Source organism: Salvia hispanica, chromosome 6 (genome assembly GCF_029641045.1).
Source record: "Salvia hispanica isolate PSC_SH4W2 chromosome 6, Shi_PSC_v1, whole genome shotgun sequence".
NCBI classification, from domain to species: Eukaryota; Viridiplantae; Streptophyta; class Magnoliopsida; order Lamiales; family Lamiaceae; genus Salvia; species Salvia hispanica.
In genome coordinates, this window is record NC_142697.1 from 18,697,995 (window position 1) to 18,770,083 (window position 72,089).

A 72,089-nucleotide genomic window follows, 5' to 3' on the forward strand; every position below is an offset into this window, starting at 1 on the left:
CTTTTTGATTCGGCACGCTAATAAAAGAAATATCTGAGTCAAAAAATCATTTTTTATTTCGAAAACGTGCTATGAGGTTTCCATCCACACGTATTATTTCACATGTTGTTTTAATCCTATTATCGAAATTCATACTCCAAAAAGTGCAGCAAAATAAACTCAATATATCGAATTGAGTTTCTCTTTTTTTATATATGTGTAGTTAAAAATCTCTCAATATGAATCGAAGCCTACCCGAGTTATATATGGGGAACTTAATCTTTCACCCCCTAATTCCTTTTTTTTTAAACTGACTTTAATTAACTCTTTTAAAACAATACTCCCATCAAGACTATACAAATGGTAACACGGAATATAATAAAATGCTAGTGGAAAACGTATCCCATCAAAGACATAGTAGATCAAGATTGTAGGTTGTTAGTTGTTTTTTGGTAAATACTAGGAAGTATTGTAAAAATAAATAAAAAATATTTAACAAAATTAATTGCACTTTCTTAGTGGACCCATATAAAAGTAAGAAAACAAAACCAATAGACTTCGGTTAAATTAATTGTTTTATGTTGTTAGCACTACACGACATGCCATCCAACTCCCCACAACATCCTGAAACAGTCTAACAATCCTAAAAATACTTTTTCCATTTTCAAATTTGGTCGGTAAAATGTTAGTAATTTAATTTGGAAGTCTCCTATAAATAAGCAATAAAAAAGGTTAGGAAGTGGAGAGAGCAAATATTTCATTTCTCACCAACAACCCATACCATGTGTGCCGCATACCTCTTCTCGCATAATGGCCTACCACTATTTCCCATCTTTTTCTTCTTACCATTTCCAAATACTTCTACAACATCCACTTCTCATAATACACAATCTTTCCCACTATCACCATATTCCTTCCTTTTCTTTTTTTTATTTTATTACATGTCCAAAACAAAATCAATAAAGCTTCTAGAGACCAACTTACAACATACTGTATTTCCAATATAACTACAAGCCCAGATGAAACCAACAAATACTGTGGTTGCAAAACTAGTTTCATGTTGCACAATATACCAAAATAACAACTTATTGTTCCCTTATTCTCCTCTTTTTTTTTCTTTTTTTTTCCACTTTTCATTCATGTTATTTATGTTAGTATCAACGAATCAAGAAAGAAAAAGGCAGCCCCTTTTTACCATGGCCCCTTTATGCTGCTATGTTTAGAAAGGAGAAAGAAGATAAAAAGGAGAGCACCAAACTCAAACTTGCTGTCTCAATTATATTCTTCACAAATGCTTAACATATGCATGGAATGAATATAATTTAATTAGTAAAACTAACATTGGGAAAATAAGTACAGCTACGAAGTAGAGATGGAACAAGAAAACTATAGTGCAAGTAGGCCGACAACATCGAGTCTTCTTCATAATTTATTTGTATTAACATAGCTGTATTTCCTAGGCAATCTCGTAGTAGCTTTTAATCAACTCCAAAACTTCTAAATCTCACCACAGTAAAGTGCAAACATTACTATTAGGAATATAACCCTTCAAATGGAAGAGGAGTAAACACTACTACCAAACAACTGTAACATCGCTAGGAATAAAATCCGAGCAGATAAGTAAAATATACAACAAAGCACAAATCGATCAGATTCAGCACAGTTAATCATCTAACAAAAACACGTTTAAGAAATTAATGGTTGAATTGAAGCCATGATTATAATTGAATAAGGAAATAAAATGGGAAAATGTAGCAAAAGAAGATTAAGAAACGAGAAAAAGATTTTTAAAAAAAAGGTGTCGCTCAAGGAATTTACCGGCGGAGAAAGAGCTCTGTTACAATGGCGGAGGCAACGAAAAAAATTTCTCATGTCGAGTGGCCGTACAGATCGTAGGGAGCCCACAAGGAGTCGAGAGGGCATGGCTGCTTCGAGTCGAGCCGAAGCCACGGCTTACCGCTGCCGCTCCAGTGCAGCAGGCTGACGGGGCCGGGGTGGAGGTCCCTGCAGCTGCCGCGCACGTTGTCGCCGCCCAATCCGTGCTGATTCCACCTGTGCTCGATCGGCGCTACGTGTCCGGCGAACACCAGCAGGAACGGCGGCAGTGAGCCGAGCTCGTAAATGCGGCTCGAGCTCGTCTTCTGCACCTCCATCCACCGCTCTATGCGGCGCGTGTAGCCGAACCGCCTCCACTTCCCCAGATCCATCACCATCACGCCGGTGTTGAAGTAGCACGGGCTGCGGCCGGAGAACACGCCGGAGAAGCGACTATTCGACCAGAAATGCGAGGTGAAGTATTTTGTGAAATTGGCGTGGCAGTATTCCGGCGCGCCGATCGTTTTCCGCCCCAATTTCGTGCTCCAGAGCTTCGAAATGTCGTCGACGACGACGAGATCCGAATCCAGGTAGATCACTCGCGTGACGCATGTTTCCAGCAGATCTGCAAGGTAATTTCGGGCGTAATTGAGCGGCTGTTCGAGCGCTTGCCTGACGGAGCTGGAGATGAGATTCCGCACTCTCTCCGGATCGAAGTAATACACCTTGAACTTCAATTCCGGGAACGTGGATCGGACGAGGCTTTGGAAACCGATTTCCGGCACCAGGAAATGGAAAAACACACTCTCCGGGCACTTGGTATGCTGAAGAACCGAATGAACGGCGGCGACGGAGCCGCGCAGATACTCGACGTCGAGAGTGATCGCTACGTGGACAAGCGACGGATCGCAGACGCTATAATTCTCCGCCTTCGGCGAACGGCACTCCCCAGCATTGCGGAAAGCCGGTGCGCGGCGGAAGGAGAATTTGTCGCCGGAATGCGTCGGCGTGGAGAATCTGAGCACCGAATCGGCGTGCGAGGAACGAATCGCCTCCGCCGGCGGGAAGGACTGGAAGGAGGGGGAGAGCACAATCATCACCATCGCCGCCGAAAAGAATCCGGAAAACCTCATTATCCACAGCATTTTGGCTCCGCTCTGGAAGAATCTGTGCTTTCTCCTCTTCGATTTGAAATCGCAGCGGCCGGAGGGAATCGGCGACAGCAGGAACGCTAGAGTTCCTCTGAGGTCCGCCAGAGTGAGGCACACAAGCACAAAAATCCAATCCAAAATCACTCGAATTCTAGGGCACAATCGAATTGCATAGACTCCAAATCAGAATGTGGCTTCACTATCTGCAATTCGTTGACCCCAATTTTTGGTACTCACCGCCCATGGCCAAGAGAAGAGAAGAAGAATCAGCGATTGAGGAGGTTGAAAAAGGAGAGATAAGCGCCGACGTGACGCGCAGTCACTCTCCCTCTCTCCTCCTTTGGGGAAGGTGAAGCAGTAATGCGGAGAGATAGAAACTAAAAGAGATGTATAGAGCGTGAGTCTGTGAATTTTGGGATGGGGTTTTCGCTTTTTGTTTTGGTTTTCTTCAGGCTTTTTTGCTGAGTTTTCCACCATAGGAATAAAAGGCCAAAATCATGGAGCTTTTATTATAATCTCTTAATTATAAATATAGTAATTACATAAACTTATCAAATTAAATTCAGAATCCATTTATTAAAAATGGAGTAACAATGTAACATACTACCAGACACGCCAGCTGTGTATACTCTGTCAAAAATTACAATAATTAATATACTCCTACTTACTAAATTAACACACGCCCAGTCGCCCACATACATCCTATCTGGGCACATGGCCTTTCTAATTTCTAACCCATCAAATATCGTCAACTTTTGTATTTGGATAAAATCGAAATTTTAGAGAAAATGTTGCTATCATACTACATAAATTTAATATCGATAATATTTTATTTTTATTTTTAGTAATCAGATATATCCTAAATTCCTAATGCACTTGAATCTTCATAATATTATGTTGAAATTAAATTTTATTTTTGGCTCAGTATCTTCTTGCACTTAGAATCTTCATAATATGCAGTTAAATTGTAAATTTGCAGCATCAAAATTATATCTCTCAATCCACAAAAATTAATCTTATTTTTATACTTTCATCAGTCCATCAAAATTATCCACCTTTCTTTTCATCTCATATATTCTATCTATTTTTTCTTACTCTCTCTTTTATTTTACTCATTTTTTCTTTTTCTCTTTTTCACTTTATTAATTTTTGGTGGACGGAGGAATTATATATTTATTGATCTGTTTACTAAAAAAGTACACTTTGGGGACATTATGTATTTTAATAGGAAATTGATTTGATAAAAAAAACAAAAGTAGTTGAAGTTGTATTATAAGATAATTAGATGAGTATATATCAGTGTTAATAATGTAACATGTGATAGAAATAGTTTTTACAAATAAAATTGGATTAATTTTGGTGGATTAATTAAATAGTAAAATAAGATTATTTTTTTTAAGGGATAGAGCAAGACGGGAGAGGGATGAAGGGATGATATTCTAACCGCTTGTTTCCATCTCTATATCTATAAAATTTATAGGACAAATCACAATTTGAGTTACTTGTACTATAATATTTAATGTATATGCATCATTTTGTACTCTCTCTATTAAGTGTTTATATATTTTTCCCATTTTGCACTATTGACCACTTGTTCAGTTATCCTTATTTTTTATCTTCATTATAATTTATGTACATCAATATAATCAGAACTCGCAATTTTTTTATCTTCATTATAATTTATGTACATCTATCTAGTAGGAGCACTAATTACATAAAATATAATCAAGGTTTGTGTAAAAAAAAAGATATTTCTTCTTCCTAGATAAAAAATAGATTAACAAATACTATAGTACTTACTTTATTATGGACGGAAGGAGCATTTTGTAATACTATCAACTAAAAAATACTATGCGATTGGCACTCACGTGAAATATTAAAAATTACTAGTTTTATTTAACCTACAATGCGACTTATAAGTTGTAGTTATTTCGCAATGCTCGTTTTTGGACATTTTTCGTAATAATAATATCGATCTTTTGGATTGTTTATAAAATTATCCAAAATGATAGGAGTATTTTTCTTCTTTTGCATATAAAGAAAAAATTATTGATTTTTACCTTAAAATGAAAAAAACATGACACACAGAAAGAAAATGATAAAGTAGAGGACCATTTAATAAAAAATAGGAGTACTATAGAGATTTAACTTTTATAGACGATCAAATGAAAATTTATGTAACATATATTTGAACATGAGAGCATCCGCAATGGTGCTTAGGCCAGCCATTCTCTCCCCTGCCACGTCAGCAATACTAAAAAATCCACCTGCCACATCAGATTTAGGTCAGCCATAGGCCAGCCGCAATAAAAATAATTCAAAATATACTACATTTACGGAATTAAATTTACGACACATATACTGAAAAAATTCATTAATTTTATTTAAATAAAAAAAGTACATTAACTAAAAATCAAAAAAATTACATAATAAAATAAAATCCGGGCTTCCACACACGAGCCACCGCCCCACTCTACTCCTCACTAATTTATTAAAAAAATACATTAACAAATGTTAGTATGCTGTGAATCCTATTTAAAAATTACATAATTAAAAAAAAATCATAATAAAACATTTAAAAAATACATTATATATTTTTTCAAAAAAAAAAATTTTAAAAATAGCGCTGGCCGATCGGCACGCCACAATGGCGGCCAGCGCATCGGCTAGCGCATCGGCCAGCGCAACGCGATCGGCTAGCCCACGCCGAAATTTTGGCCGATTTTCCGCTAGCCTACTCCAATGGTTCGGCTAGCCACGTCAATCGGCTAGCCGATGGCTAGCCTACCGTTGCGGATGCTCTGAACTCGTATATGTAGCAAAAGAAGTTATTGATTTAACTAATCTAAGGTCATATTTGTAAAGTAGACATTTAATTTTATAAAACACGTTATAACTTAGCGATTTAAATTCATGATAAATGTGTTTGCAGAGACTTTTTTTCAATTGACTGAATTAATAAAATTCGATGATAGGTTTAGTAGATTATTGATGTATTCTGTTACGAAAATGTTATAAGAGTTACTGACTAACTTATTGATTAATTGAAATGATTCCAATCTTAATTTTATACTCAAGTAAGGGTATCCGCAGCGCAGCTCGCCACCGTCTCGGTCTCGTCCCAGCGAGACGAGACGGCGGCGAGACCGCGTTGCAACACAGAACTCGTCTCGACGAGACGGGACGTCTCGTCGCGTGTCGCGCGCAGAAGAGGCCGGTCTCGAGCTGTCTCGCCACGCGCGCTGGTGAATGGCGTGACGCCCACTCGCCGGCCCGCGAGTGGGCGTCGAATTATGACGTCATAATTTTTTAGTTTTTAAAAAAAATTCGAAATTTCGAAAAAAAAATTTAAAAAAATTTTAACGGTCATTTGACCGTTCCAAACGGTCGAATATTCAATTTATTTATTTATTATTATTCTATAAATATTCCATTCCTCTTTCATTCTCCATTTTACACACAAACACTATACTTATCTATTCTTTTCTCTCCAATTGTTGAAAAAATGTCCGGCGATTGAAACTCCAGCGGCGGCGGCTCGCGGAGCTCTGGCGGGTTTGACTTGAACTCGTTTGGCGATTGAGCGAGCATGTACAACGTTTTGGGTACTCCCGGTTCGTCGCCGGGCACCCAAGGCTCGACGACTCCGCCGGCGTACCAAACACCACATTTTGATGTTGATGCATACTATTGTCCCCCCCCCCCCCAGAGGTATGGGCAATCGCCGGGACTATCCCAAATTCCGAAGAATTTTCCAGATGAACGCACTTTGGAATACCGGCCGATAGGTGGAGGCTCCGCCAGGATCGGCGTCAATGCCAAGGATGAAGAGGAGGAAGAGGGCGTTCGTCATCCATATAGCCAAAAGGAGATGTTGGCTCTGTACGACGCTTGGATCAACGTCTCGTACGAACCTGTCGTCGGGAATCAACAAACCAACTTGTGTTTTTGGAAAAAAGTCACCGAAGTTTACAACGCACGAAGGCCGAAGAAGACCTTTGCCCGCAACATGCTCCGCAGATTGGGACCGATGCGACAAAGATGTTAAAAACTTTTGCGCGATATACAGGGCAGAAGAGGCGAATTACCAAAGCGGAGCCAGTAGAGCTGACATTCTGAGAGCGGCGTTGCGGGTCTTCAAAGACAACATCGGTAAAGATTTCAAGCATGTCGAAGTTTGGTCGCACGTCCACCACCTTGAAAGGTGGGCAGGCGGTGTCGAGTCGGGCTCGGGCTCGAAACGCACGAAGCACACGACGCGTGGCCACTACTCGTCTAGTAATGGCGGCGAAGGCAACACCTCACAAGAGGGCACGCCAACCGATGGTGCAGGGGGGTCTTCCGGTTCACGACGTCGGCCCCAAGGGACCAAGGCGGCGAAGGCGGCTAGAGCGAGGGGGAGAGGGAGAGGGGCCGCGGCAAATCAAGCCAGGCGGGCTTGAGCTCGGGCTCCAGTTCGAACACCCTAATGTCCATGTACTTGGTCGCCACGATGGCTGACACTTAAAAAATGTCCTCCCCATTTGAAGCCCATATGGACGGAATTGCACATATGAAAGCTCAACTTGGTATTCGGGCTCGATCTAACTTGGGTGCACCGTCGACTTCGGGGGATGATTCGCCTGTGGAGTAGTTTTTATAATTTAATTTAGAGTATTTTAATTATATATTTTTAATTGTTTTTAGGATTTTTAATTATGTATTTTTTTATTTTTAGGCCTTTAAATTGTCATTTTTATTTTATTTAATGACGTGTGTTTTTATTAATTGAATTTATTGGAATTAAAAATAAAAAATGAAATTGAATGAATAGTTAAGGGATGAGATGGTTAAGAGATGGAGGGATGCAAGTGTTGTCTCTTAGTTAAGAGATGGGTTGAAAAGTACATTGAGACCCATGAATAGTTAAGGGATGAGATGGTTAAAGAATGAATGCGAGATAGCGTTGTGGATGGCCTTATAGTGCATCCTCGGTTAAACCATTTTCAATAATATACTAAAATCTAAAATATAATAAGAACTAGCTCCAAAATCAATCTCATTTTTGGTTTTTGAGTAAAATATAGTAGTCCCTCCGTCCCGCTTAAGATGACACGTTTTCCTTTTTAGTTTGTCCCAACTAAGATGACACATTTCATTTTTTGGTAACTTTCTCTCTCCAATTAATACACTCAACCACTTTTTCTCATTCCTATTAAAATATTCATCTTTCTTTATCTCTCTACTTTAATACTTACACTCACCTTCTCTCTCTTCAATTAAACACTTTAACCAATAACTCCTAAAATCCCGTGCCGGTTAAGCAATGTGTTATCTTAGCCGGGACGGAGGGAGTACCTATTTTAAATTATATTAAGCAAAAATCAAAATTTTTTATAAGAATTATGTGAGTAAAAAATATATAATATAGAGAATATTCTTTTAAATTTGAATTTAGTATAAATAATTAGAATATAAATAAATTTATCATGACAGTTATACTTAAAATATGTTTGAGTTTAATGTAAAACTGTAAATAGTTAGTGATGCTTTTTTACTTATAAAAGTAGTTGAGTTATGCTAAATTGTATAGTTGTAAGAGTGATTTACGATTGTTTAGTCCACCTATGTAACATTTCTGCTAAATTGTTGAGATTTATATGTGATTTTGTTTCGTCCACCTACACATTTCCGTAACATTTTTTTAATTTATAGAAAAAGGCTCCGCATGTGGCAAGCAAATGTTTAAGATAAACAGTCCAAAGTCAAATAACAAAAATCAAAACAAAAAATTACATCAATTCGAATTTCGAATAGAATATAAAGAGTCTTACGTTGAATATAATGGTCCCTAGAAGCCAAACGATTCGATATTTGTTTATTCTCTCTACAACGTATCACGAAGAACGTTTCAGATTGTTTGGAAAGTCTATAATCGCTGTAAGCAATTCCACAATTCAATTATATATAGATCAATGTACGCTTACATTTTACTTTCCTCCGTCCCATTAGGGTATACACTTTTTAATTCATGATACTTTTCTCTAATTAGAGGTGTGGCCCATTATCTAGTACTCCACAATTAATCCCATCGTTCCGCAATAAAAGACACATTTTGACAGGTATTAATAAATGTAAATAATGAGTTAGAAAAGTTAGTGAAATATGAGGTCAATTTTTTATATTGGTTTTATAATAGAATGCGAGTGAAGTGAGTTAGTGGAATGTGAGCCCTACTTAATATTTATGGTAAAAATGAAATGTGTCTCTTATTGTGGACGAGGGAAATAATAATTTAATTACTTTTTTCTTTCTACGTCTTTCTTATTTTATTAATTGTACATTAAAACCATTACCCGACGAAGAGTGCATACTCTTGTGGGAAGAAGGGAATATGATTTATGTTTCTTATGTGTTGTTATTGATTAATCATCATAGAGATATTCATTCAATTATTCCAAAACAAAGACCATAGCGCAAGGTTGGGAACCATGGACACATACCTGGTATAAATCTTCACACCAAAATGATATTGTTCACTTGATCGATCGATAGCTATGTTGTGGGGAGTTTTGAACACCTACTTCTGTTCCCAACGTAATTTGCCAAAATCTTTGTAAAGTCATTTTTATTTTCATACGTTCCAGATTGTCCAAGATATGATATTAAACATAGAGATCCATACCTTCTTATTAGATTTTTGGAGAGGGTGTCCAATCAAGAAAGGAAACGCGCTATCGGGTCCTTGGGTAGGCACATGGATATGTTTCATCTATCATAACAATGGTGCCACAATTAATTTGAAATTTTGCAGCTGAACATAATATATTCAAGAGACTCGATTTCTAATTACGAAAGATGCATCAATCACCCTCAATTCTTGCTATGCCATATCTAATCAATATGTCCTTGATATATTCCCGTAACAAATACATTTCCATAGTCCTACGGTGATAATATCATCGTGATAACAACTAGTCAAAAGATCTAAAAACCAACGGTCTTGATTTAATATTTTTGAATGTCAGTGCATTCATAAAAATATCAACAGAAAATATTTTTGCCACAACACATGTTTAACAGGATATAACTATAGAAGGTTGCAAAATTGGAGGGATTTCAGCCCACTCCTCGCGATTGATATTTCTTGACCAAGTTTTCATAAAGTTTTTTTGGTATTGACAAAAAAAAGAAGACATTATTGGCACAAATGATTCCGAAATACAAGAATCTAAAATCATATGTACCCTAAACCAGAAACCTTGGCTTCAGCATTTGTAGCAAATTCACAAACCACGGCTGCTGCTCATCAAAATATCTAGTATGCACGGTACAGAACATTGACTGGCGGTAGGCTGCACCCACCCAACTAGAATCGCACACGTGGCGGATCCAATGCATTTGACATGTCACGAGTGGGTCAGGTGGTGCAGGCGTACGTACGCCAGCCCCAATAGATTCTTGGACCGTACAATAGTGCCAGCCTGGATTCCACCGCATAAATATGAGTGATTCTCTTTATTCTGACTTGGCGGGGGAGGCTAAAATAGATTGGAAAGTTGAATATGTGGCTTTTATTCGGTGCTTCGCGGCTCCATCAAATCAGTACTCCACTACTAATATTACTAGTAATTTATAATGATAATAATATTCTCGCTATTTTAATAAATTATTTCACTTAATAAAAGATGCAGGACTCAAATTTTAAAAGGGGAAATGAAATCAATTAACAAATAATGACGCATTTTGTAAATTTCATATGTATGAACTTAGCTAATAAGATGATACTATAAACTAATGAAATCGGAGTGGTAAGAGCATCATTAATGCCGCGGGCAGATCGCACCTGGGTCCTGGCACGCGGCCTACAGCGTTGGAGGGGAAGGAGTTGCGGCTCAGGTCGCGCCTGAGGACAGGGGAGAGTCCAAGGACCGTACCCGGTTGCATTTCGACCCGGCGTTGGAGGCTTCTGGCGCATGGTTGCGGCCCGGCCTAGGGTTATGGGATGTTCGGGCCAGACCCGGAACTCCTATCCAGTTTTTTTAATTGTTTTGGTTTTTTTGCCTATCTATATGCCATTTCTTCAACATTTTTCAACAATTTCTAGCTCTCTATTCTCTTGTTTATTTGGTTTTTTTTGGGTGGGGGGGATAATTTCTAGGGTAGGTAATTTTTTTTAAACACCCATAACAATGAATTTTTCGTGTTTTAATTGTTCAACGTTTTTTATTTTACGAGTGGAATAAGTTGTAGTAGTTGTGAATAGTGCAATTTAGTAGTTGGGGCCCGGATGAGCCTACTTAGGAGTTGTGGTATGTTGCAGAAAATTAGGGGAATGATGACGTGAAGGGGACTTGGAGCTTGGATCCGAGACGGGTTTAAGGATGCTCTAACTAGGCAAAACCAAATCTAATTTTGTGGCAAACATGTGAAATAATTTGAAAGATTAGAGCCTAAGATATTATCACTACAAAACTTATCTTTTGAATGACAAAACAATTGAGACGAAATTACTATTGTCTTAACTTATTTTAAAAATCACTCCCCTATAATTTAGGACGCAAATGAAAGCATCTTTAAGTTGATGACAAAAATTATCTTAATCTTTTACTTCTTAGGACACCTCTATTTATGGTGTCCTTAATAGCATTAAAAAGTATCCTCACCTTTTTTTATTGTAGTGTATTATGCTTACGTTATGATAAAATGTAAATTACAAACTAAATGAATTTTTATTCTAAATTAAATAGGGTTTTTGGCTTTAAAAACCATAAACTTTGTCCGAATTCCGGTTTTTTCCACCAACTTTGAAATTTGTTTTTAAATTCACGAACTTTTGATTCGTTTGGTTCTTCCCAAGGCGGGTCACAGGTGAAACCCGACTGGTCTATGTGTCATTTTCAATCCTATTTGGCAATAAAATCACAAGTGATATCCTATTTGGCAATGCCACATGTCTTATTCAATTTTGTCATATTCACTTTTTCCACCCTTCATCTTTAATGAATACCCATTTCTAATCCTTCATCTTTGCCATATTCCCTCTAGGCCTCCCCAAATTTCAGCGCCGCCACCCCCTTCCTCTCCCCTCAACTACTCCGATCTCGACCGCCTTAGCTGCATCATCAGCGGCGCCGTCTACGAAACCAGCAACCCGATGCAAGGCGGCAGAGACAGACGGAGATGGTTTCAAGAAGGAGAAGAGAGATGGAGAGGGGAGATCGGCATTCTCCCCTGAGATGATGGAGTTCTCGACGGAGACGGAGGCGAGTTGCACGGTGCCGAGGTGGCCGGCGAAGATTTGAGTATCGGTGATGAGCTGGTGGAAGCGACACAAGGGCAGCAGCAGTAATGCCGGCAGCGGATCTTCACGAGATGAAATTGAACAGGTGACAGCGTGAATTGAACCGGAGCTAGACGAGAACGGAGACTAGACATAAGATCCCCGGTGAAGATGGGAACGGTGGTGGCTGCATCTGATCGCTCAAGCTACCTTCAATTCGACGGATGCAGCAAAGCTGCGCCGCGTCTGTGAGAGAGAATTGAGGCAGAGCTGAGAAAGAGATTTGGCAGCATGAATTGCAGATTGAAGAGCTCTCGGTGAAGGAGTATCTCAAGAATTGTTGATTGCATATCCAGAAATTCATTGATGATTATTTCTTAAATTTTTTGCAGATTGAAAGAGCTCCAGAATAGCAGATTTCTGCTCCAGAAATTTTCTTTGAAGATTACTTATTTAATTTTAAGTTTTAATTCAGAAAATTGTGTTATTTCACGGTCAAAAAATCAGTTTCCAAGTCATGTTTTCAATTGTCCACATTGGACAATTTTGCACCGGAGATTTGGTATTTGGGTCGGGTTGGAAAATAGCAAACAAATCAAAAGTTCGTGGTTTCAAAAACAAATTTGAAAGTTTATGGGAAAAACCAGAATTCGGGCAAAGTTTATGGTTTTAAAAGCCAAAAACCCAATAAGAAAGGGAGAAAGTCTACTTTAAAAAAAATAAATGGGAAATGTGTTATGATTTAGTTTGAATGGTTTAATGAAATCACTATTTTTGACCCGATTTGATTTTAAATTAGAAAACACTTTACTTTTTATTTTCTCTCTCCACCTAATACATAAAACAAAATTTCTTAAAATCTCATGTCATTCTCTAAGTATGTCATCTATTATGGAACGGATGGAGTACTGGTACTATAATTTTTAAAATTTGTACTGCTAGTAAAATTTAAAAGGATCCAACAAAATACTGTGGCATGATTTTGTTTGCATATTGGCAATTGGCTATGCAATATTTGCAAATATCACGTGATAAACGATGTCGGTGGACACGCAACCGTCTAAATGCATCGACGAATTTGAAGTGTCTCATTGGTAGTGGTACTACATAAGAATAAAAAAAATTAGTGCTATTATAGGAGTAGTAACTTATCAAATTTGGTGAATAATAAAACTATGCGAAAAGTTCGGTACTTTTTAGCATTTATCCTTATTATAGGTATAGCATTACTTGGAGATTAATCTATTTTTAAGTTGATGAATCTCATCAATATCATGTTTGAATTTTTTATGTCAATGAATCTCTATAAATTTATTTTTATAATAAATTGAATCACAAAAGTTTGCAAATAATTCAAGTATAGAATTCAATTGCCAATTGTTAGCAGAGATTTTTCTTAGCGAGAGCTATTGTGACTCTAAATTGTACGATATATTGTAGCATGTATATAGGACTTTCATTAATAAGACATGATTTACAATGCAGTACGTTTGAAATTAATGTTATTAATGAGTAGGACATAATATGTTACTGAAATCTACTGTATTTACCAAAATCTGACATCTATGTCGTGCAAGGATTCTAAATCTCCATTATGATGACATTTCGAGAAGGTTATTCATCAAAGCAAATAATTCAGTATTTAGATAAAATTTTTTTTACCAAACTGTTGAAATTCATTCCAAATTTGGAGGCAATTCAGGTACCAATGAATAAAATAAAGTAATTCATTCCAAGTTTTGTAGTATTACCAAACTGATGAATATTTTGGTTGGAATACCTCATGCTCCATTATTATTATGGTTAGCTACACCTTAGACTGGACTGGTAAGTGGTAATTGAAGTTATGATATTTTAATGTTAGGGCCCAATATTTATTAGTATTATTTAGATCCAAGACCATCGAAAGGCAGGATCAAAATATACTCCATTACTGAAGTACAACTTTAGGGCCCAATATTTATAAGTTATAATCATAGTACTAGAAGTATATAGATTTAAATTCATATTTACTGACATATTTGTAATTATAAATGCATAAAAAATTGTCATGAGTTACTAAAATACGAGTTTGATATGTGAATATTAACGGATTTTATGGTGAAACGATTTTTTTTTTTGTTTTGTTTTTCTTTTCCATTTTCACATAGCTAAATTAAGTAGATACTCTAACAATTACTCATAGTGTGTATAATTAAAGCTGGCTAGTCTACAAATTACTTTAATTTATTCAATTTCAATTATTGAAAATAACTTCGATTTTGTAACGTACTTTTCAAGAAATGAATCGGAGAAAATATGGTACCAGCCTATGTTATAAGAGTAAATAAAATATTACGTTCTGATCATACATTTCAAATGTTTTATATTTATAAGTTACAACGGTTCTATAACTACAAGGAACGATAATCTTTAAGTCCAATAAAATCCAGTTGATTTTCAATGAGCCTCATTGTTCTGTCAAATAGAAGAAGATTAAATAAATGAAAAATACATATACGCAAAATGTATATATTAAAAAAAGTTTATGCGACCGACAAATTCTCAAAAGTCTAATCAACAGCATTACAGCAACAGAAACGCATTTTAATTAATTTTCATCAAGAAATTAATGAAATGTAAATGTGTACCAAATCATGGCAAAATTCTGGTGCAGTTAATATTTCAGCTGTGTCGCGGTTTAAATTTTACAGCGACTGACAATTTCTATTATTTCAATAATGGCAAACGTAATAACGACAAAGAAGAAAAATGGGAAAGAGTATTTAGAAATTCAGTCACAAACAATGAAGCATGAAGAGATAATAGGTTTTTATGCCACTCAAAGATATTCTCAGTGGTGGATCTAATTAAACTTAAGAGTTTTATTCTAAATAAATACATAACACATAAAAAATAAAAATAATTAAATTGTACATCTTAAAACAATATATTCAATCTTAAAGTCACGTATATATTAAAATGGTAATTAAAAAAAATGCAAACTACAGTACTAATTATCTAATATTAAAAAAATAGAAAAAAAATTAAATTCATACAATTCCATAAAAAATATAAATGAGATAAAAATAAAATGGAGTAATAAAGTAGGTATATATAAACTACTCCCTCCGTTCGCCATTAGACTATGTTTATCAGCAACCATTCAACCCAACCCAACCATCCACTTTTTTAATATTTAATTAATTTCTATCTCCTCCACATCATCTTCCATATCATTCATATTTATCCAACCCAACCACACATTTTTTCATGGTTTATCAATGACCACCCAACCATACCATTATATATTTTTTAGAGTATTATTTTTCAACAATAATATTATTACATAAAATATATATTCTTGAATTAAAATTTATAAAAAGTACGAAAAAATGACAAACTAAAAATTATAAAAAAAAAACTAACAATAAAAGGATTACAAAATAAGAAATTATACCAAAAAAAAAGTATATGTGGAAAAAATATTAGAATTTTTTTATGCAAAACTATAGCAAATGTGGTCTCTATTTGTAGAGGATGAAAAACTATAAATTTTAGTATAACTTTTATAATTTTTGTATATAATATAGTAAAGATATATCCATTTTTGTTAATAAAAATATCAGCCAATGAAATTGTGCCATTTGGCATAATTTCATTGGAGGAATCATGGGAGTATTTGAGAGACCATGCGGTCGGTGGTTGCACACCATCCGACCGCGTTCGAAGAGAGAGAGAGACCAGCTGGGGATTTTATTTTTTAATTTTAGTTGACAAATGACGTGGAGGTCGGCCACTGAGCACCGATAAACGTGGTCTTAGAAGTTCCATTTATGGGCGGTACGAGTTTTAAGAAATGTTAAGAAAAGTAGGTGGAGAAAAGTTAATGGAATAGGGGTCTCATTTTTCCATCTACTTTTCTTAACATTTCTTAAAACTCGTGCCGCCAAGAAAAAAGAACCCTGATAAAGAACCTGACAATTTTCAACATTACATGATAATCCGCGCGAAGTTAAGTAACTTACTAATATTAATGGTAGAGCTGAAAATTTTCGACATTACATGATAATCCGCGCGAAGTTAATGGGCGGGACCCAATAAAGAACCTAGAAATTTCGAATTGGGTTAGAGTTTGGCCTTATTTAGTTGGATCGATATTGCATTGATCCGATAACGATTTAATCCGCATGATTTGCCAACCCTAATTGAAATGAAATACTAAGACTCATTCAATAGTAAAACATAATAAGTGACAAGTAATAAGTTTGAATTATTATAATCATAAAAAGTTACAATTATTTAAAATATAAAATTATATAATTTATAACTACAACTAACATGAATCATATACTCAACTGAACTACATAAATGGTACCTGATCTTTCATTTTCGCTCATAAATGGTACCTGATATTTATTTTATATCGATTTTGGTACCTATAAGAGCATCCGCAATGGTCGGCTAGCGACCGGCTAGCCGATTCGTCGCACTAGCCGATCGGCTAGCCGAACCATTGCAATCGGCAAACACGAAATCGACGAGCGGATCGGCGTGGGCTGGCCGATCGCTCGTCGCTGGCCGAAGCGCTGGCCGATCGGCTAGCCGCCATTGTGGCGGCCCGATCGGCCAGCGCCGATTTTTGATTTTTTTTTAAAATCATATATAAACGCGATTTTCGTTTCATTTTCATTTGCACCACTTGTTTTAACGAGTTTTCTCTCTCTCTAACTTTCTGTACAAGGGCATCATCGAGCGATGAGTAACGCGGGTGGTAGCGGTAGTGGTAGTGGTGTGGATCCTGAGGAGTACGAACGGAGGATGAACGAGGCTATGGAGGCCTACATGAACCGCCGGATGGAGCGGTACATGCGTATGGTGGAACAGCAGGCGATACCTCGCCCTCCACGAGTTGTCCACCACCGAGCAGTGATTGATCGGGATCACGTAGCTGCACATCAGCGGCTGTACGAGGACTACTTTGCAGAGTACCCGCGGTTTCCCGCCAACATGTTCCGGCGGCGTTTTAGAATGCGCAGGGAGTTGTTTATGCGCATAGTTGGGGCATTGGAGCGTCAATATCTGTGTTTCCGCTTCAGGCACGATGCAGCTGGCAGACCCGGCCACACCCCTATCCAAAAGTGCACGGCGGCAATCAGGCAGTTGGCCTACGGAGGTGCGGCAGACATGTGGGATGAGTACCTCCACATCGGTGAGTCGTCAGCCCTGAAATGTCTGAAGGAGTTCTGTGGGGGCGTGATCAACATTTTCGGTGAGCAGTACCTTCGAAGCCCTACTCCCGAAGATTGTCAGAATTTGATGCAGATGCACGGGGAGAAGCATGGGTTCCCCGGGATGTTAGGCAGCATAGACTGTATGCATTGGGAGTGGAAGAACTGTCCGACTGCCTGGAAGGGGGCCTACACGACCGGCTACAAGTCAAAGAACCCCACGATAATCCTCGAGGCCGTAGCTGATTACCGGCTGTGGATCTGGCATGCGTATTTTGGGGTAGTCGGGTCGAACAACGACCTCAACGTCCTGAACTCGTCTCCCCTCTTCAATGAGAAGTGCCAGGGCGTCGGTCCAGCCGTCTCTTTTGTGGCCAACGGCAACCGGCATGATATGGGCTACTACTTGGCGGATGGGATATACCCTCGGTGGCCGGTCTTTGTGAAGACGATCCGACAAACAAGTGATGAAAAGAAGGCCTACTTTGCGCAATGACAGGAGTCGGCGCGCAAGGACGTGGAGCGCGCATTTGGTGTGCTCCAGTCTCGATGGGCGGCAATTAAGGGCCCAACGCGTTTGTGGGATGTCGGATGCGTTTCCGAGATAATGTACGCCTGCATTATCCTGCACAACATGATCGTCGAAGACGAAGGCGTACAACTGACTAGTTGGGTCAGTGACGATGAAGCCGGTCCAAGCCACGGAACGGTCACCCCTAGTGTACGACAGGGGGTACCTCTCGATGAAGCCGGCCGACTCAAGGAATTTGCCAACATGCGCCAAGTGGATGCTCATATTCAACTCCAAAAGGATATAATTGAAGAGTTGTGGGCACGGAGGATTGCACGGCGATAGTTTTTTTTCTTTATTATGCATGTAATTTTTTTTTATCTATGTAACTTTTTTTAATGCAATTAATGAATTTTCCCGTATATGTGTCGTAAATTTAATTCCGTATTTTAATTGTAATTTTAATTCCGTAAATGTAGTATATTTTGAATTGTTTTTATTGCGGCTGGCCTATGGCTGGCCTAAATCTGACGTGGCAGGTGGTTTTTTTAGTGTTGCTGACGTGGCAGGGGAGAGAATGGCTGGCCTATGGCTGGCCTAAGCACCATTGCGGATGCTCTAAAGTACATTTTTGGTACCTGATGCAATTTTCACCCCAAAATGCCCTCTAAACAAATACATATTTCCATTTGTGTGATTGAGATTATTTTGGGCATACAAAACAAAGTACCAAAAGTGATATTATAGTTTCTTCTCTCATTCTTCTCACTCTTTATACTATTATTATTAAGAGTGAACTACAAAAATAGTCCCTGGACTACGCGTTTATCTCGTCAATGAACCCTGGACTTTAAAAATATCCCCAGACAACCCTGGACTAAGCGTGTATCTCGAAAATGGTCCATTTTCACTGTTTCGTGACGAAAGTCCCTTTTAGGGGGTTTTGGAGGGTTTGGGCAATTTGGTCTTTTTACATTTTAAATCTGATATTATTTCAGTTATGTACTAAATCTGATATTATTTCAAAATTATCATTTTTCTCCCCGTTTGTCATCCTTCACTTTGTTTCTTTATTCAATATTAGATTTAATTTTATAAAATTAAATTTTAAATTTTGATTTTTAAATATCAATAAAAAATTTTAATTATTAAAATTACTATTAAATAACAAATTAATAGTTTTAATCAATATATGATAATGTCTAATATTTAATCAATAAGGTACGACGACACCTTAGATTTAATCAATATTTAATAGTTTTAATCATAAATAGATCATATAACACGATTTATTCCGAAATAAATATGCATCTAATGTATAGGAGAATTTGACTAAAAATATTGTGAAGTTGACTAAATCGTGTTATATGATCTATTTATGATTAAAACTATTAAATATTGATTAAAACTAAGGCGTCGTCGTACCTTATTGATTAAATATTAGACATTATCAAATATGGATTAAAACTATTAATTTGTTATTTAATAGTAATTTAATAATTAAAAAAATTTATTGATATTTAAAAATCGAAATTTAAAATTTAATTTTATAAAATTAAATCTAATATTGAAATAAAGAAACAAAGTGAAGGATGCCAAAAGGGAAGAAGAATGATAATTTTGAAATAATATCAGATTTAGTACATAACTGAAATAATATCATATTTAAAATGTAAAAAGACCAAATTGCCCAAACCCCCCAAAACCCCCCAAAAGGGTATTTTCGTCACGAAACAGTGAAAAAGGACCATTTTCGAGATAAACGCTTATTCCAGGGACTATTTTTGTAGTTCACTCTATTATTAATCAATATTAATATTATTATTTTGATGTTATAAATTAATAATTAATTTATTTTTAATATCATTAAAATATACTTAATTATAATTATAGTTATAATTATATTTAATTATTATAATAATAATATAATTATAGTACTAAAAACTAGTTGTAATTAATAAATAATAATAATATAATTATTTATATTATGAATCACACAATATTATATAATACGAGTAATAATAATAATAACTAATCAATATAGTCTTAGTAAGAATTTAAAATTGTGAATTGTATTCGTAATGATATTAAGAGTTGAATATTTTTAGTTAAGTGTTTCAACTCTAAAATGAGTATAAAATAATTCAATACAAGATATTTAATTGATTTAAATATTTTAAATAATTAATTTAATTAGGTGTTTTGTTCTTGACTTATATTATGAATGCAATTAGATGTATGTATAAAACACTAAAAAAAAGAAGAAAAAGAAGAGAAAAGAAAAAAGAGGAAACAATAAACTAAGGAGAAAAAGAAAGAAGAAAGGAAGATAAAATACTAAAAAGAAAGAAGAAAATGAAGAAAAAAGAAAGAAGGAGAGACTAAAGAAGAAAAAAAGAAATAAGAAATGAAGAAAAAAATAATCGCATGTTTGATACTATTTAATAGAAATTTCCAAAAAATATCATCCATAATAAAAATATCACAAGTTTGGTTCCTTATGGTCATTTTTGTCACTGAGTACCAAAAACGCTATAAAATAAACATCAGGTACCATTTGCGTGCGAAAGTGAAAAATCATGTACCATTTATGTAGTTCACTCTATTACTTAAAATAAAAGGTTATGTTAACTCCACGTAGTGCCCTCGAATCATACAATTTGTGTGTTTAGGGGTGCCAACATGGCATACTTTAGTGTACTTTCTCACAATCTTCTACCAACATGACGCTCTTTTATTGTTGACTTCTCGATACTGCATCTTCGCTAGCATTGACATATGCAGAAGCACGTTGTTCGTCTAGTGAGTATGCCACTTAGACATCGACCTTGGCCTCTCCATTTCATTTGAGATGTTGGTGGGGTCAAGATTTGGTGTCCATGAACTGAGACAAGGAGAACCCATCTTGGATGGTTGCGAATCCATACCATAATTCCTTGCATTGTATCCAAATTTGGGTAGATCGCCCCCAATCCATAGCATAATTCCTTGGTAGTTGAGATTGTTAAACATTGTTGCAGTTGGAGAAGAAATTGTAGCATAAAAATATGAAGTAGATTGTGTGAAATACAACTAAATTCTAGAATTTGGATAGATCCAATTTTCAGCATTTTAAAATTAGTACTACTATAGTTGAATAAAAAAGAATCTTTGGCTCTTTGCTTAATTTCCTCAATTCATAATTCTCAATCCGACCATAACTTGCTTGCCGACTTTTTGAGATAAAAATATACTCATATAAACTCGAGAAAACATCTAATTTATTTAGAATGTGCATTCTAAAAGTTCATCTAGTTTCTTATTCTTTCTTAGAAAAAAAGTAAATCTTTTAAATAGTCATTTCCTATTAATGAAAAATGAAAATAAGTTAAGAATTTTATTATCGTATTTAAAAATTATGAAAAAAATGAGTTGCACACCTATTCTCATTGGCAGAGAGACGCGAGTGCATGCAATGCGTTCGTGGTGGCACTTGCGGCCTAAGAGCCGCGTGCACTTCATGAAGCATTGGCCATTCCTCCTAGAACTACGGACATGAGACAAGATAAACAAGCAACTTGTTTTGTTGCAGTTGCTCTAAGCTATCTAAGCTATTTACGTCTATGCATTAATTACACATTTACACATTATCTTTGAGAAATTGTTAGATGTGGAGTAATTCTTAGAGCATCCCCATCCGTGCTCTTAAATAAGAGCACGGAGATGGACCCGGATCCACTTTTACTCCTTGTCCTTAGCTAAGAGCACAACACCCACATCCGTACTCTTCCGTAAGGACAAGCTCAAGGGTCTCACCATTCTATTATTCAATTTAAATACTTCAATTACTAAAAACATTTCTACATTATAAAAATACATTAAAAAATAAATATTACATAATTAAAATCCTTAAAAATAAAAATACATAATTAAAATCCTAGAAAATAAAAAATACATAATTAAAATTCTACAAATTAAAAATTACATAATTAAAGACTAAAAAGTAGATGAGAATGTTAATTTTTTTTGTTGTTGAAGTGAGGGTATTTATAGATGAAAATGTGGATTTTTGGGGAAAAAATTGAAAAATAAATTAAAAGTAAGTAGAAAACGGATATAATATTTTGGGAAGTGGGAAAACATTTTTTTTTAATTTAAAAACATTTTTTTTAATTAATTTCGAATTTTTAAAAAAATAAAATAAAATTGAATATGCTAACGGCGGCCAATCAGACAGCGCCACGTAAGGGTGCTCAGCGGCACGGACGGACGGCTTGCAGCGGCGGACGAGCTCGTCCTTGCCGCTGGCACGGACGGACGGTCGGCGATTTTGCAACCGATGCGGATGCTCTTAGTGCATTAAGTTATAGATAAATAATTCATTTTATTTCATAAATTTTTTAAATGAATTTTCTTTTTTTTATGAGTACTGTATTCAGAGACATCTATTTCTTAGACAACAGAAGAATATTGACAGCAAAAACGCTTTATTTTGTATTTGTTGACCAAGTGATAAAATGGAAAATACCGAGTCAAATGTGTCAAGTTCCAATCTATCAGAATTTGATTTATGAATATAATATTGTCATTGAGAAAAACAATTTGTAGATTTTATAAGCTCATTTTTTAGATTGTAACTAAAAAAACTCATTTTGTTTGCTTGAACCGAAAGAAAGAACAAGTTAGGTCCATCATAATTAATTGCTATAATAGCACTCAAATCCCTTTCTGATCCCAAATTTTACTCAAATGTACAAGTCAAATAAATTAAAGTAAAGAAATTAACTACTAATACTCCAAAAATATAGTCAAACAATCATTGTTAGCGGATTACATTACATCACACATTCTCACTGAGAAAGAGTAAAAATAAAAGAAAGCATTAAAAATTAAATTAAATTAAATTAAATAAATGAAAAGCCCTACATACTCACACTACAAACATTACACAGCCTCTCCTGGTACTACAAGAACAGCGCGACGTACAAGTGAACTATGCAGAGACGGATCCGCAAGAGAGAGCCATGAGCAGAATCGCAGCCTGCTCTTCCTCCCTTAGTTTGCTCATCAGCTTACTCGATCTCATGAATCGCATCTTCAACATCTCTCCGACTTTGCTGCTCCGATCTTCGCTCCTCTTCTTTTTCCGATTTCCGGTATCCAATCCCAGGCTCTCTCTCCTCCTCTTGTTGTACTTGATTCCGCACGCATTGCACAACGACTGCCGATTCGACCGATCAAAAATCAAAGTCAGTGTAAAAAATTACTAAATCACAAGAAAATTCTAGATCGCATTTCACCTTAGGTCCGTGAGGACCGCCTCGCCAGAGAGGAGTTCTGGTGGTGCGACAATCAGTGCAGCTTTTTGGGGAAGAAGTGCTGATTTTCTTCTCCTCCGAAATTTGATTCTGGATTTTCAGAGAAATAAAAAATCAAAATAAAGACGATAGGAGAAAAGGAGTAAAAATGGCGATCAGTAGATTTGGCACCTTCAGATCCATGCGATGATCGGATAAATGAATTGTATTCGATCTAGAGTGAAGGGAGTGTGCTTGAGTGCTTGGACTCTTTTTTGGGATACAGAAACGTAAAATAGTGAGTGAGATGGACACTAGTCAGACATACACGAAACCCTAGCTGACTTTACGTTATTTTTTGTATTCACGCTTTTGCCCTTCATCTACTTCCAATATTGCACATATCTCGCCCCTTCAAATTACTCCTACTAGTATATGCCAATAACGTTAAAAACTGGCTCTTCATTCAAACTAGTTTAGTCGGGCTGAACGATCTAACTCCTGGTTGGATTAATGTAATAAATTTTAATCCATAAAAACTGCTCCTTCCGTTCAATAATAATGAAATCATTTTGTCATTTTAGTACGTTTCATAGTAATAGAATCATTTCCATTTTTACTAAAATTTTAACACATTTTTTAACACTTACTTTACTCTCTTTTACTTTTTCGTTTTTTCATCTCTCTACCCTTTTCATTTTCCACTTTATTCTCTCTTTACTTAATTCACCTAACACAATTTTTCTTAATCTTCGTGTCAAAAAAAATGCCTCCATTACTATGGAACAGAGGGAGTAGATAAGTACCATTTCGAATCGTCCGCCAAAATTAGACTAATTCTAAAAATGAAAAATTTTAAACCAATACTAACCATATTTTTACTTCTCCTTTTTTACTTTATCAATTATGCATTAAAATCCATGTTATAAAATCATGTTATTTGAGATATGGGAAGGGGTATGAGTTACTTTACTCATGTTATAAAATCACCTGTGAGCCCCTCCTAGTATACTTTATTCCTAACTACAAAACCATCATAAATAAATTCCAAAGGAAAAAAGAAAATTAGAAAGTGTGTATGTTAAAAGAGGAGAATCGCATTTAATAAAAAGAGGCATAGAAATTTGTTGATTTGACAATGCAATAGAGTTGACATTCTTTACGCTATTGGGATTGTGATGTGGAATTAAAATGTTGCGATAACAGAATCTAGTTGGTATATTGCCAGGCATTGGATCAGTTCTAGAGTGGAAGCTACCAAAAAATGTACTCCAATGCTGGTGCATTACTATGTCATTTTTTTTATTTTCCTATATTTAAATGATGGATGTCTTAAATTGATATGACTAGATAAAACTTGGTATTATGGGATGATTTTCAAATCAATAAACCTATAGTAAGTAGTATATTTGAATCAATCAAACACTCTTGCTCCTCAATCAAACGATAAAGTAGCATATAGTAAGTAGTATATTTGAATAAGACATGTTTCCGAGACCGAAAACATTATTCTCTCTCTTCAATGCGATCTTCCTCAATCAAACGATAAAGTAGCATATAGTAAGTTGAGTGAACTACAAAAATGGTCCCTGGACTATGGGTTTATCTCGCCCATAGTCCCTGGACTTTAAAAATATCGCCAGTAGTCCCTGGACTAAGGGTTTATCTCGAAATTGGTCCTTTTAGCTTTTTTTGGTACGAAAATACCCTTTGATATTATTTTGGGGGTTTTGGGCAATTTGGTCTTTTTACACTTTTACATTTTAAATATGATATTATCTTAGTTACGTACTAAATTTGATATTATTTCAAAATTATCATTCTTCTTCCACTTTGTTATCCTTCACTGAATTTATTTTTTTTTTATTTCAATATTAGATTTAATTTTATAAAATTAAATTTAATATTTAGATTTTAAATATCAATAAATTTTTTTAATGAAAACTATTAATTCATGGACACTATAAATATTGATTAAAACTATTAATTTTTGTTATTTAATATAATATTCAATTGAATTGAAGAAGTACAGACAAATAATATTAATCATGATGGAAAAATAAGAGTTATTCTATTTAGCCTCCGTTCGGTTGTTATAATTGCTTGTGATTAAATATTATGAAGTTGACTAAAAATTTGATCTTACTAAAAATTTTATATATGAGTATTTTTGTTGAAATTTTCTAGTAAATTTTGATTGTTTTCAAATTAATAAACGAAAACTATATTAGTCTTACATTAGATGCATATTTATTTCAGAATAAATTGTCTTATATAACCTATTTATTATTAAAGCTCCTGTATTAAATATTGATTAAAACTAAGGCGTTGTCATACCTTATTGATTACATACTATACACTATCAAATATTGATTGTAACTATTAATTTTTGCTATTTAATAATTTTTATAATTAAAAAAATTTATTGATATTTAAAAATTAAAATTTAAAATTTTGTAAAATTAAATCTAATATTGAAATAAAGAAACAAAGTGAAGGATGCCAAAAGGGAAAAAGGATGATAAATTTGAAATAATATCAAAGTTAGTACATAGCTGAAATAATATCAGATTTAAAATGTTAAAAGTGTAAAAAGACCAAATTGCCCAAACCCTCCCAAAATAATATCAAAGGGTATTTTCGTACCAAAAAAAGCTAAAAGGACCAATTTCGAGATAAACCCTTAGTCCAGGGACTACTGGCGATATTTTTAAAGTCCAGGGACTATGGGCGAGATAAACCCATAGTCCAATGACCATTTTTGTAGTTCACTCTAGTAAGTAGTATATTCGAATAAGACATGTTTCCGAGACCGAAAACATTATTCTCTCTCTTCAATGTGATCTTCACCCCTAATAAATCACACAGTCGATTATATACTAGTCTACTACATGATGGATTTTTAGAAGAAAGGGTAAATAAATGACAGAACATGGGGCAGATTGTTACTCAGGTTGTGGTATGAAAGACAATGGTCCATAGCTCTTTCCACTTAAAGTAACACTTCACTATCTACTGGGTTATAGTAAGACTTTCTAAAATGTACTACAGTACTTTGTGAAAATATTGAAAATATAGTAGATTTAAATGGTACTCCTACTACTATATCACAACATGGATATGTCTGGAAAAGCTCTTGATCTAGATTTTTGTCGTACAGTGATCACCCAAATATTCCTTTACCATAGTTAGATTATTATTGTTGTTGGGGTGAAATGCACACCACTCTTCAATTTTCACAACCCAATGACCAATGTTGTGTTTTCTTTTAAAAAAAAGATCGAATTAGAAATTTTAAAAAACTTGAATTAGGACACTCGTGTCTTGTTGGATTCATTTCCCATTATCAAGCTTGTTAGATTAACCTAGCTAGTAGAATGATCGACATTATAAGCGAAAGCTTATGAATCAAGTTAAAGATTGGTCACGTCGGATTGGCCTAGAAAGTGAAATATTACGAATCACGTACAAACAAAATTTTCAAGATCAAACTAATTAACCTACACCTAAAAGTGGCGTACGTGTAAACTTAAACAAAATATTACCTCTATCACAGAATGTGAATAAATTATGCAGCTGTGGTCCTAGGATCCCATGCTCTAATCTATAACACAAACACTATCATTATGCAATTACTTGTAAATAAAAAGGTATTGATCCTAACGAATAATGATCAGCATATAATGGAATAGTTTTATTCCTAGTAGCAGCAAATGGGCAACAATAATAAGGCTTACCAAAAATTTAAGATGCTGACTGGAAAATAAACAGTAGTAAGAGTTTATACATTTAATAGAAAGGGGAAATCTGTACCACAGCAAGAATAATAAAATGTCATGATAACTCAATGAGTCTGGCCTCGTTAAAAACTAAAATAGCACATAGCAGCAACATTGACATTTTGGGACGTGATAAATACAAGAAAAGCTCTATTACAAGATGCAAATCATAGAGAATCGACTCCCAAGATGTATGAAGAGAGAGAGCTAAACAACTAAGTGACCAAACAAATCCAATAAAATGTACTAATTCTCAGAAAAACACCACATTCTTCTAGTTTACATTAACTGAGCAAGAAGCAGAACTCATACTTCTGCCAGAGCAATAATATTCAGACCATAAGGTATAACCAACTCAAACTTACACAATACATATATGACTTCATTTTTTCCCTCATTCCAACTCAACATGGAAATGATTTTCCATCTGGACAATATATACCCGACTCGACTCTTTCTGACTCTAGGGGGGAAACTGCCCTCCTGAAAAGACGACTAAATACAGAGTGCAACTTTCATGGCAGTTTTACGCTGCATCACAAAAGTTGTCAAAACTAACAGCTCATCGCGAACTGGCTGATAATATCACAATGACCCTCTGTAGTATTCAAGAACCATAGATGGCTAAGCTAAGATGAACTGCTTCTCTTCAACTGTGACTCTAACTTGCAGTTCACCGGACTCTGATGACTATTCAACTAGCCAGCTCAGAAACACTTTTGAGCATAACGGGATAAATATAATGCCTCCTGTAAAGTTTAACATCTACGTACATTACATCATTGCTTACTGAAATTTGAACAACAAAGTATATACTACTACTCCATAAAACAAATAAGTGGATTAAGACTTTACCTTCAACCAAACCTGAAACCCCCAGAAGGAACAGGAAGTTCACCACCTCCAAAATTGAACCCATCTTGTGCAGCATCACCAGAGACTAACTGCTCATCGTCTTCCTCTAACCAGTATGTTTCAAGTATCTTGACTGCCTTCTCATAAATTTCATTATTATCGTGACTCTGAAGATTTTCAATCTTCTCCAGACCCTCTGCATCATCAATCATCTGAGCAAAAACATTCACGTCTCCTGAGTTCCCTTGATTCTTGTCTGCTTCTCCGACCTTCAAAATGTTTTCAAGACCTTCTAAGCACACCGTGACAATTCTTGGGTCAGGACAAATTAGGAGATCACAAAGTGGCTTTATACACCCCTCACGTACCAAGAACCTGCCATATAAGTTAACTCAGCTTCCGATGCAGATTACAATCAATGATATATGCGACAACATTGATAAATTATTTTACTTGATTTGCTCATGAGTTCCACCAGAAGTGGTATTTGAAATAGCCCAAGCAGCTTCTTTCTTTATATCAAACTCGGCAGCGTGAAGCAAAGTAACAAGAGGGGCAATGAGACCGGCCTCAATCACAGCTTGCTCATTCAGTGCAAGACCTCAGTCATTAACAAAGAAAGGATAATCTGATATACTTTAACAAATAGACAAATAACAACATAGCCTGATTCGTCAAACTGAGCATTCTTCCACATGAATGGATGATAATGAAAGAAAACAAAGACAAATGTCCCAGCACTTCAGTTAATATTCCAAGAAATGATATTAAGCATTGAGCATATAATCAAAGCAAAATAACATCATCATGTTCTGGATACCTGAATTTGATCTCTATTTCCTGCAGTGATGTTTGAGATAGTCCAACACGCTTCCTTCTTAATGCTTTTCTTGTAATTTTGTGTCAACAAGTGAAGCAAACAAGGAAGAGCCCTATTATCAATGATAACCTGCAACAGACGAGTTAACCACATTATAAAACTATACTACCTCCGTCCCTTAAAAATGGAAACTATTTCCATTTAATTCCGCCCCTTAAAAATAGAAACTTTCAAATCTTTATTTTAGGAAGTGGATCCACAATCCACTAAACTACTTCCACTATTTTTTCTCTTCCTCTCTCTTACTTTACCCATTTTTCTTTCCTTATCTCTTACTTTACCAATTCTTCTATCTTATTTTACCAATTGTGCATTAAAACCCGTTCTGTTTCTAAAAATTCTATTTTAAAGGACGGAGGTAGTAATGCCAAACAATAGTTGCACAACAAAAAAAGGGGTAAATGTAAGGAGAAGGGCTCAAAGATAGCTCACAACAGACAATAGTTTTGCAAAGACGAGAAAATATGCCATAGATCTTTTGCAAGTGTGCCCAAAACTTCATAAAATAGCTTTACAATTTACAATATAGTGATACCCTTCTAGATTTCATTTATTTCTTCTTCCAGTGACTCTTATGGCGTGCACAAGGAGTATGTAGGTTTAAAATACTACAAGCATAACTTTATAACCACGTAACTTATCCCAACAAAAACAACAACTCTCTTGCCAGAAATTAAAATAAACAAATTCAACTACAAACCTGAGTTTGGACATCATCACCCGTCACAATATTACCAACAGTGCGCAGAGCAGGAACCAAAACAGATGGAGAAGGATGGCTAAAAGGACAGAAACAGTTAAAGAGACCAGTCAAGACTAAAAAGTTCTGCCAATCCTAAGCACATTGTATAGGAATAATATCATATGAGTTGTCACTTACATTAACAGCTCAGCCAACCGAGAGCACACATGAGAGTCAATCACAGCTTGGATTTTATCATTGGTGCCATCAGATAAATATGAAAGTGCCCAGCTCGCATCCGTGAGGACTTCCTCATCAGTCATATGTATAAGATGTGTAAGAGCAGGTAGTGCTGGTTTCACCTGTAGTGAACATAAAAAAAATGAGAGGTTGAAATCAAGCAAACATCATACAGAGGCATCTCGATTAATATAATGTACAAACCAGCTCAAACTGCGGTTGTGGCTTTCCCCTGCAGAAATTTGACAGTGTCCATGTTGCGTTCCGAAGCATAGATAGCTTTGCCTGATCACTAAATTGCGCCAACAGAGGTGCTAAAGCTCCGTAACTAAGCACAAGATCACGACACTTTGGTGAGTCACCAGCAACATTTCCCAGTGCCCATACAGCCTGAATAATTGTCAATGTTTGAAAAAAACGCAGTCAGCAACACAACTGAGCAATACTCAGATTAGAAATGGAGCAGAATTTTAAGTCCCAAATAGACCGTATAAGCATTCACTTGTAGATTTTAAGTACCTGTTCACGGACATCATCACTCGGAGAACTAAGAAGTCTCACAAAAATGGGAACAACATTATGGTCAATCACGACTTTTGTATTCTCAGATGTCCCAGAGGCAATGTTTGTGAGCGCCCATGCTGCCTCAAACTAGAATATTGGGAAAGCTACTACTCGAGAACACATCATATGAGAATATTTATCAGGAGTCAAACTGCACAGAATTATTCAACAAAAGCTTAGACCTGAAGCTGAGGATAATCATCTCTGGCAAGAAACTCCACAAAGCGGGGAACTACTCCAGACTTTATTACTTCCTCAATCGGCGGATTCCGCTCTGTCCAAACAAAATTACCATGATAAACCCAATGACCTTCAACAAAAAGAGATATACAGATAGCAATCAGGAGAAAATCTCCTAAACATGAAATATTTGCTTACCTATCGAAAGAAGCTTGCGGAACTGGGTCGTGGCTTCAAGTTGCAGAGTAGCGTCATCCGACCAAATCCCAGCAATCATTCCAGGGAGACTCTCCAACTGGAGAGAGAACACGAATACATCATGATGTATCATGTACTGTACGTTTCACTTGATCCACCAAATTAATTTAATTACGACTTTAACAACTATGTACAAGCTATATACCACTCAAACTCGATTTAGTCACATACACGCAATCTATAGGGAAGATCACTCCCAACATCTAGAGAATTTCTGATCTTATTCTATAACTTGGAACTATAAATACAAGGAACAGAGTAACATTAAAGCCTTTACTGTTAGGCAGCAGCTAATCAACAAACAAAACCACTAAATCCAACATGATCGGATCAAAAACCCTACAGCAATCCATTCAATTTCAAAGTTAGGAAAAAGAAAACGATTCGGTTGAATCAGGTGATGGATTCTACCTTCTTGTCGAGCTGTGGAACAGTGACTGCGGGCTGGAATTGCTGCGGCTGAAGGCCCTCGCGCCGCTTCTTCTGCAAGTTCTCCTCCCGCTTACTCTTCCGGATCTCCACCATGTTATCCTCCCGGCGCCGGCGGACACCTTGTACCGGTTCCGGCGGACCTCCGTTCTGGCGCTCGGCCTCAACGACATTGTTGCGAGCGAGCAAACCAGTTGTACGTAATAAGCAAACGGCTTTTCTCTGACGGATTATGATTAATTATAATTACAATTATGATTATAATTTGGGAATTATAATTTGGGTTATTTTAGATTTTGGAGCGTCAGTTGCTGTGAAATGATTTTTAGCAATCTGGGCTTGTTTGTGTGATTATTAACGATTATGCCACCAACTTCAATTTTTTGTCCAATTAAATTGTTGTAGCAAAAGGTGATGCGGTCACCCAGCTGCCCCCACACCCCGGCCCGACAGTTTGTGAGGGGGTTCAATCAGGGTACACAACGGCCCGTTAAAGAGGAGGCCTTAACCCACTGTCCTGACAGGAGCCCAACTCTCAAGGCCTCACACGTGTGCCGCCCCCTCACCCCGGCCCGACAGTTTGTGAGGGGGTTCAATCAGGGTACACAACGGCCCGTTAAAGAGGAGACCTTCAACCCACTGTCCTGACAGGAGCCCAACTCTCAAGGCCTCACACTTGTGCCTGAGAGATGAAAGCTCCCACACGCCAATAGTGGGATTCGAACCCACTCCTTATAGCAATATCTGTTCTCCCAGAACCAACTGCGCTAAGCCCCTGCAGGCATCCAATTAAATTGTTGATAATGGCTTCAGAGTCTTTAATTTCCAGGTTCGGCCTATCATTAGGCCCAAGCAAATGGACAACGCCCCACAAGGCTCCAAAAATCCATTATGAACATTAGTAATTTTGGTTACCGGTAGAGGTGTAGAAAAATACCATAATATTAAAATATCAGGCTTATTGTATTGAAAAGAATGAAGTCTAGGTATACCGTAATTTTTGAAACAAAATGTTACTGAAAAATATGATAATAATATGAATTTTAATATATCGCGATATAAAATTTCTGCATGTACAGTAAATTACAATAAATACCAAAATTTATGATATATTGAATAGATACTGACATCAATATATGCCGTAAAATGATACTCCATATTGTGAATACTAAATATGTTTGTTTATATATATAATAAATTTATTTATAATACTCATATATAACGGTATAGAAGTATGCCATACCAAAATCGGGTATGTCACAAAATTCAGGCAAAATATTTTTATCCAATATCGCAGTTTTTTTTTTTTGTCCAGAGCCTTTGTACTAGCGACAAGGAGCTTAGACATCAATGTATGAGGTGCCGAGTTCGAGCCCTCTTGACATCAGTTGTAATTTCCTCATTTCTTTGGAGTTTATTTGTAATTGTAATTTCCTCCTTCATATAGGAGTTAATTTTTTAAAAAAATATTGCAGTTTTTTTTATTTATTTTTACACTAGTAGTAGTATTTAATTGTATTTGAGTGTAAGAGCATCTCCAATGGCGGCTAGCGGGTCGGCTAGCCGGCCCGCTAGCCGACCATTGTAACCGGCGAGCGCCAAATCGGCGATCCAATCGGCTAGCCCACGCCGATTCTCGGACGCTGGCCGATGGGCTAGCCAATCCGCTAGCCGCCATTGTAGGCGCCCGATCGGCCGGCGCCATTTTTTTAATTTATTTTTTTTGAAACTCTATATATACGCGATCTGAACATCATTTTCATTTACACCACTTTTTTTAACGAGTTTCTCTCTCTCTCTTAATTTCTGTACAAGAGCAATAACGCGAAATGGAGAACAACAACGACTCTCCTCTAGTGACGAGCGGGTCGCAAACTCCCACGGTACCCTTGGGAGGTGGATGGGGTATGATGGGCGGGTACTACAAGATGTACCCTTGGCCGCAGATGATGCCGGGGATGGTAGCCGGGTTGGCCGGGGGGGCAGGGCGTGCAGGGGGTGTCGGGGATGCAGATGATGCCGGGTTGGCAGCAGGGGATGCGGGGGGGGGGGGGGGGGGGGGGGAGGGGGGGACAATGTCTATCGCCCCAATCTTCACTTTTTGACTGCTTCTTCCCACACATCGATCCCAGCGGAGACGCAATACACTGGGGTTGAAACTCTCTCCTTAGAAGAGTTGGGGATAGATCTGGAGGACTCTCCCATTCAAACAGGGGGAGTAGGTCGGGGTCGGGGTCGGGGCGCACCGAAGAAGAAAAAGAAGGGCAAGGGCAAAGGGGTGGTCGGCGAGTCGGCGCAGCCGGATGATGAGGGCAGTTCAGGTAAGGTACGGAGGAAGTGGACGGATGAGGAGAACGTCGCCCTGTCCAAGGCTTGGGTGAGTGTTTGCGATGATCCCCTCCAGGCGAACAATCAGAGGATCATCAACTTGTGGGCTAAAATAGCAGCAATCTACAAGATATTTTACCCAGACGGGAAGCCACACAACGGGGAGGAGTGCCTGAAGCAGTGGGACCGAATCAGGGCTGCGGTCTCCCGATTTGCGGGGTTGTACGCCAACAACCTCCGCATGAAGACCAGCGGCCAAACTGACGACGATGTCAGGAGGATGGTGGAAGCGCAGTTCCCCTTGAAGGGAGTTTGTAAGGAGTTCACCTTCTGGAACTACTATGAGGTGCTGATGGATTCTGAGAAGTTTCGGGCGGGTGTCGATGCTGGATGGCCAAAGAAGCAGCGGCTGAACCTTGCCGGTGATTACAGCAGCAACGGACAACGGTGGTTCCCACGACCTCCCCGACGATGCTTAGGATTTCCCGTCCCCTCCATCGTTTACTCGTCGCACCCGCCCGGTTGGTCAAAGGACGGCGCTACGGGCTTCTAGGGGAGTCGCCCAAGAGTCCCAGGAGGTCCAGTCGGCATCCCCCCTACTGGCAAGTCGTCAGCCGAGCTCTCCCACCTCACGCATCAACAAACGCAGCTGAACATGTGGAAAATCGTAAATCAATGGAAGACGGCAGATGACTCTATGGAGAATGAGGTTCTTTTTTAGATCCTTCATAGTATGCAGGCCGATTTGGCCCACGCACGTAGGGCCATGGGAGATGAGGGTGACTCAGATGCGGCAGATTTGGGGTTCCCGGGGTAGCGGCGGCGGCGGCGATGAGGTGTGAGACGAGGATCGTGTGTGGAAGCAGGATGGTTTTTTTTTTTTTTTTTTTTTAAAAAAAAATTATGTATATTTTTTTTTTGTACTTTTTTTTAATTTAAATAAAATTCTCGCATTTTTCTGTATCGTTTTTCCGTATTTGTGTCGTATATTTAATTTCGTATTTTGCGTGATTGTAATTTGTTTGTTTTTTATAATTTAATGGCTAGGTGGAAACATTATCACAAGCAAATTTATAATCTAACATGTATTAAGCATACCCAAACTACTTCACTTATGAAATCAAGTTTAGGGAAATAAAAACTTCATTTTAGTCTAGTCATCAAAATATTTCATTTCACTTAAGGGGGGGATGGTTTAAGCCAAGTAATTAGTAATGGTATGCATATTTTCTTCATGTTCAAGATAGCTGCGCCGACGAGACTTTCGGCCAAGGGGAAACTTGGCTTCGAAACTCCTCAAAACCATACATTTTCATCCCACTACCGCCTGCATTCATTTTATTTCAAACACAGCCAAATAATCAATGGTATTTAAATTCCACAAATTTCTCACCACCTGAGCATCTCTACTTCCTATTTTCCTATTTTATCAAAGAAAAATATATTCCTACAAATAATCTCACTGCTGTAATTTCAAAGATGGAAACAGAAGAAGGTGGTGAAATCGGTACTAGCAACGAAACCGATGCTGCTGAGATGTGGCAACACACTGGAGAAATACTAACTGAATCCAGTGTGGGGAAAGCAGTAGCACGAAGGGCAGTATATGGGTCGAGCCAGCCGCGGAGAAGGGGTACAAGGCTCAGAAATATTCACAACAACAGACGACCAAGTAGGCTGAGCAAAGTTAGCCTTGCTGATGAACTTGAAAATAATTAGCACTCTATTCCACTATATTATTTATCCACCAGCATTGTTGCATATTGTGGTGCAATTATGATCTCAGAAATGGCAGTGCTCGATAAGATACACTTTCAATTTTCTGTTGGGCTAAGGCGGTTGGGTTGGATTAGCCGGTTAGAAATTTGGGCTTCCACATGACTAATTTAATGTGTATGGCTATCTTTCAGTTGCCCAATTAAAGTGATCCAATAAAAATTAAAGTTTGGGCTAAAGTGTATTTAATTGTTATGGAAATAAGTGTAGATACCATAAAGTGATTTTCTATTTGATGAGGGACCGATAAAAAATAAAGGGGTTTATATTTAATATAAATATAAGCTAGGGTTATGGTCCCCATACGCCAGAAGAACATTCAATATCTCTGTATTCTCTCGGCAGACTATTGCAAAGAATGTCTCTGATCGTTTGGAAGATCCATAGCCGCTGCAAAGCAATTCCGCTGTTCAATTCATTATGAATCAAGGTACGCTTCCGCTCTACGGTTTATGCTCCTTCTCCGTCGTTCTCGGTTAATCATCATAGAGAGCTTTATATAATTGTTCATTCAATTATTACAACAAGTGGTATCAGAGCCACTCTATTGATGATTCTCTGAGAATTGGGAAAAGGGAATTATGGTTTTTCGATTTTAAAATTAAAATCATGCGGCTGTTTTTATTGTTTCATTATCTGTGATTCAATCTGTTTTTTCGTATGAGTCGAATTAATTTTGGATCAAGGTACAATGTTTCTGTTATCGTTGCGCATTCTGAATCGTTAATTTACGGAATTGAATTGTTGTTATTGTTTTACACGTGTTTCAAAGCATGCTTTGATTGTGGATTGCTATGGCCGAGAATCTTTTTCAATTATGTGCAAATCTGCCTTATTAAAATATTACAACAAATTGATTCTTTCCTTTTGTTGTGTATTAAGAATATTGTCGTATCTTATGTTAATGTAAATTGAGATGATTGCCATGATTAAAATAATTCTGATTCCATATTGGCATATTTCCATTTTTTTTTTATTGCGGTGTATTCATGTTTCCATGATTATGGTTTATTTGTTGCCAAATATATATATATATATATATTTGTTGTCGTACGTAATATATGTATATAAGTTTAACGTATGGCGATGTATTCGTGCTACGTGAATTCCTTTTTGGCATGTAAATTGAGATGATTGCCATGATTAAAATAATTCTGATTCCATATTGGCATATTTCCGTTTTTTTTTTATTGCGGTGTATTCATGTTTCCATGATTATGGTTTATTTGTTGCCAAATATATATATATATATATATATATATATATATATATTTGTTGTCGTACGTAATATATGTATATAAGTTTAACGTATGGCGATGTATTCGTGCTACGTGAATTCCTTTTTGGCAATTTTTATGCACGTATACAGTATTTGTTTGGAACTTCGGATGATATATTGAATAATTAGGAATTCTTTTTATTGGTAATTCATTGTCATGGTATGAATTGAGCTATATGGTATTGTTCGGCTGTTTTGATGTTGTTTTTGAATATTTTTATGTTTGTTGGTTGCAATTTTGGGAAACATCAAAATTTGGATTTTGTCGATTTTAATGAAAATCGGATTTGGAAAAATTATATGAAATCCCATAAGGAGTCAGCAATTTGCGATTTGCTGGGGAGTTATAGGGCTGGCCGTCAGGATTTAGCGACTTGCTGAGTTCGCAAGGTACGCGAACCCAGTGACTCGTTGGCTGGCCACTATATTCCAGAAAATTATAAACGACTCCCTTGCGAGTGTTTGTATTCAGTTTTAAAATTTTAAATTCAATAATTTTGGTGCATCTCATGTTCCTTTTATTGATGTGTGTATTTTAATGCGGATATTAGTCGGCCCAAAGGAAGATTAATATTTGGCACGAAATACACACATATCTTTGGTGATGAATACGTGACAATTATTCAGTTTTCGTGTAAGTAGTGTGATGCCCAAAGGTGGACACTATTTGACATGATTTTATTGTCAGTGTTTGATCACTAAGGTTGCCACTTGCAAGTTCACATTACTGTCAAAAGACTTGATGTGGATGTTGTGCTCGAAACCTCGTAATGTTTTACTAATGTTCAAAGTAGATTAGTCGAAGCAAGACGTTGCAAAAGTAACCTCTCTTGTCTAGACTTCTTTATTGCGAATATTAGGACGGTGATGTGTGTGTATTTTTAATGCGGATATTAGTCGGCCCAAAGGAAGATTATTATTTGGCACGAGATACATACATATCTGTGGTGATAAATGGGTGACAATTATCCAGTTTTTGTGTAAGTAATTGTGATGCCCAAAGGTGGACATTACTTGACATGATTTTATTGTCAGTGTTTGATCACTACATAGAGGTTACCACTTACAAGTTCATATTACTGTCCAAAGACTTGGTATGAATGTTGTGTCGGTACCTCGAGATGTTACCATTTTATTTGAATTTTATGATGTGAGCATGACAATTTATTTGGTTTTGTTCTCTGTTCAATTATGATGTCTGCTTTTGCAGTTTCTTCCAACATGAACAATATGTTAGTGTTGAATGGGTCAAATTTTAGGGATTGCAAAGATTGTATTTTGATTGCTCTGGGTTGCATGGATCTAGATTACGCGCTGAGGATTGAGCAACCTACTTCTCCTACGGACTATAGTGCTTCTTATCAAAGGAGAAACTATGAGAAGTGGGAATACTCTAATCGTGTAAGTCTACTGATCATTAGGTGTAGCATCCCAGAAGCCTTTCGAGGCACTGCATCAAAGTATATCACTACGGCCAAGTGAATACCTTGCCAAAATTAAGGAACGTTTTGTGAAAAACGATAAGGTTGAGACAAGCATGCTTGATCTCAATAAAGTATAAGGGCAAGGGCAACATTAGGGAGCACATTATGCAAATGTCTCACGTTGCTTCACTAAAGCTTGAACTTTAAAGACTTGCTTGTGCATTTGGTGTTGCACATCTGGTCAGTATCTCAAGAAATAAAGTAAAAGGGCATTAAGAGAGTGTATTGAGAATGCTACTATGGATAAGGGTTGATCACAAAAGAAACAACATAAAGATAATGATAGTTGTTTCTTTTGTGGTAAACATGAATATAAAAAGAAGAATTGTAAATATCACGCTTGGCGTGCAAAGGAAGTTACAATTCTTGTGTTTGGTCTGTTCTAAAGTTAATTTGGATTTAGTCCCTAATGATATTTAGTGGGTAGATTCTGGTGCTACTACTCACATAAGGTTATCAGTGCAAGACTGTCTGAGCTACCGAAAGTCAATTGATGGTGAAAGATACATCTATGTGGGACATGACAAATCGGTGGAAGTAGAGACTATTGGACATTGTAGATTGTTATTAAAGACTGGAATTATTCTTTCTTTTTATATTCATGTCTACCACAAAAGAAACAACTATCATTGTCCTTATGTTGTTACCTTTGTGATGAACCCTTATCCATAGTAGCATTCTCAATACACTCTCTTAATGCCCTTTTACTTTATTTCTTGAGATACTGACCAGATGTGCAACACCAAATGCACAAGCAAGTCTTTAAAGTTCAAGCTTTAGTGAAGCAACGTGAGACATTTGCATAATGTGCTCCCTAATGTTGCCCTTGCCCTTATACTTTATTGAGATCAAGCATGCTTGTCTCAACCTTATCGTTTTTCACAAAACGTTCCTTAATGGATAATCATCACATATTTATCACCACAGGTATGTGTGTATCTCGTGCCAAATATCAATCTTCCTGTGGGCCGACTAATATCCGCATTAAAATACACACATACTTACCGCTCAATTTGTTATGGAAATTTTGAGATATAACCAAAACACCTGTGTCATAAATTAACCAAATTCTAATTCTTTAATTTTCTTAGTCCCTTTTGATTCAACATGTAAAGCTTCTGAATATGAAGTAACATAACTGAACATACAAAGATTGTTATATGCACTTAAGGAAACAGTGCCCACAATACTAGAATTATTTGAAGGAAGAACTTTACTATTTCTGAATGAACAAGAGAAACCAAATTTGTCCAAAGCAGAAATAGAAACCAAATTTTGTCTAAAAGACAGTACAATAAGGTATCCTTCAAAGAAAGAATAATTCCAGTACTAAAGGATTGTGAGACTTGTATCATATGTTGTATTGAATACACTTATCTTTACAGAACTTGATTTGTGTGTTTAATGTATCGAAGGAAAGCAGACCAAACTTAAGAAATTAGGTGCCAATAGAGCTATACATTTTAGAATTGATATATACGGACATTTGTGGTTCATTCACTTCGGTTTCTTGGAATGATCAACAATATTTTATATCATTCATAGGCGAATATTCTTGTTTGGGCACCTACATTTAATCTATTAAAAGTCTGAGGCTTTAGACACGTTCAAAATATTCAGGGCTTATGTTGAGCTCCAACTCAACAAAGGCATTAAGAAAGTCAAATCTGATCGTGGTGGCGAATACTGCGACAGAAATGACTGCTCAGGTGAACAATGTCAAAGACCCTTTGCCTTCTGTTTTGAAGAGTGTTGGATCGTCCTTTTGTACACCATGTCGGGATCGCCTAGCATGAGTGGTGTAGCTAAAAGACGAAATAAAACTCTTAAAGATATGCGAAGGAGTATGATTTATCATTCTTCCTTGTCGCATTCGCTTTAGGGAGAGGCATTAAAGACTGTAGCATATATTCTCACTTTGGTCTTCCAGAAAAATTTAGGGGTTTTTTAACTTTATGATCCCACAAAAGGAACTAATTTTTGGGACGAGAAATATAGTATTCCTTGAGGATGTTGCGTTTGGGGGGAAGAATGTGTTAAGGAACATTACTTTTGAGGAAGAGTCTGTATAGACACCTACTACTGCTTCTGACAATGATCAGGTATTAATTACTATCATTGAAGAAGAAGCATATTAAGAACCTCAAGATGATATTGTTGTAAACATTCAATTTCATGCGGATGATATCATTTAAAGTCAATCTCAACAACCTCAATTAATACTCTCGTCAATGGTACCACAAATTTTATGAAGTAGTTTTTTCATTTGGATTCAGAAAGAATGCTATTGATGGTTGTGTGTATTACAAGTTCAGTGGGAGAAAATGCATCTTCTTGTGTATCGAAAGAAATAATTTTCGATAAGAATATGTTGCACTAACACCAAGAATTTTCTCGCGAAGAAATTTGAGATGAAAGATCTTGGGAAAGCCTCTTTTGTATTTGGAATCGAAAGAAATAATTTTCGATTGTCACAGAAGGGATATAGCGAAAAGGTGCCTAAAGTATTTGAGATGCATAATTGCAAGTAAAGAAATACCCCTATGACTAAAGGAGACAAACCTAGTCCCATTCAGTGCCCTAAGATAAATCTTGAGATTTAGAAAATGCAGAAGGTTCCATATGCTTCGGTGAGTGGGAGCCTAATGTGTGTTCAAGTGTGTATTAGACCCAATTTGGTTTTAATTGTTTATATGTTGGGAAGATATTTCAATAACCCGATATGGATCATTAAGAAGCAGCAAAACGGGTTACGAGATATTTATAGAGAACTAAGCATTACATGCTCGCATACAGAAAATCAGATCATTTGGAGAGTTTCTTTAGGCATTTTGATTCTGATTTTGTTAGATGCCAATACAGTAAAGGATCCATTTTAGGTTACGTGTGTCTGTTGGCTGTAGAGCCATTTCGTGGAGAAGTGTTGAGCAAACACTTGTAGCTACTTCTGCCATGACAACAGAATTCGTAACTTGTTTTGAGGCATCTAGTTAATGAATATGACTGTGAAATTTTGTCACTAGGCTGCATATTGTAAGGTATTGAAAGACTGCTTAAGTTATGTTGTGACAATAACTCTGCAGTATTATATTCTAAAACAACAGGAACTTCCTGGTTGTTAAATAAAGGGTTCGGAATGGACAAATACATATAGAGCATAAGGGAATGGATTTGATGATTACAAATCCAATCATTAAGGGACTATCACCTAAGGTCCTAAGGTCTTTCATGGGCAAGTAGCCCAAATGGGTGTTATGTTGTTCAAGGATACCTTCGTTCAGTGGGAGTAGTTTTGGTTATTGCTCTATATTGTGTTTTGAACATGTAGTTATAAAACTCATGTTATTCTCTGCAGAAATAAAGTATTATGTTTTATCCATTATTTTGGGTTTGATCTCAATTTGGGAGGACCAGTTGGAAATAGGCATGTATGATCACCTTGCATGAAATTTTCATGCTACACTCCATAATTGATCTGTTGTTGATTATATTTGCATATGTGATTACTGATGGGTTTAATTATGAAAAAAATATGGTGACTGCCCCTTTAGTCCTATGTCGATATGGTTGATAATAAGATTGTTCGGAAATACACTATGTGATAGCACTTTTGAGCGCTCATTCGGTTTATACATATTTATTTGGTGTCATGTGTTGCCCAAGTGGGAGATTGTTAGAAATTTGGGCTTCCACATGACTAATTTAATGTGTATGGCTATCTTTCAGTTGCCCAATTAAAGTGATCCAATAAAGATTAAAGTTTGGGCTAAAGTGTATTTAATTGTTATGGAAATAAGTGTAGATACCATAAAGTGATTTTCTATTTGATGAGAGACCGAATAGAAAATAAAGGGGTTTATATTTAATATAAATATAAGCTAGGGTTATGGTCCCCATACGCCAGAAGAACATTCAATATCTCTGTATTCTCTCGGCAGACTATTGCAAAGAATGTCTCTGATCGTTTGGAAGATCCATAGCCGCTGCAAAGCAATTCCGCTGTTCAATTCATTATGAATCAAGGTACGCTTCCGCTCTACGGTTTATGCTCCTTCTCCGTCGTTCTCGGTTAATCATCATAGAGAGCTTTATATAATTGTTCATTCAATTATTCCAACATAGCCCACCAAGGCCCAAGCCGTATATTGAACTGGCATCCCAACATAACTAATAACCTCAATATTCGTTGAAAATCAATTGATTTAATATAAATATCAATAATCTATGTTCGTAATGAGTCCATAGGATGATCTATACTACTAATGTATTCTTTAAACAGAAAATTACAGAATCAAATAAAATAAGTAGCCATTCAAGATTTAGTCTGCAATACAAAGTGTCCGAATCGGCATCGTCAACTTAATCAATCACAAAAAAAGGATAAACTATAGAATAACAAAATGATCGAGGCTAGCACGACACTGTAATAAAGTATTATGAGTTTAAAATAACGCAAATAAATGCCTTTAAATAACTACTATAGTATACTTCACATCCCAAAATCTTCACCTTGTCAAAAATATGGAAGGCAGCGGGTGGCCAGGTTTGATGAGGATCGACATTGTGAACGGAGCCAATCGATCCGAGTCGCCACCGATTCACGCAGCAGCGAATCGGTCGAGCAAGGCCGCGAAGCGCCGCAGCCGCCAGATGAAGAGGAGGAAAAGGGTAGCTGCGTATAGGTTATATGGAGTTGAAGGTAGGATGAAAGTTTCTATCACTAAAGGATTTTGTTGGATCAAGAAGAAGTGCTCTGAGATTATTCACGGCTATTGAATTTTATATAAGAATTCTATATGTACTTCCTTATTATTCTACAAATATTTTTTTTGTTTTGCTTAAATTGTTCTTACATATAAAGTACATTAGTTAATTGTTGTGGTGAATGTGGGTCTAAGAAAGGAATTAATGTACAACATGATATTTTACGTTCTCATTGTAATACTATTTCTATTTATTTCTCTTTTGTTTGTGGAAAGTAATAGTACATTTTCTTATATGATTGTTATTTTACATTTGTTATCTCGTGTTTCGAAATAAAAGTAAAACAATCTCAAGTTTCGAAGTATATCGATACTGACATCAGGAGTACATGTTATACTTATATGCATTTTATTATAATTTGCTATTAGCACATTAATTAACGAGATAAAAATACAAGATAAATAATTTTTCTAAAATATTGGAAAAGATACCAAATATGGCGATCACTATTGTACCTGGAGTTTAATAAAGTTAATTTCGTTTTCGTGTAATAACTACATCAGGCCATTTAACTCTTTCACATGACTATGTATATATTGTAAAGGATCAAATAAAAATCGTATAAGAAATTAATACGTAATAAGAATTAATCCACATCATTCAAATGATAAGATCTACGATTATTAATTATTAGTACTAATTTATACTTCCACAAACGAAGGATACATGCACATGTAAATGTTGTTTATTGTAATCTATACGAAATTTTTACTGCGTTATAGTAGTATAGAAAAACAATGTCAGTAGTATAGAAAAACAATGTCATTTTATAAGAATGGAGGTACATATTTTTCTTATGTTTATGTATATCAATAAAAGAATTGTTTTCCACAATATGGATCTGCCAGTGCATGGCTGGTAACGTTAAACTACAACAACGCAGGCAGCTTATATCAGTTTTTTGACCCTGCCGTTTATTTCCACAATTAAAGTTAAAATCACTATATTTTGGAGTTCGGCTTGATTTGATTTACAAAGGAATGACGTGCTACATACATTATGTGAGCTTGTGAGCACTTCGTTTGACACATGTTTAATTGAATCAAATACACTAACGCACAGCCTGATCAATTTAATGGAGTACTACGGAGTACTAGTATTCATGATTTAAATAAAAGGATATCCAAATATATATGATGATCACTATGGGCCGCTGTATTCATATTATATTTAGTATCTGGACTTGAATAAAGTTAGTAATTTCATATAACAACTACATGACTACATCAGGCCATTTGACTCTATTCACATAATTATGTATGTATATATTGAAAAGGGTCAAATAAAATAGATCAAATGTATAAGAAATTTATAAGAATTGCAAATGTCCTTAATTGCAAACCGAAATTATCAGAGTTTAACAAACTTATCACCGACGTCCCAAAATTAGTTAATTCTCGCTGACAAGTGACGAGCACATGATATTAAGACTTCATAATGAATTTCCTTAATTAGTTAAAGTCTAAAGTGCACGCCATAATCAGCCAATTCTGCCAGCTCCTCCATTATTAATTTGTATTGAATACTTAAGTTAATTATCCGCAAAGTTCATAGTAACATCCTAGTGTCTTCCCCAAATCAAATTGATTACGTTATTAAAATGGAAAATTGTCATTTAAATTATAGCTTTTGGTTGGCATTGGGTTAATCTCATAACTTGGGCATCCACAATGGAGCGGATTAAGCCCCGCCCTATGCATCGCCACGTCAGCATTTTATCCTCCGCCTCTTCCACCTACAATAGGACGGACTATAGCACGCCCTAAGCATTTTATCTATTATATAAATATTTAAATACTTCAAAAATTTGAAAGAGAAAAAAATTCATTTCATTAAAATTAAAACATTACACTACGAAATAAAAAAAACTACAAATTCTCAACGGCGGTGGCGGTTCCAAACTTCTTCAATCATGTCGTTCATGAGCTGAGTATGGTCTTGTTGGCTGCGCATTGAGGTCTGTCTCTGTAGAACCTCACCGAAGCCCATCGGTAATCCTCGAGCGACAGGCGGGGTCGCCGTGCTGGAGCTAGATCCGGCTTCATTATCCACCCAATCGGTGACATGTCCAACTTCTTGTTCGACTATCATGTTATGCATGATGATGCACGCATACATGACGTCGGCGATGACTTCCTTGAACAAGAAACGCGTCGGACCTTTCACTATTGCCTACCACGATCGGAGCACCCCAAAAGCCCGGTCCACATCCTTCCGCGCAGACTCCTGCTTTGCCGCAAACAAGACTCTCCTCTCACCCACTGGGCAGCTGACCGTCTTAAAAAAAACAGGCCACCTTGGGTATATGCTATAGGCCAAGTAATACCCAATACGATATCTGCGGTCGTTGGCAGTGAACTCGATGGCCGGGCAGCGACCCCTGCACTGTTCGGCGAAGAGGGTGGACGAGTTGAGGACGTTGATGACGTTGTTCGACCCGGCTACACCGAAGTAGGCATGCCAGATCCAGAGGCGGTGGTCAGCGACGGCTTCCAGGATCATCGTCGGGTGGCTGCCCTTGTAGCCACTAGTAAATTGGTCTCTCCACGCCATCGGGCAGTTCTTCCACTGCCAGTGCATACAGTCGATGCTCCCTAGCATCTCAGGGAAGCCGTGCACTGTCTCGTGCATCCTCATCAGGCTCTGCAATCATCAGCAGTCGAGCGTTGCAAATATGTGTCGCCAAAAGCCTCCACAACTCCCTTACAAAAATTCTTTAGACAACTGCGGCCAGTTGTCTCACCCGACGTGAAGGTACTCGTCAAACATATCTGATGTGGTGCCGTAGGCCAACTGCCGGATCGCAACCGTGCACTTCTGCAACGACGTAACTCTGGGTCTGTCTATGTCGTCTTCCCGATACTGGAAGTATTCATCACGTCCTTCCACCGTGTGCACAATGCAGAGAAAAAGATCTCGGCTCATTCTAAAACGGCGGTGAAAAACCGTCGGGCTCCACCGTGGTTGATCGGCAAAATAGACTGCGAACAGACGCTCGTGAGCTACGTCGTGGTCGCGGGGGACAAATGTCCGACGTCGAATCGGACGAGGGACCCGCGCCGCCGCCGCCGCCTCAGCCGTTGTCTGCTCCCGCTCCATTTGTGCCAAGCATTCCCCCGCGGCTTCATTAACGCAATCGAACAAGGCTCGAGTCAAGGCCCGTCTGCAGCCATCCAATGTACTCAAATCGTAGCCGTCGGGATTCATTTTTGAGGAGATGAGAGAGAATAATTGAAGATATGTGAAATTGAAGTGTTTGAAATTGTAGAGAATTGTGGTGTTTAAATAAGAAAAATTTTTGGAAAAAAATCAAAAAAGTAAAAAGAAAACGCGTGAGCATCGTCCGTCGCATCGTCCGTGATGCCACAGTGGCGGACGATGCGACGGACGATGAGCATCGTCCGCCCCATTGTGGATGGCCTTATAAAATAAACTAATCAAACCATAACTTATAACTAAAATTTTGATTAAATTTCTCAATCTCATAACTTATATATTATGGTGGTGTATATCAAGATGATTAGAAGTGTTATGCAATGTGTGAAGATATGATGATGAAAACTATAAAAATCACAATAAAGCTCATCAAAACTTTAATTAAATTGAGAAATATAAAAAAATATAATTTAATTGACTGATTTTATATGTTACGAGATTTATGAAAGTTATGATTTAAAAGATAATTTTTCTTTATTAGTATTTCATTCTAGCAAATAAATGATGATCTGATTTGAGTTCATGATTTTAATATGCAAATAATTTTATAAAAAGCGAAATGGTGCGCAGCATTTTCTGCAGAAGATCCAAGCCATTCATTTAATCAGGGACATTTTATTAAATTCTACTAGTATATAAAGTGTACAAATATTGGCAGTTGTTAGGTTTAAATTTAAATAGTTGACTGTTGTCAGGCAGGCAATGTTTCAACTTTCTACAATATTTTTATATGAACATAATAACTTGAGTTCTTATTTTTCGGGTTTATTCGCGGCGATAATTATTAATAATTCTTAAATACCGTGTGAAACCCTGCTATTTTCAAATCTAGGATGCAATTATATGATTCCATAATTCTGTTTCTGTGTGGAAGTTTTCAAACACATTATTAATGATAAGAGAGAAAATTGACATTACTCCTACTTATTCATCCCCAACAGTCCTACAATTACATCACAACTCATCCAATAATAAATATTTCTTCCTTATTAATTTTTCGGTTGTTGCAATTCGAGAGTAAGTGGTGATTTGATTGGAGTGCAGTAATACGAGTACATAAAATATCTTAATTAAACAATCGAATGTGATTCAAACCTCCGATCATCTCATATAATGTCATATATTTTGATTATTAATAAATGTTTAATGTTATTTATTTTGCTCAATATATTGAATAATGAAGCGGTCGTGCTAGAACTATAGTTTATAGCAGTTACTATTAATCTATTAAAACCAAATTAAATGCTCTATAATATTTTTGTCTCTTCAAAATGCAGTCAGTGAGCGCTCATGGCATTCATGTATCAGAATTGTAAAATTCAGTTTTGGATCATTTGTTCCACATTTATAAGTATATAAGTATTCTGCGTCAAATTTAATTTTAATTTTAATTTTTCAGTTGATGATTTTTAAACCATAGTGTATACGTGATAGGAACCAATGTAGAATACAGGTAAGCCTTACAAATTATGCTTAGCTGGATTATTGCATTTTTCCTCTTCTTACCTGGATTAGCCACTGATTTTTACCTGCATCCAAAGCTGCCCTTCTATAAAATTAATTAATCGGTTTTCTGTTCATAATTCTCTAATTTATTAATTATTTTTATCGTTGTAAGAAAGTAGATATAGTATTATTAATTTTGTTGTTCAAGCAAACTAATTAGCCATAGCATAATACCTAAAATTGCAACGAATTCAAAGTTTGGCACTATATATTGAGTAAATTTAAAATATTTGTGAGTACAGGTGCAATTAAATTCGACTTTTCGAATACTATATAACTATTTTATTATATTTTATAGTCAATTGTTGCTTAATTTCCATAATAAGCTACTGAAGCCAGGGGCAATTTAGGGAGAAGATAACATGGTATGGCCGCGTATAGACGCGTCGACAACCAGATTTCGCGCCGCCCATTTTACTTAATCACACTATTTTCCACACAACACATCACAATTCACAACCACCCTTAAATTTCAAATATATAAAACAAAATATAAATAAAATTCCAACGCTGAGACCGCGTAACGTTAACTAAATCCCAATCACATCTTCTCTATAAATAACACCACATTTTGCCATCACATGACATCTATCACAAAACAATCACTAGCTCTTAATTTTCACACACACACAAATCTACTAAAAAGAGGAATGTCAAGAAAGAATTCAATGAGAAGCCGGAGGGCATGGGACGTGCTCCGGCTAGCTCTGCTGTGGGCCCGGAGGGGCGGCGCATTCAGAAACCGGATGGCGATAAACATGCGGCTGCTGCAGAAGGGGATCAGGAAGCTCCGCCACTCTCACCACCACGGGACGCCGCCGGGGGCGCTCGTGTACGGCGAGCGTGAGCTGTCGTTCGACGACACTCCGGTGATACACGTGAAGATGCACCGCCCTGCCTCGCTCCGATTCATGATTCCATGCATCAAGCCCCAAGTGGACTTCGACTACGATTTCGACTTTGACGATGACCAGATTTATGCCGAGGAGGAAGAGAAGGTGATCGAAGAATGTGACGACGAAGTTGATTTGAAGGCGGAGGAATTTATAGCTAATTTTTATAAGCAGATGAAGCTTCAGAGGCAGATATCGTATTTGCAGTATCATGAAAAAAGATCCACGAATTGATCTATTGACCATTGGAGTTGTGCTGGATTTTGTTTTGCCAATTTTTTGGATTCTTTTGTGGTATTTTTGTAGATAGATATACGTTTTGCAGGAAATTGAGTACTGGAAACCTTTTGTTGTTTTTCTCATAAGCTTTCTGTATAGCAGCAGCCAGCAAATCAGCATATATTATGAAATTCAATATTTGTAATAGTATATGTTTTGAAATAAAATATTTGTGCTCATTTTGTTACATATAATTAAGTTATCACGTGGCTAAATTAATCTCGCTTATGATTTGTTATTTCAAATATTACTATACATCTAGGACTTTATATGACATGACTACCATATTATTGGTGGTAAAATAAAACCAGTTTCTAAGACCATCCACAATGTTAGTCTCATAAGAGATAGTATCTTGCGACTAGAGGTCACCACGATTCATGAACCGCCTGTTCAGGTTCGTAAAAAATCTGAACCTGAACCGGCCCGCCTAGGTTCCGGTTCATGAACCGGTTCATCTACGGTTCAAAGCCGGTTCAAGACCGGCGGTTTCCAGACGGTTCCGGGCCGGTTCCGATTTGGACCGCCGGTTCCAAGTCATTTTTTTTTTTTTTAAAAAAAATTATTGAAATTACACTTTGTAGAGTTGTAGTTGTAGTTGTACTATCGAATAAATAAATAAAACGAGAATGACAATTGACAAATGGAGTAGAAGTCGACATTGGAGTTGGAACAATTGGAATTTTATTGATACAATTATACAAATTTGAACGATATGTGAATGTCAATATTACAAATACAAATGTTGAAAATTGAAATTACAAAAGAGTCTTTTGACTTAATACATAATAACATAATATATGCTTGTTAGCTTGTATAACAATTTAAATAAAAAAACTTGAAGTAAAAAACAATAAATTATAAATGTAAATAGATAGTATATATATATACTCTTAGTCGGCGTAGGAGATGTTTCTAGATAACTAAATTGAGGATACCTTTAGCAATTCAACATTAATTGTTGAGTTTAATTTAACCATCAACAGTCATGGTAGAATTGTCAAAAGTCTCCCGGATTTAGTCTTATAGAGAAGTCTTCTTCACCGATTAGAGTATATACAAATACAATTATATAATTGTATTTGTATATTTTAAAGTTGAAACAATTGAAAAAAAAAAGAAATAAAGAAAAAGGACTTGAGCCCAACTTAAATTTAAAATTTAAGTTGGGTTGCCTACGTATCCTTAATGCTCAATTACATTAAGGAATCAAAGTCCACGTAGTTCTCTTACCTTACTTACCTATTTGGCAATCGGCGGTAGCCGGTAGACCTCCCACTCCACCTCATTGTTGTTGTTCTTCTTCGTCGGGGTAGTAGTCTTGGTCGGTTTGTACTTGGGTGTTCCAATCTAGCTCTTGGTCTCTAATGTCAGCCGAACACCAATCGTCAAGTAACATGGTGGCTTCCATATTTTGGCCGGATAGTCTACTTCTTCTATCGTCCAAGACGTTGCCTCCAACACTAAAAGCGGACTCGACGGCGACAGTGGAAGCCGGAATTGAAAAAATCTCCTTGGCCATTGATGCAATTATGGGAAAATCTTTCTCATGTGTTCCCCACCAATTGAGGACGTCGATTTGGTTGGGAACGGGACCTTCATCTTCATTCAAAGAAAAACGTGAGTCAAAATATAAATCTAACTCACTTACCGTATTCCTTGCCGACGAACTGCCGCTGGTGGTGTAACCGTATAGGTCGGCCAATTGGGATTGTGCGTCGAGGTCATCAACTTGAAAGAACCCAAAATTGTATTGTTGATGAGGAGTGGGTCGTTGTCTCACTTGGTGAGTACTGTTATACTTGGCTTCGTATTCGACAAATAGAGTTTGCAACTCAAACTCAAATACATGTTTGATGACGGAGAGATTGGGGAGGTTTATCTGGAATGTTTCGGACAAACGTATGTTGTTGTCCTCATTGTTGTCCGATTGCAAACGCCGAAGTGGTTCAAGATCAATAGAACTCAAATTGTTGTAATAAAATTCTAAAATCTTCAAGGTACCGACTAATTTCCATTTCGGATCCAAAACCTGTGCAATCAAAAACACCGTTGGAATCTCACTGAAATACTTAAGCCATTTGTCAATCATATAATATAAAACACACATCAACTCAGGATTTGAAACGGAATTTTTCATAGCCGTCTTAAAACCAAGTGATATATACATGCAATGCTCTAAAACACGAACAAATGTGCAATAATAAACACCCGATAACTCAACAGTCGCATTTTTGAAACCTTTGAACAATTTAAACAAACTCATACTTTGCTCCCAACATGCATGCGATAGATATAAATCAGGAACGGGATAAGTCCTAAAAAAATCAATCAAATAATCTATATGCTCCAAAGTAGAGTTCAAACAATCATATGTGGAGTTCTATCTAGTAGACACATCAATTGTAAAATTTGTGTACCTGATCTTCTTTTGATGACAATATTTCTTCCAAGCCTTACCAATGTGAGGCTTCCAATGGATCAAATTTACGGCAGTTCTAATAGGATCAGCATGTTTTTGCCACAAAGAAAGAGCATCTTGTACACATAAATTTAAAATATGACAAATGCATCTTTGATGAAAGTACTTACCATTTATAACCGGGGCACAAGCCGCAATTAAGTCGGCAATACTTGCAGTGTTAGCGGTTGCATTATCAAAACCAACAGAAAAGACCTTATTGCACAATCTATATTCATTCAAAACTTGAATAATTAAAGCAGCAATTGCGGGTGCGGTGTGTGGTGTAGGAAATTGTCTAAAACCAAGCAAACGCTTGTGCAACGTCCAACTATTGTCCAAAAAATGACATGTAATGCCCATATAAAAATTTCTTTGAAAAGTATCAGTCCACACATCAGAGCAAATGTTTACTTTGTGACCCAAGGTGGACAAAAAACGTGTTACTTCATTTTGCTTCTCAAAAAATTGTCTGTTGTTAGATCTTTGATGTGAAGTTGCGGGTATTCTTTTAGCACCGACATTAAAAGCGGTTTGCATAGTAACTTCATATTTTTTGTCATCAAAAAAATTGAAAGGCAAATGCTTCATTGCAGCCCATCTAACCATAGCATCTTGAGCGACTTTATGATCATATTTAAAAAGAGGCGTACCTGTTGTTTCAAACGCATCAGACGAGAAGTTTAGTTGGGTTTGGGATTTGGCGGTCTCATATTCGATCGGATGCTTTGCCTTTAAATGACGATGGAGAGTACCATAGCCCCCACCGGCAAAAAAGGGGTAGGATTTATCGCAATAGTTACAATATGCGACAAATTCATTGGTCTCTTTTTGAGTGGTTGCATCTAATACCGGGACTTTTTTATAATGTTTAACAAAAATATCCGATTTCAAGGCCTTCTTATTAGCCTTACCCCGCTCGGTTTGAGTTTCAGGAGGAGGAACCGCTTCATCATTTTCAACAACTTGTCCGGCGCTCGTCGGAGGATATTGTGCAGATCCTCCACCATTACCATCATCGTCGTCGGATGATAAATTCACGTTGCCATAAGAGTGATAAGACTCGTAACCTTCGCTGCTGCTCATGTTGCTAAGTACCATGGCAGCCCTATGATCTTCTTCGGCCTACAAATATTATATATAAAGATAAACGGTATAAATAATGTATAGTACCAAAAACAAGAATTTGTAAAATTAATATTCGAACAACTTACTTGCAAACGCATAGCGGTTTGTCGGGAAACCTCATCCATAACCTCATGACGACTAGGGCGCCTTGATTTCCGACGACCACTTTGATCTTGGTCTTGGGCAATTCCCTTGCCCCGATCACCACCACGACGAGATGAAGACATTTTTTGCAAATTGAAAAATAAAGAGAGAGTATAACAAGAGTAGTGAGGGATGATTATGATAGACAATTGAAGTAAATTATAAGAACAATTTGCACAAATATAGTAAACAACTTGAGCAATTAGAGAGAATGGAGATAGAGATGAGAGAAATTGTGAGATTGAGAAGAGAAATCCTTGTTAACACAAGAATGGGGTGAGTAGAAATGAAGGGGAGAGGGGGTATTTATAGGAGAAAAAATCAGATTTAATAAAAAATAAAAAAAAAATTTGAATTTCTAAAATTTGAAACTGGCCGGTTTACCGCCTGAACCGCCGGTTTCTGGCCGGTTCTTGACCGGTTTCCGACAAAACCGGCGGTTTGGTCGCCGGTTTCTGACACGAAACCGCCGGTTTCTGCCCGTTCTGCCACCCTACGCTGCAATACGCCTGACCGCCTGAAAAAGCTGCCGGAACCGGCGGTTTCTGGCCGGTTTCCGACCAAACCGCTGGTTTGGTTTCCGGTTTCTGATTGAAACCGCCGGTTTCCTGCCCGTTTTGCCACCCTACGCCTACAACCCTACGCTGCCACCACCTGCCGCCTGAAAAAGCTGCCGGAACCGGCGAACCGCCGCCAGTTTCGGCCCACTGGTTACGGTTCTTCAATTCTTGAGAACCTGAACCGGCCCGTCTGAACCGCCGAACCTTACCCGGTTCCGAACCGCCGCCGCGATTCCGGTTCACGGTTCCGAACCGCCGGAGACGGTTCCGGGCCGGTTCAGTTTGGTGACCTCTACTTGCGACCCTCTATCCCTTGTTCATCTCATCATTTCACTACATGGTCCCACTATTATTTTGATACTAAAATTGATAATATTATTAAAAAAAAAAAACACAAAAATAACATAATTGAAAAATACGAAAAATAAATAATTGAGATCCTAATATTACAATTTCTTAAAATTCTAGAATATTGAAATCCTAATATAACAAGTTATTAAAATTCTAGAATCACAATTTATTGAAATTCGAAAAGTAAAGGGCTCGTAGAGAAATAGCTTAACTAGGAGTATCTCTTTTATCTTGCCGGCCCAATTAAAACTAACGTACACAGAAAAAGTTGGGCTTCGTATCAAGTTTCAAGCTATTTAGTGGGCTTCTAGTGAAGTGTAAAGCTATTTACTTTCTCATAATGGTGAACTATGAGATGTATTTGAGGATTGCTTCTGTATCCCCATTGTGGCACTCTCAATTAGTGATCTCGTTAATACTTCCTCTGTCCCGCTTAAGATGATACGTTTTCCTTTTTAATTTGTCCCAACTAAGATGACACATTTTCTTTTATGGTAACTTTCTCTCCAATTAATACACTCAACCACTTTTTCTCACTCCTATTAAAATATCCATCTTTCTTTATCTCTCTACTTTAATACTTACATCCACCTTCTCTCTCTCTAATTAAATACTTTAACCAATAACTCCTAAAATCTCGTGCCGGCTAAGTAATGTGTCATCTTAGCCGGGACGGAGGGAGTATAAATTTTAGTTAAACGCCTTGGTTATTCCATTGATTTTAGATGTTGGATTTTAGTCTATTTTCTTTGTTTAAAATAATTTTTTGAAATAAAATATTTAAATAACCTTACATATCACAATTTCGGAAAAATATGATTTTTAAAGAAAAAATTGCAAAACAATGAAAGGTAGATTGAGAAGCGAGAAGTGCGGATGGGCCTTGAAAATTGTGTGTGTTGCAGTCTGTGTTGCGAATAAAATCACGTGCTCTTTACCTATCGTGGGATCCACAACCTTGTCTAATGAAAACGATTCTCATTTTATTAATTTTCGTCTTAACTGAATTTTCATTTTTTTCCAATATTATACTCCCTCCGTCCCATAAAATTATACATTCATTCATTTTTAATCCGTCCCATAAGAATATGCACTTTCTAATTTTGGTAACTATTTTCTTTCTAATCAGGTGAGACTCATTTTCCAATAACAATACTTTAATTACATTTTCTTTCTATCGCACTCTTACTTTACCAATTTTGCATTAAAATTCGTGCTAAACCCAAAGTGCATATTATTTGGGGACGGAAGAAGTATTATACTACACTTTCTGTTCATAAAAAAATAATCTTATTTGTAGACAGCGCGAGTTTTAATAAAAAAAAATTGATAATGTAAGAAGGAGAGAAAAAAATACCTAAAATATGAAAGAAAAGGAGAAAAAAGTAAAAGAGAAAGAGAAAAAAAAAATGCATAAAATACAAGAGAAAGCTTCCATTTTAGAAAAGAAACTTTTTTTTCTAGACGAATGGAGTATTTACGGTACACAACATTGTATCTTCTTCATATTCCACAATTGTAGTCTATCTTTCCTAAATAGGTAAAGCATATACCCAAATCCATTTGTTCTATTATAAGTAATAGTACGATTTTTTAACCATGAAATTCAAGAAAATAATATTTAGAATGTTAAATTAAAAATGAATAAAATATGATAAAAGATAAAGTAAAGAAACAAAAAGAGATCAATGAAATAACAAAATAAAAAAAAGTAAATGTGTTATGTTTAGTTAGGTCGAAAAATACTCGATACTAGAAACCCAAATGGACAACCATACACATACTTACATTGTGTACACACACGACACATGACACACAATTTAAACTTAAATACAAATTGTACGCACATGCAATACACGCATTGAGCATAATACGCACACAGCACACAATGCATACACACATAAGGGCATCCACAATGGGACAGAGGATAGCCCATCTTAAGTCCCGCCCTGTGTTCCGCCACATCAGCATTCTATCCTCCGTCCCTTACACCTGCAGTGGGGCGCACTATAGCCCACCTTATAGTTCACCATTAGCATTTTATTTATTATTTGAATATTTAAACACTATAAAATTTGGAAAAAACAACTTCATTTCATTAAAAATTCAAATTACATTACGAAATAAAAAAAACTACAAATTCTCAATGGCCATTACGCTTCCAAACTTCTTCAATCACGTCGTTCATGAGCTGAGCATGGTCTTGTTGGCTGCACATTGAGGTCTGTCTCTCTAGAACCTCACTGAAGCCCATCGGTAATCCTCGAGCGACGGGCGGGGTCGTCGTGCTGGAGCTAGATCCACCTTCATCATCGGCCCAATCGATGACATGTCCAGCTTCTTGTTCGACTATCATGTTATGCAAGATGATGCACGCATGCATGACATCGGCGATGACTTTCTTGAGGACGTTGATGTCGTTGTTAGACCCAGCAACACCAAAGTATGCATGCCAGATCCAGAGCCGATGGCCAGCGACGGCTTCGAGGATCATCGTCGGGTGGCTGCCCTTGTATCCACTGGTAAATTGGCCTCTTCACGCCGCTGGGCAGTTCTTTCACTGCCAGTACATACAGTCGATGCTCCGTAGCAGTCCAGGGAAGCCGTGCACCGTCTCGTGCATCCTCATCAGGCTCTGGCAATCCTCAGCAGTCGGCCTTCGCAAATATGTACTGCTATAAGCCTCCACAATTCCCCTACAAAAATTCTTCAGGCAATCGCGGCCAGTTGTCTCCCCGACGTGAAGGTACTCGTCGATATCTGTCGTGGTGCCGTAGGCCAACTGCTGCTGGGGTTTGGAACCCCTTGCACAGCGGAAGACTTGTACAAAACAAATAAATCAAATACGGATCTATTTGACCGATTATGCGATTAATCAATTCACATGTTAAACAGATAATTGCATGCTAGAACGCAAATAATTCATGCTTAAAGAATATAAATCCTAAAACATTATTTCTACGGTTTAGAGTTACCGATTTTGATTCTCCAAAGAATCGTCGATTGCTCGCGCCTTCTCCATGACGATCTTCAATACTAGACCACAAATCTTCTGACTGGTTTCTGAACTGTATCTCGATATCAGGGTGGGCTGATCTTATCAAAATATTATGACTCGAATAAAGAAGACAGAAAATTCCTCACGGAGGGGGAACTGAAATTCTCACGGAAGAGAAAATAAAAAAAAAATTGTTTCCTTATGTAGAGAGAATGAAACGAAGATTTCATAATGAATTAATTAAATATTCTGTCTCCTTTATTCTCCTATTTATATTAAGTTCTTTTTGGGCCCAGACAGAGATCTATGGAAGGTTTTGGATATGAGCTCCCCAATTAGCTTTTTACTAATTAAATTGAACCCATAATTTAATACAAGCTTGTATTGGAATATTACGAGCAACCACTACAGAAGTAATATTGACATTCTCATCCAAATCCGAAATTACAAGTAATCCGGGTTTCCGTTGTTTATATTATTTATTCCTGCGCTTAAGATATAAATGTCCATTAATTAATTAATGTCTGCTATGGACTTAATTAATTAATATCTTATTAATTCCAAGAGTGGACTTAGCAAGAAACACTTATTTATTATTCATAGAGTAATAAAACTCTAACTGGCCAGTTTTCCGAATAATAAAACATTGTTCGAGCTCCTCTTGAGGACATTATCAAACGAGACTCACCTCGCGCACGATTCAACATAATAGCAATTCTAGCACCGCTAGATATTAATCACCACAACCCATACAATATATCAGGATTATTGGGTTGCGAAAAAAGCGCACCATTTGATAAGTCAGAGTAGTGCATAATCAATACTGTATGCTCAATGCTAACATATGTAGTTTAAGAAATAGTATTTTATCAAGACCTAGTCTTTCAGTGGATAGCATAAAGACCCGTCTTGCTGATAGATCCGTTCAGTGCTATACCACCCCAATGCCATCTTATTTCAGTAAGGCTTAGAAATATGCGGACTGACATTGCAACCTTCCACGATAGATAGCCAAAGCCTATCTTGGTTGTGAAATTCTTCTTTTTTCTTTTGCAAAGCATTACATAGATCTGACTGTATTACCTTAAAGTGGACGACGCCCACAACTGGTCTACTAAGCAAAAGACTAAGACTTTGTTTGCTTCTTATACATTTAAATATTTATAAAACATCTTATAAATGCACAAGCAAACACAATGTAATAATATAATGATTCTATTCATACGAAACTGTTCGAATAATACTGAATCGGGTTAAAAGTGGATTGTAGAGTTTTTGCATTCAAAAGCAAGATTCTATTCTGTCGAACTTGCTTGAAACATGCTTTTCAATATACCAACCATAACAACTGCCGGATCGCAACCGTGCACTTCTGCAACGGCGGACACCGGGTCTGCCGATGCCGTCTTCCTGATACTGAAAGTATTCATCACGTCCCTCCAACGTCCGGACAGTGCGGAGAAAAAGATCTCGCCGCATTCTAAATCGGCGGTGAAAAACCTTCGGGCCCCACCGTGGTTGCTCGCAAAATAGTTTGCAAACAGACGTTGGTGAGCTACATCGTGCTTGCGGGGGACAAACGTCCGACGTCGAATTGGCCGAGGGATCTGCGTCGCCGCCTGCTCCGCCGCTTCATGCTCGCGCTCCATTTCTGTCAAGCATTCTGCCGCAGCATCATTAACGCAATCGAATAAGGCCCGAGTAATACCTTCCGATGTACTCCATTCGTCGCCGCCGGGATTTATTTTTTTAGTGAGAAAGTTGGAAAGTAAGAGGTGAGAGAGATGAGAGAGAAAAATTGAGAGATGGGAATTGGGTGTTTAAATAGAAAAACAAAACCGCGTTCTATCGTCCGCGAGCCCAGAGTGGCGGACGAAGGGGCGAAGGATGCATCGTCCGTCACATCCTCCACCCCATTGTGGATGGCCTAATGAAGGCGCCATGGTATTGACGAGGAGGGCTCAGAGCATGAGCAGCGCAGCTCGTCGCCGTCCCTATCTCGTCCCGCTGAGACGAGACCGCGTTGCAAACACCATCTCGTCCCGAAGGGACGAGCTAGCTCGTCGCGTGTTTCGCGCGGAAGGGCATCGGCACGCGACGTGGCGTGCTCCGGTTCGTGCGTGACACCCACTCGCCGGCCCGCGAGTGGGCATCGTTTATATTCATTTAAAATATTTTTTTTGTTTTTTTTAAAAAAAATCAGGAAAATTCAAAAATAACATAAATAAAAATATTGTAATTTTTAAATTTTTGTATTTTTCAATATTGTAATAAAAATTAAAAAATTAAAATTAAAATTAAAATTAAAAATACTCCATAGGATTTCAATTATGTATTTTTCGTGTTTTTGGATGTTGTAATTTTTGTGGTTTTTAATGATTTAATGAATTATTAGTATTAATTTAATATTTCAATGAAATATTAATTGAATTTGTTGGAAATAAAAATAAAAAATGAAATTTAATAAATAGTTAAGAGATGAGATGATTAAGAGATGAAGGGATGCAGATGTTGTTTCTTAGTTAAAAGATGGACTGAAAAATACAGTGGGATCATGAATAATTAAGGGATAAGATAGTTAAGGGATGAATAAGAGATAACGTCGTGGATGACTCAAACTGTGTTTGTAGTTCTGACAATATCGAAATAACGATTGCGTGTCGTTATAACTGTTGTTAGTACTCGTCCTTGACAATTAAGTATAGTAACAATGGATCCATTATTTAATCATCATCCTTCTTTTTCTATTTATCCATGATCCTTCTTACTATTTTTCGAAATATTACAAATTTATTTTAATAATTTATGTACGTATCTTTAGTTATAAAACTTCACAATAAAATTTAATATAGAGATAAAGAATGAGTAAAACTAGATTACTTTTTATTCTTCAAAGAATATGAATAATTTTTTTCAGTGATCCTTGAAAAATATGAATATTCTAATTTTGAAAGCTATTTTTTTCTAATATGATGAAATCCATTATATATTAATAATATTTTAATTACTCCTCCTATTAACTTTTACTTTACCAAGTATTTACCAAGTATGTATTGAAATCCCGAATCGTATAACACAGTGCATGTATATACATTTCGTACACACAATCCAGAACATTTGCATCACACCATACATCACACATGTATTGCACATATTGCATACTGCATACCTTGCATAAACACACATAACAATTTGCAGCACAAAATACACACTGCATTGACAGTATTATTGAATACTTACACAATTACATAAATAAAAAGTTACTAAAATTAATGTCAAATTTTGATTGAATTTTGACATTAAAAATACTCCTAAAAATTGAATACGAGTATATATGTATATCAGTTGCATAATTTATAAATCTGTATCAATGTTGTTTGAACAGTAATTTTCGTTATAAAATGTAGTCGTACTAGTACACTAGTAAAATTTATCCGATAATAATGACCGCAGTTTGTCTTTCATGTTTGTTTGTTTTAGTTATGGGAAGGTAAATTAAAAAAAAAGTAAAAAAACAATGGGTGGTGATTGATTTTTATAAATGAAAGGAAAAGAACAGAAACACAGCAGCATCGTCAGGGCTCACACTGCATCTCCCTCGTTCTTCTGACCGCACTCTGCTTTTCTGCTTCACAATAATTACGTCTCCAACAAGATTCCGTTCAATACTCTCTCTCTCTCTGCAACAACAATGCCTCCGCCGCCCATTCCCGCCGCCGACCCGCCGCGCTACAGCGAAGACATCGACAGCACCTGCTCCACCCCCTTCGTCAGCGCCCCCTCCAGCCCCGGCCACGGCCCCTCCGGCTACTTCTACAGCGCCCCTGCCAGCCCCATGCATTTCATTCTCACCAACACCAGATCCAAATCTCCCTCCTCGCCTGATTACGACACGCTCTTCCTTCCCTCTGATTCCGGATCCTTCGAGTTCGAGTTCTCCTCCAGGTTTTCCCCCAACGGATACGGCGGACTCACCTCCATGACCTCGGCCGATGAGCTCTTCTTCAACGGTCAGATCCGGCCGATGAAACTGTCCTCGCACCTAGCCACGCCACAGGATGGTTTTCCTCCGCCGTCGTTGGATCTCGCCGGTGCATCGAGCCCTAGAGGCAGAGATCCGAGGCTCCGCAGCGCGAAGCTCGCGAATCGCCGAGCCAGATCCATGTCGCCGCTCCGTTTCGATCAGTGGCGCGGCGGAGGAGGATTTGATTCGCAATGTGCCTCCAGCGCCGCCGCCGCCGTGGAGGAGAGAGGAAATGAAGATGTAGAAGGTGTATCCGGCGAGACGACGCCGTCGTGCTCGGCGTCGTCGTCGCGGTCGTCTTCCTCGGGTAGGAACTCGAAGAAGTGGATATTCCTGAAGGATCTTCTGAATCGGAGCAAAAGCGAGGGACGAGCGCACAGCAAGGAGAGGTTCTGGTCGGCGATTTCGTTCTCGGCGGCGAAGGAGAAGAAGACGACGCCGCCGTCGTCCTCGCGCGACGAGAAGGCCGGAGCTGAGAGGAAAAAAACACCGGCGTCTCGGAAACCGGCGAACGGCGTGTGGAGGAGGCGGGCGGCGCCGTCGGCTCACGAGCTGCACTACACGGCGAGCCGAGCGCAGGCGGCGGAAATGAAGAGAAAGACGTTTTTGCCGTACCGGCCGGGGCTCCTTGGGTGCTTGGGTTTCAGCTCAAAGAGTTACGGCGCTTTCAGCGGATTTACTAGAAATCTCAACCCCATTTCATCTCGCTGAAATCGCACAGCACTAGTAAATTTATGTATAGTTTGGTGCAGTGATGATTTATTTTAGCGATTTCGATCTCCAGCTAGTTCGTGTTCATGTTGATGTTCGTCTCTTTTTCTTCTGTTAATTAATTTTGATTTTAGAAAGCTTCTGTTTTGATGGAGTAGGTTTTCTGGCAGATCACCTGTTTGGTGCTTTGATTGTGGATAGATTTTCAACCTGCTTGCTTCATCTTAGAGCATCCGCAATGGGTGGCTAGCGACCGGCTAGCCGATTCGTCGCGCTGGCCGATCGGCTAGCCGAACCATTGCAATCGGCGAGGACGAAATCGGCGAGCAGATCGGCGTGGGCTGGCCGATCGCTCGTCGCTGGCCGAAGCGCTGGCCGATCGGCTAGCCGCCATTGTGGCGGCCCGATCGGCCAGCGCCGAATTTTGTTTTTTTTTTTAATTCTTTTTTTAAATTTTTGAAAAACTATATAAACGCGATTTTCTCTATCTCTAAATTTCTGTACAAGAGCAACATCTAGCGATGGACAACAACAACTAGCCCAATACAAAATTAAGACCTAAAACAGAAACATGTCATACCGTCGGGCCGGGGGCCTCTCCGCGCCCCTGGACCCTCATGGCAAGGGGGCGTCGCCCCCCTTGACCCCCGTTCGGCTAGCGGCAAACTATAACAGATTCAAGGTGGCTCGTGTGTGGAAGCCCGGATTTTTTTTTATTATGTTATTTTTATGATTTTTAGTTAATGTATTTTTTTTTATTTAAATAAAATTAATGAATTTTCCCGTATATGTCTCGTAAATTTAATTCCGTATTTTAATCGTAATTTTAACTCCGTAAATGTAGTATATTTTGAATTATTTTTATTGCAGCTGGCCTAAATCTGACGTGGCAGGTGGATTTTTTAGTGTTGCTGACGTGGCAGGGGAGAGAATGGTTGGCCTATTGCTGGCCTATGGCTGGCCTAAGCACCATTGCGGATGCTCTTATGTGCTGTTTGCTGATTGAACAATAGGAGTATGTTGTAAATCATTTCTCATTTTTCTTTTTAAGCAACAGGAGGAGTAATATAGTACTGTCTTCAATCCCATTAAACATGAAATATTTTTCATTTTAAGTTATTTCATTAAAAAAAAAATATTTTATAAAATAGAAATAATTTTATTTTTACTTTTTCTTCTATCTTGCTTTACTCTTTTTTTTTTAACTCACAAAATAATACTATGTCCGTCCATCAAAATTTGTCCCATTTTTTCATTTCCGTTCGTCACCCAAAATTTGTCTCATTTCATTTTTATCATTTTTGGCAGTGGACCCATATTCGACTAACTCATTCCTACTCACATTTTATTATAAAACTAATATATAAAAGTAGGACACACAATCCACTAACTTTTTTAATTCACTTTCCATTATATTTTTTAAAACCCGTGCCGGGTTGATAAGGCTAATTTTTTGTATCGATTATGTGATGAAAAGTCACCATTTACTGGGTCTAACACAAATTTTAAGCCAGGTGTGTGAAGGAATTCGCTAGGTTCAGGAAGTACTGAAGGCAGCGAACCAGCGAAGGAGAGAGACGGAAAGTGAGCAGAATCAAGGAAGAAAATGGCTAGACGAAGGAAGTCCAAAGCGGAGGGCAAAGAAGACTATTCACGCGAAAGAGCCCCTGCTGGACCCACTTCCACGCCTATATAAAGAGGAGCATGCAACACACGAGATATAGATGATTTAGCTCTCAGCTCACACACACACTCACACACTTGGGAGAATGAGGATTCTGGGGTAGTTCAGTGGTTCATCTTTGGAAAATTCTGTTGCAACACCGTCCTCAAGGAGGGCGAAGATACAATTATTACCTTTCAGTTTTTGTTGCGTTTTGATTTCCGTTGAACTTCACCGTTTTGGAAGTCGACTTCTCGTTGCTACTTATCGTATTTCTATGAAGTTGATTTTATGTCATGATTGGTGTTGATTTACGTTGATTTTATGTTCTGAGGAGTTTTATTTCGGAGGTTGATGTTATTTTCTGTTTTGGATGTTTCTGTGCTTGATCTGGGAAATTTGTTGTTGATCTGTGGCTGTTGTTGTTGATCTGTGGTGATTCGGCAAATCTGTAGTTATGGAGATGGTTTTTATCGGACTTTGGTTCGGATGCTTGGATCCGGAGTGGATTTAGCATCCGAAGTGTGGATCTGAACAGGGGAAACTGAGCTGTGCATGGATTTTGATTTTATGCTTTAGTTTTCATGTTGCTTCGTCTAGTAGCGTAGATCTGCCTTAGTTTTAACTGTTCTTCGTTTTTATTGCTTTTAATTCAGTCTGCTTCGTTTCAATTTACGTTCTCACTCTGTTTTTACTGGTTGTTTCATGTCAAAATGTTGGAGAAAATGATGTCGCTGTTAGTTAGTCCCTTAGTTAGTTATTTTGCAGCTTTTTAACCATACTCTACCTTTTTCAGAAAATGGTCCCCACCTTCAGTTGTTTTCCTAGGTCTATGTAGTTTAGGGAATAGTTTTCTTAGATCTAGTAATTATCTCGCTTGTTCCAGTTTATATGCATGTTTCCTGTTTCTGCCTAGGTCTAGTTGTTAGCATAGCAAATTTCAATTACCAAGTCTAGTTTAAATTCCTTAACCCCAAGTTGCGTGGCAGCAGCCATACCACCCAAAACCCCTTTAAATGCGTACTTTCGCATCTGTCCTCGTGGGATCGATCCCTACTTCCCTATACTAATTTAGTATACGTGGTTGAGGGTTTTGAAGAGATATTCTGTGTGTCCAACGACCGATATTTTTCAGCGTTCCGTGAGTTCCTAGACCCTGTGATCTAGTGGATTCTCTGGACCCAGGAAGCTTGACATTCCTTATTGTGCACGCAATTTAAAAATATCCGAGTATCATGGGTCAAGTGAGATAAATTTTGGTGGACGAAGGTAGTATGTTATTAGGATGGAGGGAGTATTGATTAGAGTGATGATAAACAACCAAATTTTGTACAACCAAAATAAGGTAATACTATTAATAATTTGATGTATTATTTTATATATTAAAATCATAAATATAGTAAGTGGATAAGTTAAAAAGACTTATTAGCCTTTAACCTCATTTTTTATTTTTATATTTAATTTTTTTTCCTATTATTTTTAAAATTTAAATTAAAGCATGCACTAAATAAAATTAGTGGTTTCAAAAATTAAAAAATTATACATATATCATAAATATATGACCACAATATTACACACTTTCCATGTACTAGACATGTATTCATATATTTTAATTAAATGTATAAATAAACTTATTTTTTTTTAAAATAAATTAATTTTTAGTTATATGATCACAAGATTCGTTGTATTGATTATCATGCAAAAAGTACTCCTAGTAAGAAAGAAAAACAATATTTCGAATTTGGAGTATATATTGATTTGATGGTTCTTGACTTTGGGGTGTGAAATGAGAATTGGATTTGGGTTGTTTTGGTGTGGGGATGGGTTGATGGATGTTAATGTTTCATCACTTATAGTTTATGATATGACTAATACGAGCTGTGTGCATTGATTTTATAATCTACCCCCATGTGGCTGTGATGTCATTCTATACCGCAGTAGAATGTGAAAATGTACGAATACATAATTATGAATTACTAGTAGTACTACTGCGAGTTTTCTTTATAAATTATTTTACATTGTTGAAAAAATTATGAATTTTAATTACGTCATACTTTATACTCTATTCCACAATTTTAAAGTTAAGTCAGAAAATCATGAAGTTAGGACTTCTCGCATTTATCCACAATGAAAAAAAAATGTTGGCATGTTTAAGTATAGAATTATTGATGTTTTTCAAATTAAATAATTTTTGTATATTTTAGATTATAAATGTGAGTTCGGCCACAAACTAATATTAATAAATTAAGCTAAAATACATAAGCTAAGTTACGTGTTTTGGACGTCAACGACTCACACTCGAGGGGCAAGTGATTTGTCAATGCATTCTACTCGATTGAGTAGAATGTTCTAGAGTGGTTGCAATGGATTACTTCACTGTATAACTCGTCAGTGTTGAGTGACATGTTCTGAAAAAGTTTCATATATCATGTGAACCGCGTGATGTGTGATATCAATAACCAATTTATCAACCACTCAATCAAGTAGCTTGTTTTGGCTTTTTTTTTCTTTCAACTTCGTTATTGTCATTTTTCTTAGAGCCTCCTAAGCCTACGAGAATGAACGAACACCCAATTTCATTTTACATAAATTATGTATTTTTAAGAATAAATTATATCGTTTATTTCATTAGCAGTAACATTCATATATGATTTAATGATTGCTATATCTAATAACTTTTTACTAATTTTTTTTGTTTAGAAGTAATTTTGTAATTTTTATAGTTACGAAATTGACTGTAATTTGACTAAATTTTATAAGTTTTTTTAATAGTGGCGTATAAATTATTAGAGGAAAACAAAATATCATTTGTATATGCAATGATTTGAGTGGTTTGTATGTTACAGGGATATAAAAAGAGTATATATCTACTCTATGTGGAGATGAGTTATTATATGATTGATTATTGATAGCGAGACAAGGAGTTGCAGAATCACATGGGTAAAGATTAGATTTGCATTTGATACTGAAAACTCAACTATTAAAAAGGAAAAGCAATGAATGAATGTCCTTTTTGGATCTTCTCTCTTTAACCTTTTCTTTTCTCTCTATAAAATCTCCATTCTATGGTGTATCTTTCATTTTGCTGCTACTTCAATCGATTTGATCTCTTTATTTCTAAAGTTACCATGTATACTTCAACCACCAATTCCTTTTCCATTTCCATCGAACATTTGCGAAGTACTCCATGTGCTTAGCTTAATTCCTAAATTCATAAAAAAATTTATTACTATTATTTTGTATGAGTATATAATCATCACCTTTTCGATCGCAAACCATTTCGTCACCGTGTGTTTGGTGGCACTATTATTTATTGCCTACATGACATCCAAGTCATCGCCAATGGTACATCTGATTCATCAACTAAAATAATAAAAAGAGTGAACTACAAAAATGGTCCTTGGACTATGGGCGAGATAAACCCATAGTCCAGGGACTACTGACGATATTTTTAAAAAGTCCAAGGACTATGAGCGAAATAAACCTATAGTCCATGGACCATTTTTGTAGTTCACTCTAATAAAAAAAAATGAGATAATTACGCAATTCATACAAAAATTTCACTATTATTTCATGTTTGTACAGAACCATTCAATTTGATAATAGAACCATTCAATTTGATATCGATACAACATGTTTCACCGGATTTCATTGCTACCCGTCACCAGCATTCGAGAATGTCAAATTTTTGTCTATGTGACATCCGAGTTATCAGTTTAATTAGCCAAAAAAAATTTGCCTATGTGATTTTTGTTTTCAATTCCATACTTTTATTTTATTTCAATTATGTAATTTACTTTTCTTGCAATTGTGCAATCTTTTTAGGTAAGTAATTATGATTTGAATTATGTAATTTTTTTATAAAATAGATTTTAATTAATCCTGATTGGTTCAGTCACAAAATTTAATTACAAATATATTTACATACGACGAAGAGGATAAAAGTTTAAGAAATAGGCAAAAAATGAAACGCAATTGCTGGGAAGATCACCTAAAAATTAAAATCGTGTTAATTTGGAGGTAAAATCTCTAACTCTTAAATCGGAAGTCAAGAGAATAAAGTTATGATAACACATTTTTGTCATTTAAGTTTATTTTTGGATTTCACATATGCAAAAATTAATACTGTAGAATATCTGGTGACATAATCTGAACATGATTTTTGTAAGGAGTCCTAAATATTTTAGGCCCGAAATATAATGTACTACCCTTATTTTTCCAAAATGGTTTGATTAATATATGTGCTGAGCCTGTTGCGTAGAAAAACCTTGTGACCAGCCCAGCCCAGCCCAATGTCTGGTGCTAATTTTTGGATGGAAACATGAGCAAAATTTCACATGATAATGTGACGTGGTATATCCCACTAATAATACTTTGACAAATTAATTTGTAGATGTCTAACTAAATATTTTCATCATTTTCTAAAAATGGACATTATTATAAAATTTGAAAGGTCCAAAAATTAATACTACCTATATAATGAATACATGTATAACACATTTATATATTTTGTGACCAAATTAGTTGTCAATAAGAATGCAGACGAGTATTTAATATACAAAATTAAGGTCGTTTGCCACCTTTATGTTTAATAGTATAATTATTTATATACGTGCAAATAATATAAAAATAAAATTATATAATTATTTCTAATTAGGTATAGTTAATGTAATGCTACTGAATTTTATTTATAATTTAATTTATAGTTACATTTTTTATTTGTGATTTTATATGTATGCAAAAAAATTACAAATGATTACCATAACCTTAAACTAAATCATAAACAAAATTTGTTAGCATTATATTAAACGTATGTAAATTTGATTGATTATATAGTTTCATTTTTATACTTATTTTACCATTGTTAAAGACTATATGAATAATTATATTAAATAGTATATAAGTAGCTAATAATGAGAAAATGACATAAAAATTAATTTATTATATTAAATTATCATATTAAATTATCATTGACATACCATAAAAAACTCTAAAAATCAAAATATAATAAGATAATTACTACATATATTTTGTTTATTAAATTATTCTTAGAATTAGAAATATAAAAGGATGAAACAATTTTTACTAGTTCATAGTGGAAGTATTTTGGTCAAATATAAATGCATTCATTGTATTAAATATAAGTACTCTTAATTTTTGGATAGTTTCCAAATTCTATAATAATGCCCATTTTTAGAAAAGGATGAAAGTATTTAGTTGGATTTCTATAAATTCATTTGTCAAAGTATTATTCGTGGGACATACCACATCACATTGCCATGTGGTATGCCTTGACCACTAAAATTTTGCTCTGGAAACATGATATTTCGAATTTCGATGGTTAAGAAATTCATTTCAAATAGGGATGATAGCCATTTAAATCATTGGTTTGGTCATATGTTTCATGAACTTTGAAATACAAAATAGAAATATTAAATTACAAAGTTTAAATTTTTTTCAATTAATATCTTTTTTATAATGTTAAAAATAATAATATTTGTATAAAATAAGAAAGAGAAGTGAGAAAATAAAAGATTATTATAGAGAAAAATAATGAAACATGTCGTTTTGAATATCATTAAAAAACAACATTTTGTGCATTTGAGAAAAATTAAAATTTTATAATTTAATATTTCAAAGTTAAAGAATACTATGATTTGATTAAATTTTGCTACCTCCATCCATAATAAGTGTCACATTTTGCCATTTTGATCCATTCCACAATAAGAATCACGTTTCACTTTTACCATAAGTGGTAAGTAGACCCTACATTCCATCAATCAATTCTACTCACATTTTATTATAAAACTAATATAATTAAGTGAGACTCATAATTCAATAATTAATTCAATGCACTTTTCTTAATAAAATTCATGTTCATACTAAATGTGGTACTACTTAATATGGAGCGGAGGTAGTATAGTTTAAATAGCCATTGACCATTTCAAAAAGAGTGATTTATATTATTAGTAGTGAAGTTCAATTTTTAAAATAAAAAAATCATACTAAACGTAAAAAAGAAAATAATATATACTCCCTCCGTCCCAGATAATTCGGGTCACTTTGACTGGGCATGGGTTTTAAGAATTGTAATGAAAAGTGTGTTGAAAAAGTTAGTAGAATGTGAGTCCTACCTTTATATATTAGTTTTATAATAAAATGTGAATAGGAATATATTAGTGGAATATGCAGTCCACTATAAAAAATAGTAAAAATGAAGTGGGACAAATTATATGGAACGGACTGAAATGGAAAATTGGGACGAATTATCTTGGGATGGAGGGAGTAATTTTCAGTGTAACATCTGGACAACTATATATCATCATACCTATTTCAGTGGACCCCAAATTTTGTACCTCAACCGTCCCGTTTTGAAAAAACGCCAACTGTCATAACTTATAACTAAACTTCAATAGATCTGCCCCACTTTTAAATATGCAGTAAATCACAATATTGCGACATGCCCTGTTTTCTCTTTCAAACTATTCAATATTGTACATAATGAGATAGTCTCTGCTATATTAAAAAATCACACTTTTATACTCTCTCCGTTCTAGAAAGATTGTCCCAGTTCATTTTTTTACATTCGTTTTATAAAAATAATAATAAATAGATAAAGTTGAAAGATAGTAAAATAAGAGAAAGAATAATGTATGTAAGATTATTCTCTACATTATTCTCTCTTTTACTTTACTCTCTCTCTACTTTAACTATTTATTAGGAGTATTATTTTTGCAAAACAAGTGTGAAAAAGGAAACGGGACAATCTTTCTGGGACGGAGGGAGTATTGGTGTTCCGTTTCGTTTAAGGGATTAAAAAATACACACACTTTCTTATGGTTTTAGTCATTAAGACAAACATATAAATTTTCTTGTTTATAAATGTAATGTAACCTATTATTATTATTATTATTATTATTATTTTTTATGTTTTTTCAAGCAATCAGATAAAAGAGATCGATAAACAGATATAATTTTACACACATGCTCTAATAATTTGAAAAATGCACTAGGAAAATTTAACTAACCATATTGGGGCGGAGATTAATCGTCGTAATAATGCTTGAATTCAATTTGAAGCTTTTCAACATCGACGCAATATGACAAATGTATTTTGATCAAATAATCTAAAGGGGAAGTTGCATAATGTGCTCATTTGACAATTTCATTGGAGGTGACTTATTTTCTTTTTAAAATATGTGACTTATTTTCTTTTTAAAATATGGAACACACTCACAGTGTCTCAATAACTAGTGTAGGCTGCCAAACTAAGAAATGTTAAAGTTTGGGGCCAACACAGGCTTACACTAAGGGTAAAGTTAACAACATTAATATTGATAGTACAATATTAAAATTATTCCTTTTGCTCTTATCGAAACGAATTGATAGCATCCCTTATTAAACATTTAACTTTTGTAGACAATATGTTAAATGCATTTATATATGTTGAATAAATTATATTAGCATGGCAACTTGTTATGTTGTAGTATAGCGCAAAAGGGCCCTCAAAAAAACAAAAATTAATTACTTGCAGACAAATTCTTCTTCAATCTAGATTGCAATATGAACTTTGAAATATCATTTCCAATACTCTCGAGCGACATTTCTACACAAAGTTACCACTTCATTCACCCATCAAACATATATACATTATAAATCCATGGCATTCATTTCATCATTTAAAAATCAAAATTAATGAAAAACTATCCATAAAGTTAAGTACAAGTACAACTACATCAACCATGAAAGCATCGCATCCTCCAACTCTATGTCGTTGTAATCATCCCATATCCACGAAAATGTAGTTTCATAAATTTCGGAGCCCCCGAGGCCCGACTCATGGAATTCTGATGAGTTACTCTGTGGACCCGAACCCTGTGTTCCGGGCTCAAATTCATCGGCCCGTGATATTTCCTTATCCACGGTTTCCGGGCCGCTGAAATCCTCCGCAGTGGATCTGCCGCTGGTGGGCGTATTCGGCATGAGAACGTGTTTTCGGGCGCCTCTTGGGTTAATGGTGTTGGTCTTGGGTGGTGGTGGTGGGATGAAGTTGGGATTGGGGCGGCGGAAACCGTGGAATTTTCTGCTTAAATGGGAGTTCCAATAGTTTTTAATTTCGTTGTCTGTTCTACCCGGCAAGTGCGCGGCTATTACAGACCACCTGCAATTGCAAATTCTTTTCATTTTCAAATTTGCTTCTTTGCTTCTCATATCCAATTTAGTTATTTCACAATATAATTATAACCCCACGTGTCACCTTTATCAATGTGGTCGTAATCTTTGTGAGCAATAAATATAGACGGATGGACTGTAGGTTGTATTTATTGAATGGAGTATATAATAGACTAGTGAATAGCTGAAGCCCACTTTTAATTTTGTGTTGGAGATTTGTGGATAGAGTTTACAGAAATGGTTTTTCTTTTTGAGATACAAAAATGACGATTAAAAAGAAAGGAATAGAGAAAAACCTGTTGCCCTTAGATGCATGGAGATTGAAGATGATTTCTTCTTCTTGAGCAGATATATTTCCTCTCTTCACATCAGACCTTAAATAATTGATCCATCTCAGTCTGCAACTCTTCCCACATCTAAGTAAGCCTGCAAAAAGTAAAATAGGAAGATTGTAAAAAAGGTATACTCCTGTTATAGTATTTACGTGAATAAATTTACCTGCATTCTTTGGCAATGATCTCCATGAGCCTTCACCATTCTCCTCAATATATTTTGCAAGTTTTTCATCTTCTTCTGCAGTCCATCTCCCTCTCTTCAACCCAACTTTCGCACAGCACGGCGCTCTTACCATGTCTCTCACACTAGCTAGACAACAAATTAAAAGAAGTTATAATTTATATTGAGACAAACAAGTACTCCTACGTGTTTGCCACCTTAAATAGGAGTAGTACTAATATAGTAAATCATTCCCGAGTGTGTAAAAAATATGAGTGCATTATTCTCGTGCTTTCATTAGTTGTTTGCGTTTAACTATTATTGCGCGCGCGCACACACACTTTTGGTTAAAACTGAAGTAGTAGAAGAGAGAGGCAACGGCAACAAAAGGGGTGCGAGTTTATATACAGAGATAGAGGCATAGAGCAGTGAGTGTTGAAATTTAGAGATTTTGCGGTGAGTGAAATGGCCACGTAGGCTAGTGAGGAGTAGACGTTGTCGTGGCGACTTCACCGTCAATCGCCTCCATCCCCCCACGTTGCCACCCTCCCTCCATCATCCCAACATTTTCTAACCACATTAACTCTTTAATAACAATAATTGAACCTTAAATTGGGATTTCAAATTGTCCAATCATGTTGACACCCAGTGATACAAATCCATACATATCTTCCTTAAAATCAATTGGTGTGAAAATTATTAGACTTATTCAACGACAATAAATCTATGTGACCAAATTTTGTACAATCAAATTCTTATTTATTTGACAAAAAAATAGGTTTATTT

The 72,089-nt window shown here is 36.4% G+C and overlaps 5 protein-coding genes and 1 pseudogene across 6 annotated transcripts; 2 read left to right on the forward strand and 4 right to left on the reverse strand.

Annotated features, from left to right (window-relative positions):
• Nucleotides 1-1,680: 1,680 nt before the first annotated feature.
• On the reverse strand, nucleotides 1,681-3,408 carry LOC125205956 (putative galacturonosyltransferase-like 7). The gene has a single exon (XM_048105182.2). It carries the CDS (start codon nucleotides 2,937-2,939, stop codon nucleotides 1,848-1,850), a length of 1,092 nt encoding a protein of 363 aa, XP_047961139.2. The 5' UTR covers nucleotides 2,940-3,408; the 3' UTR covers nucleotides 1,681-1,847.
• A 19,266-nt stretch (nucleotides 3,409-22,674) lies between these two features.
• On the reverse strand, nucleotides 22,675-23,547 carry LOC125208059 (GATA transcription factor 15-like). The gene is made up of 3 exons (XM_048107608.2): nucleotides 23,397-23,547; nucleotides 23,208-23,315; nucleotides 22,675-23,128 (listed from the first exon to the last, which is right to left on the reverse strand). Exons 1-3 carry the CDS (start codon nucleotides 23,406-23,408, stop codon nucleotides 22,901-22,903), a joined length of 348 nt encoding a protein of 115 aa, XP_047963565.1. The 5' UTR covers nucleotides 23,409-23,547; the 3' UTR covers nucleotides 22,675-22,900.
• Nucleotides 23,548-27,203: 3,656 nt separating this feature from the next.
• LOC125207473 (importin subunit alpha-like) lies at nucleotides 27,204-31,259 on the reverse strand (annotated as a pseudogene). Its single transcript, XR_016132846.1, has 11 exons — nucleotides 31,054-31,259; nucleotides 30,583-30,679; nucleotides 30,387-30,478; nucleotides 30,160-30,291; nucleotides 29,845-30,030; nucleotides 29,599-29,762; nucleotides 29,419-29,497; nucleotides 28,619-28,787; nucleotides 28,292-28,418; nucleotides 27,839-28,213; nucleotides 27,204-27,732 (listed from the first exon to the last, which is right to left on the reverse strand). The product of XR_016132846.1 is annotated as an importin subunit alpha-like (transcript).
• A 16,757-nt stretch (nucleotides 31,260-48,016) lies between these two features.
• On the forward strand, nucleotides 48,017-48,790 carry LOC125208003 (uncharacterized). The gene has a single exon (XM_048107542.2). The coding sequence runs from the start codon at nucleotides 48,075-48,077 to the stop codon at nucleotides 48,549-48,551; it is 477 nt and encodes a 158-aa protein (XP_047963499.1). The 5' UTR covers nucleotides 48,017-48,074; the 3' UTR covers nucleotides 48,552-48,790.
• Nucleotides 48,791-59,793: 11,003 nt separating this feature from the next.
• On the forward strand, nucleotides 59,794-61,110 carry LOC125204213 (uncharacterized). The gene has a single exon (XM_048102806.2). It carries the CDS (start codon nucleotides 59,930-59,932, stop codon nucleotides 60,971-60,973), a length of 1,044 nt encoding a protein of 347 aa, XP_047958763.1. The 5' UTR covers nucleotides 59,794-59,929; the 3' UTR covers nucleotides 60,974-61,110.
• A 9,129-nt stretch (nucleotides 61,111-70,239) lies between these two features.
• LOC125204758 (transcription factor MYB11-like) lies at nucleotides 70,240-71,680 on the reverse strand. The gene is made up of 4 exons (XM_048103486.2): nucleotides 71,522-71,680; nucleotides 71,307-71,453; nucleotides 71,105-71,234; nucleotides 70,240-70,797 (listed from the first exon to the last, which is right to left on the reverse strand). Exons 2-4 carry the CDS (start codon nucleotides 71,437-71,439, stop codon nucleotides 70,368-70,370), a joined length of 693 nt encoding a protein of 230 aa, XP_047959443.1. The 5' UTR covers nucleotides 71,440-71,453; nucleotides 71,522-71,680; the 3' UTR covers nucleotides 70,240-70,367.
• Nucleotides 71,681-72,089: the final 409 nt, after the last annotated feature.

Coding starts and splice junctions, on each gene's coding strand:
- LOC125205956 (XM_048105182.2), bottom strand. CDS start 2,939: ATGCTGTGGATAATGAGGTTTTCCGGATTCTTTTCGGCGGCGATGGTG.
- LOC125208059 (XM_048107608.2), bottom strand. Junction 23,129..23,207: donor GCGGTCCTCACGGACCTAAG/GTGAAATGCGAT, acceptor TCGAATCGGCAG/TCGTTGTGCAATGCGTGCGG.
- LOC125208003 (XM_048107542.2), top strand. CDS start 48,075: ATGTCAAGAAAGAATTCAATGAGAAGCCGGAGGGCATGGGACGTGCTC.
- LOC125204213 (XM_048102806.2), top strand. CDS start 59,930: ATGCCTCCGCCGCCCATTCCCGCCGCCGACCCGCCGCGCTACAGCGAA.
- LOC125204758 (XM_048103486.2), bottom strand. CDS start 71,439: ATGGTAAGAGCGCCGTGCTGTGCGAAAGTTGGGTTGAAGAGAGGGAGA. Junction 71,235..71,306: donor ATCATTGCCAAAGAATGCAG/GTAAATTTATTC, acceptor TACTTTTTGCAG/GCTTACTTAGATGTGGGAAG. Junction 70,798..71,104: donor CATGCATCTAAGGGCAACAG/GTTTTTCTCTAT, acceptor TTGCAATTGCAG/GTGGTCTGTAATAGCCGCGC.